Genomic DNA, 72089 nt, shown 5'->3' with positions numbered 1-72089 from the left:
CGGAATTTTCGAGCAAAATTGTTCGAAAGGCAGAAGGCAGAAAGCTCTCGGTGATGAAGAAGGGGTGTGCGGCGATTTAATGGAGAGGAAGTCGTGTACCCGGTACACGACTTAAAGTAATCATGTATCGGATACACGATTACCTCAGTCAACCCTGCGGCAGACTGCGAGGGCCAGATGACCGGGACTCGTGTACCCGGTACACGATTTAAAAGCCTATTTTTGGGAATACTTTCCCTCCAACCCTATTTTTGTCATTACATATTAATAAAAAAACATTATTTTTAAAAAAAATCATATATTAATGATAAACCTAATAACTATGCACTCTTTTACACTAATCATACACTTATTGATATTCTTTTAATAAACTTGATAATGATGCAATCGTTTATATAATTGATATACTTGACTAATATACTGTTGATAAACTTACTAACGATACGTTTATTTATATTGATGAAACACTTGACCAACAATTATACGTTCCAAATTTGACACTCTATTGTAAATTTCGTAGATTATAACGTAAATTATAATATCGTAAGAGAGTTCTTTTTCCCATAAAGTCGAGTAGGTCTAAGGGAAAGTTTTTTTACCCTTTCTTTTTTTTTTTTCCCCTTACATATATCAAAGGAAAAGTTGGACAAGCTATTATCACATTTTTTAAATGAGTGTTTCTGTCAACTTTGCAAATTGAGCACTCTTTTTTCCTTTTGCCCTATCCCTCTATATTGCAGTTGGGGTGTCATTTTACATTAGGTCTGAATAAAAAGGGGTATAAATTATAACTTTTAACAACATGATGACTTGGAAATGAATTTTGAACACCTCTCAATTTTTATAACAATTTAATCATAAATTTTCATATATACATCCAAATATAACATAATAAAATGTATAAATTGATGCACTTATGAAATTTCAAGGTTTAATAAATTGATATAATAATTAATTTGGAATTTAAATTAATACATTCTCGAAGTTCAAGTATGTAAATTGGTATTTGCCATAATAATAATACAATATTTTTCAAATTTTATAATGGAAATACTAACAAATATTGAAAAAAAAAAAAAAAAAAAAGAATTAACCATAAACTAATAACGAGATTATTTCTAAGATCTTTAAAAACGTGTGAAAATTACAAATTTAAGATATAAAATTTCAAATTTGAATCTATTAAGTCGTTAATTAAATACCAAAGATATATAACAATTTTTAAAATTTAATGTATTAAAGTTTTAAAATTTTTAAAAATTAATCGATCTATTAGTCACAAAATTATATTTAGGACTTGTGTAGATGAGTATATTTTTTAAGAAAATCAAAAGAACTATATTTTTTTTTAAAAAAAAAAAACATCTTTTATTTAAACTATTTTGATAAAAAAAAAATAAATTAAAAACACACTTTGAAATTTTAAATATTTTGAGTAGTTGTCTTAACATTTTAATTTTTCTAAAATAACTTATTTTAAAATTAAACTATTTATAAATTAAACCAACCACGCCTTCAATTCATTTCTAAAATTCAATTTTACGTGAATTGATAAAGAAGTAAAAATAAATAAATAAATAAATAAATAAAAAGTACAAAACTTTAGGGTTAAATTTGTAACCCGAAAATATAAGCCCAAAAACGGTGCCTCTCTTTCTTTTTCTTTTTTGGGTAAAGATATTGTAATTGATGGATAGAATGAGAGAATTAAAACGTCGAGATTATAGTACGAGAAATTGATAAAGAAGTATTAGGTCTGTTTTCTGGGATGCACACCAATTGTTTGCAGAAAGTTCTCCAAGATGACTGAAAAAAAATCAAACATCCTTAAATCAGCGGTTGAAACAAAAGGTTAAGTTAATTGAGTGACGAAAAATTTAATATTATATCATCTGATGCTCATTTCACTCATGATTGAAAAGAAAAAGACCAACGAGTAAAAATCAATTTTAGTTGGGGAGAAAATACATCATGGAACTTGAACACTGAACTTGTGGATCACATATTTTGATACCATCTTAAATCACTGATTGACTCAAAATATTATTATCTTAAATCATCGGTTGACCAAAAATCTTACAACTTAAATCACTCATTAATCCAAAAGTTCAAGTGATTCGGTTCAACTTTATTGTTATAGAATTGCTTTAATTCTGCCAAGATTTTTTTTTATTACTTTCAAGCTACTTCATTGCACTGTTTAACCCTGTTCGACTGGCGAGTGGTGAGTTCTTTGCAAGCGGCTCAGTCCATGTTGGAATTTCACGTATCTCAGTCTCTTTTCTGTTAATTCGTTCTTCTTTATTTTTTTTGTTGTTCCTGGGTATCTATTGTCATTGTTGTCGAAACGTGATCGATAGGATCCATTGGTCAACTAATGTTGCTTGATTCTGTTCACAAGATGAAAGGTTTTACTAGGGTATGTGGAGTTGAAGTTATGCAGTTCAATAAATTTTGGTTCCGTAATCATCTTATAGCCAATCTTTACAGAGTAGTCGAGTTCATTTGCTATGGCCGAGGCTGCATCTTTTGCTCCGGATGCCGAGTTGTTGGAATGGCCTAAGAAAGACAAGCGTCGGTTTCTTCATGTTGTGTACCGTGTCGGTCACCTTGACCGCACCATCAAGTATGATTTTATTATTTAGCGCAACCAATTTTGCATTTGATTAGTCAGATTAGTTGTTTACTTTGTCGGGGTTTTTTTTTTTTTTTTTTTTTTTTTTTTTCAGGTTTTATACTGAATGTTTTGGTATGAAATTATTAAGGAAGAGGGCTGTGGATTTGTCCCAGAGGATTCTAATTTTGTGGTGGAGTTGACATACAGTATGTATCCTACATTCATCTGTTTAGCTTGCTCTTGTATACCTCCGATTATATTCTCAGTTTATACGTAAAGTACTCCTAAATGGAGTCAATTCTAATTTTGCGTAATGTTTAAAATAATAGCATGGGAGAACATATGAACAAATTTGTCATTTAACTTATAAACAAAATTATTGATGTTTTATCAATTGAACAATGTTGAATTATTTTATTTTTTATATTTTAAAACAATTTCTTTTTTATAAAATACGAATTAGATCACTACAATATAAAATACATGGTATAAAACGAATGTACAAATCAAATTTAAAATTGTATTTAAAAAGAAAAACAAACTGAGGTACTTGCTCAACTATTTGACATATAGTCTTGATGCTTATTATTTCAAATATTTAAGTTTTTTTTAATACATATATATATTTATATAAAATTATATTATGTTTTAGATCCACTCATAATAACTAAAGTAAATGATAATTTTTAAAATAATCATATTCAAAAGGATAAAAAAGAACATTCTTAGCATAATTTGATTGGTAAAGAGATTTTATATCTTCATTTAAAATTTTCATCAATACTAGTCAATAAAGTAAAATAATATTTTTATTTGATTGTCGCTAATATTTAATCTTAAATTAACCTTTCAAATATATACTTAACCATTTACATTTATTAATTTATTATTAATAGTTAAATTAATTGAATATTTTTAAAAGATAGAAAATGAATAACTAAAAATTAAAAATCAAGTTGTGGTAAATATGGGGTATAATAAAATAATAGAAATATTTGGTATATTATGATATTTATTAAAATATTCTAAATTTTTTTATGGTCCATTAAGTTGCTCCGGTTATGTTTCTAAAGTCTTTCAATTTTTTCTTCTCCAACTAATTTTTTTAATAGACATTTGTTCTAATTAGTGGTTCATCCCTAAAAAGCGAGGGGTTAGTTTGGTAGGGCATAAGTTAGAAAATAATCGGAGATGTTAAATAATAAAAGCTAAATTTGAAAAATGTTCACGATTTTTTTCCAAATTCAAGAATCTTTTAGTATAAAAATTTATTCGAAATATATAGTTATCATCCAACCTATTTTATATTGCCTAAAATTCAAAACTTTAGTTGCAAATTTTATGGAAGTGTGTTTTTATATTTAAATACAATGCAATGATATAAAATAAATATAAAAGAATAAAAATGGACTAAAATAAATTAGTCGAGATTTGTATTCTATGAGATCATTATTTGATAATATGGGGTTTAATCTCAAAATCAATTGGCAATGGGAGGAGTAGTTCATCTATCTTATAAAGAGTGAGTCTCCTTAATTCTTCCAATGTGGAATTTTTAACAATCATATGGATTGAGTTGTTATATTTAAATACAATATAATAAGAGAAAATAAATGGTGGAGGTCATATATTCTATGAAATCAAAATTTTTTTATTGAATAGTTATATTTAAATATAATGCAATGAGGTAAAACAAATTTAAAAGAATGAAATAAATATGGTAGATATCATATAATCTATGAAATTAAATAAATTTTATCGATGTAGTTTCATATCTAAATACATTGTAATTAAAAATTTAAAAAAAATAAAAGAAAAATTGAGTAAAACAAATTGGATGATAAAAAAAAAATCAATGAAATCAAGGGAGGGAAGCAATAGGCAACGTATCTTCTTTTGTTTGAGATTATTTTGTATATTCATTTGTTTCATTTATTTCCATTCTTTCATCTTCCTACACAGTGCTCTTCCTTTTCAATTTTCATGCAAAAATAAGAAATGCAAACAAACATTCTCTCTCTTTTTTTTTTTTTTTTTAATTTTGAAAATTAAGCCTATTATCTTTTTTTTTTTTTATCATGGTTGGCATTTTTTTTGGATAGAAAAACTTAATTATATACCGAATTTCAAAAACAAAAACGAGTTTTTAAAACTATGTTTGTTTTAATTTTCAAATTTTGACTTAGTTTGTGAAAATATTGACAAAAAGTAGATAATAAGAAAAATGAAAAACAAAATGGTTACCGAGTAGGACTTAAATGTTAGAATAAAATAAATTTAAATAAACTGAATAAAATAAATTTAAATAAACCAAATGCATGCCCAATTATAATCCAAAAAGCCATGAACAAATTGTCCCTAATTTGAACTAATCCTTCCAATGGATTCAATCATTTGGACACAAATTATTAAACACCTTCTATGTACTCTTCATTTTGAATCCAAATCCTATCTCTTCACGTAAATAAACTCCTAATAAATTTCTTCAAATTTTTTTTAAGGAAAACTCAAAATAAAAAAAAACAAAAAAACAAAAAACAAAGAATACAACATCCAGAAAAAAATTGAGAAGATTTTCTCCATTGGTCGGGATTTTCTTATTAACAAATTTCTAAATCAAATCCTTCTAAAATTTTAAAACAAACTAACAGATTTAAATACAACATAGAAAAAAAAAGTAAAACTAATTGTTTGAAATGAATCCGACTAAAGATTTATTATCCACGTGTTAAAAAGATTTCTTCTTTTATTCAAGAAATTATAGATATGTGCCTATTTATATGTCTTGAATGAAAGATTTCATTTGAGTTGTCCTTGTTAGGTGTCTTTCCTTAGAGGTTTTGAATTAAAAAGATTTGAGGATAAAATAGACATTATAAAAGAAATAAGGACAAAGAAGAAAGTTAAAAATTCTTCAACTTTGACCTCTTTTAATACAAAATATAGATGATCTCAATCCTACTTGTTTGTTGGCTATGATATATCTGAATTTACTTTGTGAACTTTTCATTATTGTTGTAGGTCCTTGTCGATAATGCAGACTTGCAAAACGAATTGGAACATCAATGAGCTCTATGTAATAAAACCCTCCTGCTTTTATTGTGTATCTTACCTATCCTATGTTAGAATAAATGTAGAGTTTGACAATAGTTCCAATATCCTTGACATTCTCGAATGGTTGTAACTCTCATTCAACAATTGCAATGACCTGTATATACTTCAAAAATAAAAAATATTGGGATTGTGGAGATAAAACACTTACCGATAAATATAATTAATTAATCAATCAATTAATTTTGATCAATTTTGACCAAAGTCAAAATTGAAGGGAATTATTGTTTTATTTGCCTGTGAAGTTGAAATTTGGGCTTGGCCCATTTATTCCTTAGCTTTTCTCCAAGCACACACATATGGTATATATGTTTATGATTTTGGGTGGGGATTGGTTTTAAAGAAAAAGAAGGCTGACGGCAAATTATTATTATTTAAAAAATAAATAAATAAATAAGGAAAATCGGCGGTGTATGTCTTGCGGCAGAAGCAATTTCTTTAAGTCTTGAAGAATCCTTTCAAATCGTGTGCGGTAGTGAGAATATTTTGAAAGTTAGTGTTGTTTTAGGTTCTGTTTCTCTTTGTTGTTAATTTCAAAATATGGTATAGGGAATCAAATAGTTTCTATTGAGTTATTTGAGAGATTTTTTTAAGCAGGAGTTTTAGAACCTTTACGATCTTTATTGGACATAGCCTCGAGTTTGGAGTGAACAAGTATATTTTTGGTATTGATCTCTTTTCTCTTCTCTAAATTATTTGTTATTTTATGATTGTTAATATTTTTTTAACTCTAATCTAAAAGTGGAAATTTTAGATATGATTTTGTTTTCGCATTTATTTATATTTTAGTATAATTCTCAACCAAAAAAAAATGGGGAAAAGAAAAATCTGCAAACTTACTCTGAGTAGTTCTACATGACCTCCCTCCTACACTCCATTTTAAGTAGTGTCCATACGAACACGTGTCCAACATACAAATGTCCATGTCCCATTTTTATTTATTTATTTTTAATTTCATAAACGTTTGGGACACTTTTTGGACAATAATTTTAGGGTTAAAAATTAAGTCCATAGCAACATTTTTAAAGAATTGCAAATGTAGAAGATTTATTAGTGAGACGCTATCGCTAATAGACTCAAAGAATTGAATTTAAATTTTGTTATATCTATCAATTTTGTATTATATTATATCTGCTCATACTTTAAGTCTGATTGCTATATTTGCAACGATCCCATTCTTAAAGAGAAAATGGTTAAAGCCCATATAATCAATCATATGTTAAAAATAGATTAATAAAAACAAAAGAAAATCCCATTTTTTAACCAAAGATTAAAAAAAATATATACAAAGAAAGAATAAGGAAAATTGGATCATTTAGCACTAATTACCCTTTCATTAGAAAAAATAACAAAATAATGAAGTGTCTTGAATTATAGCAAAATGCATGAATTACACATGAGTCCCTTTTCTGTTAATCATAAGATACCTTCATTGGCTTCTTTAATTGCACTGTAATTATTCTAACAGCTAAGTTAATTGCATTGTAATTAATCTATCAAACCTAATCAAATATTCACCGTGTGTTTGACCAACCTATCCTCTTTCGAGAAGCAAGCTCCCTCAAGTTGTCTAGTCCCTAGGTGGCTCTCAGTTTTTGAGCATGTTGGGAGATTAGGCAGTAGTTGAAAGAGTTGCTCGAAACATCATCTTATGTTTGAGATTCTAACATTTAAAAAAAAAAAAAAAAAAACTTGGCAAAATCTATCAGCAATTTACCAGCGATATGGTTTGTTGCTTCGATCAACGATGTAGTCTGACATTGATAAACTATCTAAATTTTTTCATATTTGTAATTTTTTTACATTATGCTATATGTGCTAATACTTTAGGCCCAATTGCTATATTTGAAGTTGTCATTTGAAGTTGTCATTTGAGATTCAAACCCATTACAATTGATACATCAATGAAATCTCATTCTTTAATACTTCCTAATACATCAATGATACATCAATTGATAATCCCTCACTCCTTAATCTCTCCCCATCTCACGCAAAAATTAGAAGAGAGAGAAAGTTATCTCTCTCTATGTCTCTCTGGTTCTCCTTTTCTCTATGAATTTCACACAGAAGAAAAAAACTCTCATTTATCTTCTTCTTCCCTCACGCCAAGATTGAGTGCAAGCCCACACCTCTGCATGGTTCTCGTCCCTGAGAATAATAGGGAAGACTCCTTGGTGGTGTCCGTTCCTCTTTGTTGAGTTAGTGGATGTCAAGTTCATGAGATCGGGAGGAGATGACTTGGATTGGAGAGGAATATGAAGATTTGGTCTTCAAGGGTATGTGATTTCTAATCTCTTCATTTTTATTTGAACTATAGAAAGCATGCTTAGATTTATGTTTTTCCATGGTTTCCATCACTTTGAATTCTATGTATTTTGTAAAACAAAATTTAGAGACTGATGAGTCCAATTATTTCTGCTGCAGGGAATTCTAATTCCTTCAGTTGGTATCAGAGCCATCTCGAATCTCTAAATTTCGTTTTTTGAAACTTTAATTCAGAGTTTTAGTGGGGTGTTTGCATATTGGATGTTTCAAAATTGGCCTAGATTTTACTGCTTTAAAGGTGTTTAAAGTTGTAATTGCCCAGTGTTTTGGGCATTTAATTTCATGTTAATTGAGTCATTAATTATTCGTTTCATTCGTGATGAAGTTCTGGCTTCGTATCGATGAATTTTTGGAGCAAGAACGGAGCAAATCAGATGAATGAGCGAAGCAAAGCAGACTTTCTGTCGCGCAACGTCGCAATGCTCCTGTTGCAGCGTTGCAAGGCTGCGACAATATAAAAACCAACGTTGCAACGCTAACATAGCTATGGATGGTCAACGTGTGCATCAAGATTCCTCGAAATTGTGGGTTCGAGTCTCCCCAGTGGTTTCTTTGTAGTTTTTCCATTTTTTTTAATTTAATTAATGTTTAGGATGACAATTTTGGTCTAACATTGTTGTTTTATTTAATTATACATATGGTTTATGCTTTTAATTATTTATATGTCATATTGTATGTCATATAGTATAAATCTCACCATAGGATAAACATAAAATCATGCATCATTTTAATATTAAAGTTATATTACATAGTTGCATGATTAAGTTAAGTATGCTCCTGCATCATATTTAATATAAGAGTTCTATTATATGATTGCATGCATAGTAACATGTTCTTGCACCATACTTTATTATAAATGTTATATTTGCATGATGTATAATATAAATGTTATATTATGTGATGGGTATGTTATTTATTCTCATTATTTGATACTATAAATCTTATGTTATATATAAGGAAAATACATGAAGCATGACATTACCTTATAAATATAATTGTTATATTTTTGTGTATGTCATTGGATGCATGATTTAGATTTATTTGTTTCATTAAACTTTATAATAGTTATAAGTTAAATGAAATAAAATTAAAATCTATAATCAAGAGTTGCATGCAAACATAGGTTAAAATCAATTTTAAATGTTTTAAAATTAATTTCACCTAGACCTATGTTAATATTTATTTCTAATATGATTAGAAATAGGATTAATATTTTAATTCCTTTTAATAGGATTAAGTCTGAGTAAATAAAAATTTAAATTTATAACATAATTATCTATAAGGGACCTTTGTCTAAGGAAGGTTCTGTTTAAGACTGGATATTTAAGCTGACAGAAATGGAATACCTCTACCTAGGAACCGACTTGGAAAGTGAATTAGATAATAATGTTATAAACATGCAATGAATGATTTAAGTTTATTAAAGTGTTTAATAAACAAGAATCAACATTGTTAAACTATCTAATATAATTGTTATATTGGGCCAAGTTAACAATTCACTTAAATAAATTTATTAGCTTAATTTATCTAAATTATGAACCCTCATTTATAAAACACTAAGTGAGAGGAAAATAATGTATATGATACTTCAATTTTCTTTTCACATTTCTCCCTAAATAGTTTACACCGTGAGATCTATGCTCGGCCTCGAGACATCTTTGCTTGTGTCCCCCTACAGATGGTGTTTGCATAGGTCAATACTAAGGTGAATGGAGAGAGTGTTTATAGTAAGTGGGAGATGGAAGTGTGTCAACATATCCCACGGTCTCTTTCATTAGTTTGGAGTAAACTTTCATGTTCGGCCTCGAGACACCTTTGCTTGTGTTCCCCTATGGATGGTGTTTGCATGGAATTTTATTCAAACTCCATAAATGGATAGGATTGCTTTAGTTTTTGTCTAAATCATTTTTTCCATACGATTGACTTATTGGGGCGGCTTTAGTTTTTGTCTAAATCGGTTTTTCCCTACGGTTGGCTTATTGGGGCGGAACTTTAGAATCTAGAATGAAAAGTTACACTTACCATAAATTATTTAGTAAGTTAATGATTTTTTACCAAAATATGGTAACTAGATGTTATAGGAATAAAGAGTTATTTTGGTGTAATATTTGGTTGAAAATGTCTCAATCCAATGAAGGAAAGAATATCATAAGAATAGAAATTTTACATTTATATGAATGGAATTCATTCAAATTCATAGGTTCATCTTTAAATTTTTTTGCTAAATTAGAATGGATAATAGATTGCATATAATCAATTAACATATTTTATATAATTCAAAGTTATGTCTATTTCTCTAAAAAATTTAATTACTGATATAAGTTAAAGATTTTGATGAATATATTGCATTGAAATTTTCATCAACACATAAGAACAGTGTAATTTTGTCTTTTAATTTGGGAAATGTTCTCAAAAGAATTGTTATTATTTCATGAAGTGTTAATGAATAATCTTTGCAGCGATAGCTTATTGTAATTATCTACATAACATATGATGTGTCTAGATAAAAACATGACAAAAAATATTGTATGTTGGAATCATAGGAAGCTAAATGATCTACAAGTATTATTGGGGTTCCAAGAAAATTATAATGACTAGAGCTAATAAAAAAAAAGTAAATCTAATTTATTAAGTTCATGGTGAAGAATACAAATTGCACCTTGATAGCTAAATAATGATTCACTATCAGAATTTTTCTTCATTATAATTAAATTATAAATCTTGGCGAATACTTATATAAGTGGAATAGTTCTACTAATTGATAACAGGATGCTCATCTCAGTTAAAGTACTGGGAGACATTAAATGTTATTTAATTTTGCTGAATATGGTGCTTTTATTACCATAAGAGAAACTCCAGTTCTCCAAGCTTTATAAATAAATATTTCATAATGTGTGAATAGTTAGCGATAAGGTATGTTTTTTCAAAAGTCTTTTTTGAAAACATGTTCAGCTTTAATTAAAAGCATTTTTGTGCATTAAAATGTAATGATGTTTATTTATGCTCAGTATGGTGCTTTTATCATCATAAGAGACATTCAATTTCTCCAAGAAAAATTACTAAAATATTTCATAACATATGAATAGTTTTGGTAATTAGACCTGTTTTCAAAAGTTGTTTTGAAAATATGTTCAACATTAAATATACACATTTTTTGTGTGTTTAAAGGTTAAACATTTACTTTTTGAGAGTGTAAAGATTAATGAATTCGAAAATAAAGACAAATTTTATTCTCCTAGAATATTCATGACTTTGGTTTTTAGAAATGACAGTTACAGATAATTCTCTGAGAGTTAGAGTTAAATTATTATTACCTATCAAAAGGCTTGCTTCTCATGTAGGTGTGTCGTTAAACCTTATTAGATAAGGTTATCTAACCAATATTAGACTTTCTTTCTTTGACCCAAGTGGTCCTATGGTAGAAAACATAATTCTGATTTCATAGATAATCCATTAATATAATTGATGAGTATTTATGAATAAATGTATCTTATTCCAATTCAACTCAGGTCTTATTTTCTTTGAAATGTTCGAAAGAAATTAGACTAAAGCTTAAATCACTTAGGCAAACGTATTGTGACATTATGATCTTATCATAATTAGTACCAGATATTTGATGTATTAAGCCTAATTGACAAAGATGAGATAAGATTTCACTTAAAGCATTCAGTATAATTTGTGTGACATTTTGCTGCAGGATAAATATGACATTATTCAACTTAGTACATTTTAAATTCTTTGTTGAACTAAACTGAGTCCTAATTTTTTTTAAATTACACTAATGTCTTACTTCTTTAAGGTAATGTGATATAGATTGCATTGTTTTGAACGTTATTTCTGCCAACATGTTTACGAAACATTGTTGTATCATGGAAATGTTATAAAACTTGTTTATGACATTTCAGGTTTTGGGTAAGTTGAGACACTTATGTTAAAACAAACCCTTACTAAAAGTAATGTTCAAAAGATACTTAAGTATTCCTTTGTTCCAAAATAAAATCATGTGTTTGTGTGACAAATACTGATTTATTTAGAAAGTTGAAGGGTGTAGACTGTGTTGATGAATTTATTTCAAGTACAATCACGTAATAGTTAACAAGTATTGTTGACCATTTGTTGTCAATTTCTAATTGTTAAACAGATAAGTTTTTATGATAGTGGGAGAGTTATGAGATAACTCGACCATTACGACAAGGCTTACCTGAAGTCTTTATTGTCATATAAGATGTCGAAATGACTGTTGGAAGGTACCAATGCATAGCGGAAGAAACCAGGATCCATAAGCAATCTAATTCATTAATTTTGGTAGAAAAGAAAACATGCTTCAACAGAAATAAATGGGTTTCATGACATACTTTTGAAGAACTTTATTTAAGCTTTGATTCAGCTGCAAATCTCCATTGAATCTTGTAGCAGACCACCCCAAGATCTTTCCTACTATCCTCTTGGTGCTCAAGATTGAGTAGTGGGACTCAAAATAAGCTGGAATTAAGGGAATTTGAAGAAGTTCACAGCAACAACCCAGCAGAAGAATAACTTATTCTCTCGAATTTTTCTCAAAAATTTGTTCGGTTGCCTTCCCCTCAAAACACCCCAATCTCTTCAATATATTACAGACATTCATGCAAAGAGATTTACTACATGAGATGCAACTCATGCTTGGAGTTAATGAAGACTTTAAAGTGGGTTGTTTGTGAGCTAGTAGGAAGAAGACAATGGAAAATCCATTTTCCAACTTTTGTGTTTTCCTTTTCTTTTTCAATTTTATCAAAATTGATTTCATAAATCAATTTTATTTAATAAAACTAAAAATATTATTGATTTTAAAAAATTAATTTCATAAATTAATTTTCTTAATAAAATTAATAAATAATTATTTAAATAATTTAAATAATTCTAATTAATTTAATATCAAATATTAAATTAATCTTTACACAATTCCATCTTCAAATATTTAGATCATATTTAAATATTATTTCTCCAAATTCATTTAATTCTAATTTGAACACTTCAAATTAACTTATCATGCTATTCTAGAGCTTATCTATTTACGAGCTAGTAGGGGGACCTCGCGGACCTACAGATCATGGGCTCCAACAATCTGAGATTAATCGGCTAAACTCATTCGACCGATCTAACCCTCATTCGTTAACTAATGAGTGATTCCACTAAAGCCCATAGCTGAACGCCCCCCACTGTAGATATATTATGCCCATTCGATATAACCATGATTAGTAAGTTAACCATTCACAAGTTGCTCGTAATAATGGTTGGGTCGATTCTCTGTTTTACCCCCGAAATTACCCCTTGTTTCTTAAGTTCTACTGATCCCTAATGAACAATTGATTTGTGATCCAATCAACAAATCGAATCCCTTTCGGGCCAATAAGAGGGTGAGGCCTCTTGTTCAAGACCTAGAATCAATACTTGAAGGGAACAACCTCTCTACTAACCCTAATCGGGTAGGAGTGAATTTTCTCTTACACCCTATGTTCCCAGCTATTCATCCAGTCTTATCCCCAAAATGGTAAGTTTGTTGAGCAGAGGTAGTTGGTCTATTCCCACTGTTTGCAGATCAAAGGATAATCCCGAACAAACAAGAGTTCATAGTTAGCTCAGGATTAAGGTCAAGTTACCTAGGTCATCATTTTGAAATAGTCAGTCTTAAACAGTAAACAATGTTATAAAGTAAGAGTGACTGGTTTTGTGGTCCGATCTTGCACAAAACTCATTTGCATAGGACACCCCCACTCCTCATGTCCCAACATGAATGAATTAGGATCACTTCGTTTGTAGCACTTTACAACTCTTTGTAACAACTATAGAGTAGGTTGCATCCAATAGTGTTACTAGAATAAGGTACTCAACCTTATTCGTATACTATAGATCATTTTGACTATTTACTCGAACCTGATCTACTTGTATGTCTCCATATAAAGTTCAAGTACTCATGTAATAGTCAAGGGACTTAGATTTATTGAATTTCTAAAAAACAATATATTCAATAACAACTTTATTGAATTCTCAGAATAAGTTCTAATTTTTATAAACCACGAGTTTTAGGACATAAAACCCAACAATGACAACTTATGAATTTTTTAGTAGTGGGAGAGCACTTATGAATCTTTCAATAGTGGGAGAGCCATGCGATGACTCAACCTATGTTATGACTATTGGAAGTCAAAGTTGTCATACTAAATGATAAGTATTAAAAGAAGTTGAAAAACATTATTAAAATCATAATTATGAGATGAAGTACTGTACTTAATCTCAATCAACTTTTTGTAGACTTTCATTGATGGGGCTACCTCATAGGATATGTAGGGGTTTACGAAAAGAAAGCTTGAAAGTGTAGTATTTGGAGATATAAATCTTCAAAATAAGACTCTTAACGTCAGGTGAAAACCCACGCTAGATCTCTTGGGTGAAAATAGACTATGAGTCAATTTTCTACCTAGTTTTATAGCAGAGTCTTAGTGTATTCGTTATTACATATGAGTTGTGTAAAAATGAATAAATTCTTTTACGAAAAGGAGTTCAAAGCATCTATACAATTTCAATAAATTTTTTGATTTAGTATCATAATCAGTGACTTTAAGCGATTACGATATTCTTGTAAAAACAAGAAAATGAAATGTGGATATTTATCTGTTCTATATTGATATTTGCTCATTATGAATGAAGTAGAAATCAATATACAAGTTTTGACTGTTCAACCAATTTCAAATAGTTGATTTGAAGTGATTTTGTATATTAAAAGTCCACATACAGATGTTTAGGACATGTTGCTTAATTTGTTTCATGCATTTTACATTTACAAAGTAGTTGTTTAATGTTCGATACGATTGCTAAAGATAGAATGGTAATGTACCAATCTACAATGACGTTGATATGTCTAAGGAAAATGTTTCCTAAGAAACCTCAAAGGTTGAGGGGATATCAATTTTACATGAGACTTCATTAACATTTAATATACAATTGCTTGGTTTAATCGGGGAATTCGATGGTAGGACCATTGAGTGTTGGAAATTAAAGCTTGCGAATAATGAAACTTCAGTATATATAGTGTAAGATTTGATTTTTTACGAGTTACACTGTTTCATATTGGATTTAGAAAATCTTTGTTTTATCCTAGATAATCTCTATTGGATTGAGAGGTAGTATTTTGCCTGTGAAACAATAATTTGCCTATGTTCAAGGTGTCTTGAGATATTTGAAAACTGTTTTAGATATAACTTAATCTATTCACTTTATGCGATAACATGATTCAAGGATTAGGTTGGAGACCATATGTAAGTGCCTAGTGGAAGGAATAATATGGTATGTGAGTATATCTCGTTGGTGAACAGATGGTTCTTATTGACATAACTATTTGTATTATATAAAAGAATTCTCTAGGCTAAAGTGTGAGAGGATCTCCTAGACTGTCTAGGACTACGAGATGTCTCTAATGTGCTAGTGCAAGTGGGAAAACATGTGAGGTATATGTATATATGCCTTAGGATACATGTCTCACCGGCTCATATTTCTTGGCTTTAGTGCAAGTGGGAGATTGTTGGGGTGTATGTCATAAAGCCTCGTAATCTTATGTTAGTTGAATCAATGGTTGATTGATTTTATATTACTTGTGCAATAATCCATTAACCTAAGATCCAAGGTTATCTAATGTAACTTAAACATGTATGTGGAAACATACAAGTGGATCATGTTTAAGTGATAACCTAAATGGTCTGTAGTATATAGATAAGGTTGGATGCCTTATCTTGGTAACATTATTGACATGACCCGCTTCGTAGTTGTTACAATTGTTGTAAAGTACTACAAATGTTCTAATCCTGATCATTTTGTAAAGACATGTAAGCAAGGATATCTTATATAAAAGAGTTTATATAAAGACCGGACCACGAAATGTTAAGTCTCTCTTAGTATCATTGCTAAAAGAGACTTACATTTCACCAGGATGACCATAGGTGACTTGACCTAAATCTTGAGTGAGTTGTGAACTCTTGCCTATGAGGGTGATTATTTGATTTGTATGGGTGAGAGTGGCCAGATTCACCGATTTAATAAGCCTACCATTTTGGGGATTTGTTTGATTGGGGAGCTGGGAACATAACACAAGAAGGAATTTACTCATTTCCTATAGTTAAGGTAAAAAGATAAATTGCTCCCTTAAGGGCTAATTTCGGGGCTTGAATAATGAGGCGTCTCACCTTCTCCTGGCTCGAGAGGGGTTCAGTCATAGTTGAACTATGACTAATTATTCATTAGAGGGATCAATGGTACTTAAGAAGTTAGATATAACTATAGGGTAAAACGGTAATTTGACCTAGTTATACATACGAGCAATTTGTGAAGGGTCAACGCACTGTTGATTGTTATATCCAATGGACACATAAATATAATAAATATATCTATAGTGCGAAGAGTTCAACTGTCGGTCTTTAGTGGAGTGACCGACAGTTAATGAATATTAATTAATTTGATTAAAAGAGTTCAATCAATTAATCTTGTATCATTAAAACTTCAATCTATTGGTCCATAAGATCCATTCATTAGCTCAATGAGGACTTATGGGAATCAAATTAATTTTGGTATGGTTTGAATTGTTCAAATTAATTAAAGGGAATTAATGGTATAAGATACAGTAAAATAATGTATATTGATACATTATATAATATAATGTATGTTGATACATTTTTATGAGAGAAATAAATATTTGAATATGATTCATATAAAAACTATATGTTAAATTTAATGTGAATATGATTCATATTAAATTTAAATATAATTTTATGAGAGAAATAAATATTTGAATATGATTCAAATATTAATTATATGAATATAATTCATATAAAAACTATATTTTATAATTTAATGTGAATATGATTCATGTTAAATTTATATATAGTTGTATGAGAGAAATAAATATTTGAATATGATTCAAATATTAATTATATGAATATGATTTATATAGGAACTATATACTAAAATTAATATGAATACGATTCATACTAAATTTATATATTTTATTAAGAGGTATTATAATTTGAATATGATTTAATTATTATTTATATGAATGTAATTCACATAAAAACTATAGGTTAAAATTAATATGAATTTGATCCATATTAATACCATAGATTATTTGAGAGAATAATAAACTATAGTTTATGTTATATGTGATATAATATTAACTATAGGTTATATTTATATGTGATATAACTATATATATATATTAAATTAAAAATTTTGAATTTGAATTTATTAAAAAAATAAAGGGGAGAGAGCTATAATTCTCTCACCTCTGCACAAACTAGAAGAGAGAGAAAGTTTTCTCTCTCTGTGTCTCTCTTTGGTTCTCCTTCTCTTTGTGAATTTCGCAGAGAAGAAAAAAACTCTCAATATCTTATTTTTCCCTCATGCCAAGATTGAGTGCAAGCCCACACCTTCGCACGATTTTTATCCCTGAGAATAACGAGGAAGACTCCTTGGTGGTGTCCATTCCTATTTGTTGAGTTAGTAGATACCGAGTTTGTGAGATCAAGAGAAGATGACTTGAATTAGAGAGGAACGTGAAGTTTTGCTCTTCAAGGGCATGTGATTTCTTAAACCTTTCCTTTCTATTTGAACTGTAGAAACATGCTTAGGTTTATGTTTTCTCATGGTTTCTGTCACTCTGAATTCTGTGTATTCTATAAAACAAAATTTAGAGATTGATGTGTCCAATTACTTCTAAGGTAAGGGTTTCTGAAACCCTAAATATTTTATTTAAAGTATGTTGTAACATCTTATTTACTGTAATATGTTATATGTGATATAATATTTTCGAATATTTCCTCCACATCTCACCTGAGATTGACCATCGAGATTTACATAAAAATTTAACTTTTTCTAACTTATAGGTTGTTTTGGGTTTTCTTGGTGAAATCTCAGGCAATTAACACTAAGGTTCTATCCATTTTTCTAAATATTATGTAATCTTATTTAACTTTCAAATCCTAAAAATCAAATTTTGACCCCAAAAAAATTAAAATTTAGGGGATATAAAGAATCTCAGTATATGTCGGACAAAATAAACACCGAGATTCTATATATTTTGGGTTTTCTTAGTGAAATTTCAGACAAATTAACACTTATATATATATATATATATATATATTTCCCAAATCTCAATTTTTTATTTGCAAAATCTGATCTTTTACAAAATTTAAAAATCACAGTATACTTGAGATTCATCCGAAAAATCATAATTGGTAAATTCATTTGAAAATTCATATAATTGTGGAAACAAAATTTAGGGTAAAGATTTGGAAAAATTATATAAAGAATAAAGAAAAATGTAAAAATTTTATATAAGATTTGGTAAAAATAATCGAATTTGGAGAAATTTTGAAAAGATATATGATTTGATATAAGGTTTGGAAAGATGATATAATATTTGAAAAAATTAGTAGAATCTCGATGTTAATACTGCTCGAGATTTTATCGAGAAGGCCTAAAATAATTGATAAGTTAGAAAATGTTAATTTTTTTTAACAAAATCCCAGTGGTCGATTTGGTCCAAGATGGACTGAGAAAAAATAGTTTAACGAGTTTTTAAAAAGTGTGCTAGTTTTGAAAAGTGAAAACTTGATAATGTTATTTTTGACAATTTTCTTTTATTTTACTCAAACGAATCAAACTTTGATCTAGTCAGTTATGCAAATGTTGGATATTTATCTGATCCACGCAAAGCAAGATCATAAACATGTTATCTGTTTATATGTGAAGGAACTGCTATATCTTGACGATCTGTAAAGCAAATCTTTACCGCTACTTCCTCAAATCATGCACAAATTCTTGCGATTCATGAAGCTAGTAGAGAATGTGTGTGGTTGATGTCAATGACTCATAATATTCGCAAAATATGTAGCTTATCTTCTGGTAAAATTTTTGCCAACGATATTATTTGAAGACAATACTGCATGTATAGCCCAAACCAAAAGATTGTATATAAAGTAGATAGAACAAAGTATATCTCACCAAAACTCTTCTACATGCATGACCTTGAAGAAAATGACGACATCAGTGTTCAACAAATTTCTTCAAAAGACAACTTGGTAGACTTATTTATAAAAGCATTACCCACACCAACATTCGAAAAGTTGGTACACAATATTGAAATGCGGCAACTCAGAAAACTCAAGCGATGTATTTATGAGGAGAAGTAGAAATAGTGTGCTCTTCTTCTCTTGACCATGATTTTTTCCGTTGGGTTTTCCTAACAAGATCTTTAATGAGAAAAATCATTGAAGTATATAAAATAATGTACTATTTTCCCTTCACTAAGATTTTTTTTCATTGGATTTTTTCTTAGTAGAATTTTAACGGGATATGTATTTTATATAATATGGATATCTAAGAGAGTATTATAAATATAATATATATTATAAATATATTATTTAGTGTATATATCCATAACCTATGTAGGTTACCAATTACCATAAACCTCCCATTAAATTTCATGTTGTAACATATACCTCCATTGAATTATATATTGTAACATGCACCATTTCATATCCTATAAATAGTGATATATGATGCCTTTGTAAGATACATCACAATTAAATTTAATATTTGCTCTATTATTTCTTCTCTTCTACTTTTCTCTCTTATAATTTTGATTTCATTGTGTTTTTGTGTGGTTCATATGGTCCTTATTTCACAACATTTATATATTAGACACAAACAAAAAATAAATAAAATCAAGGAGTTAAAAAAATAATAATAATAAACAATAAAAAATATTATGATTAAATTTGTAATTCAACACCCGTGGAAAATATATGCCCAAAAAGGGTATTTACGACGGCATAAAAGAGTAGGGCACTTCTTCTCTCCCCAGCAACCGCTGACAGGCGCGCGACACTGAGGTATGATCTCTCTCGCCATTATTCTCTGTATTTCCTTATCTCCATCGCTTTCCTTTTCTTCGCCTTCACAATATTCATCTCCTGTTCCTCCAACCCAATCACACTCCCACTGCTATTCCTATGGAGTAACCCCTTTTCTTTTCTCCATCCTCTCCTCTGCGTCTGCTTCTTCCCTGAATCTCAATTACCTTTTCTTCTCCCCTCTTCTGCTACTCCCACTGTCTTGGAGCCAACCATTTTCTTTTAGAATTCATCAGAATATTAGGTCGATTTTCTGGGATGCACACCAACTGTCTGCAGAAAGTTCTCCAAGATGATTGATATAGAAATCAAATATGAGATCGAAATGTTATTTATTTTATTGAAGTATCCATTGTTTAAATAAGATGTGGCAAAGTTCCCAACAGTTTGATCGTGTTATGCTCAAGTCTACATATACATTCAACTATATCCCTCATTTTTTTTTCCTGAAAAGAAATATAAACTTTTACATATTTTTGCTATGAAATATTAGAATAGACATCATGTATGCTTATACGGGATAGTATATTGTCTGATCATTTCTAGTATAGTTTGATCGAAAGACATACGGGAAGTGAGTGGAAATGGAGGACCCACCCCACTTCTTTTGTATTAAAGAAAAAGTTGAAGATGTAACGGAAATGGAGTTCCATTAGTCCATGTGCGTTTAATTGGTTTATGACGATAGAGATATTATTGGATTGCTTTAATCCTGCCAAGATTGTTCTAGTACTCCATTGCACTGTTACCCCTGTTCAACTGACGAGTGGTGAGTTCTTTGCAAGCGGCTCAGTCCATGTTGTGCTATTGAATTTCACAAATCTTAGTCTCTTCTGTGAAATCTTTCCTATTTTCTTGTTGCTCCTGAATATCTATTGTCATTGTTATCTATGATCGCTAGGATCCACATGGTCAACTAATTTTGCTTGATTCTGCTTACAAGATGTAAAGTTTTACTAGGGTTTGTGGAGTTGAAGTCATGCAGTTCAATTAATTTTGGTTCTCTAAGCATCTTCTTGTCAATTTTTTACAGACTAGTGGAGTTCAGTTGCTATGGCCGAGGCTGCATCTCTTGCTCCTAATGCTGAGTTGTTGGAATGGCCCAAGAAAGACAAGCGTCGGTTTCTTCATGTTGTGTATCGTGTTGGTGACCTTGACCGCACTATCAAGTATGATTTTATTATTTACGGCAAGTTATTTTGCATTTTGTATTTGATTGGTCTGATTATTTGTTTACTTTGTCGCTTTTTGCTTTTCAGGTTTTATACTGAATGTTTTGGGATGAAATTATTAAGGAAAAGGGATGTGCCAGAAGAGAAATATTCTAATGCTTTCCTAGGATTTGGCCCAGAGGATTCTAATTTTGTGGTGGAGTTGACATATAGTATGTCTCCTACTTTTATCTGTTTCAACTTGCTGTTGCATACCTCTGATTATGTTCTCAGTTTAAATGTGAAGTACTCCTGATTGGAGTCAGTTCTATATTATGAACTGACTTGTCTACCGGTTCCTACCCACCAAAATTGTGGGGTGCAAAACTTAAAATTGTGGCCTTAGCTCATTTTTCTTAAACAAAACATCTTTTACTTGGCAAACACCTTTGGTTGTATATGATGTTTTGTTCATCTGTCTTCAACAATATTTTGTCTGCCGGTTCCTACCCATCAAAGTTACATGGGCAAGGAGAAATGAATATGTTTCTTTCCTTGCTTGGTCGCTTAGGTCACTTAAGATTGAGCATTAATTGGTTGATCTAAATTCTGAAACTTTTCTTTTCCAGAGTTCATTACAACTTATCTATTTTCGTTGGGTGGTAAACTTAGATGTTTACGGTAGGTTATATTGATGGTGTTTTGCAGATTATGGAATTAGTTCTTATGATATCGGGACAGGCTTTGGTCATTTTGCTATCGCAACTCAAGATGTAAGAGTGTTTCATTCTATCAAGTTTAATTGTTTGCATTTAACTGAAAATAAACTCTTGTGAACTTCTAGGTATATAAACTTGTAGAAGATATACGAGCCAAGGGTGGGAGCATTACCAGGGAGCCTGGCCCAGTCAAAGGAGGATCCTCTGTTATTGCCTTTGCAAAAGATCCTGATGGTTATATTTTTGAACTCATCCAGAGAGGTCCTACACCTGAGCCACTCTGTCAAGTAATGCTTCGTGTTGGTGATCTAGAACGCTCTATCAAGTTTTATGAGAAGGTATCTCATTGAAGGAATTTTTTTGTTTCTGTTAAATATCCCACTGTTTCATTCTCATTTGCAACTGATTGAAAGCTGCCAATTATGATTATTCTGTCTTCTTTGTTTTAACCTTCGAGTGACATGATTCTGAAAATTGAATGATCGTACCAAGCCTTGCTCAGGTGTGCAGATCGCAAAATAAATTGTTTTGAGATTTATTAGCGATAAGAGTACACTTCTAGCACTTGAAATAATTTTTTCTTGTTAAACATGAGTTGTTTGAGATGTATATTCATCTTTCTATTCTATCAGATTTTTATTGAAGTGCTCGTATTTGATGGTTTTTCTTTGCGTAGGCCTTAGGAATGAGGCTATTGAAGAAGGTCGATAGGCCAGAATACAAGGTTAGCTAATTTTCTTTTTAGAGTTACAACCAGTTTTTTCGCTGTGGATTTATCTTTCGTCTTTCTGATGCTGAAAATTCCTTTGGATCTTTTTATCTTGCTATATGCATCCTACAGTATACCCTAGCCATGATGGGATATGCAGATGAATTAGAGACAACAGTGCTAGAGTTGACTTATAATTATGGTGTGACAGAGTACACCAAGGGAAATGCATATGCTCAGGTGAATTTATTGTACACCTTTCTCCATCTGTTATTTATTTATTTTAAATGGAAACTCTTTTTATTTCTATTGTCTACTTGTTAAATGATTTTGGTATGTTTCAGGTTGCCATCAGTACTGATGATGTATACAAGAGTGCCGAGGTAGTCAACCTGGTTAATCAGGAACTTGGAGGAAAGATTACCCGACAACCAGGACCACTCCCTGGAATCGGCACAAAAATCGTTTCCTTTCTGGATCCTGATGGTTGGAAAACTGTAAGTACCGTGTTCACTTAATGTAATGGCTCTACATTCAATTTGGTCTAACATTATTTTTAATTATAGCGATCTGAATTCAGCTAAAATTGGTATACATTCACCCTATGGTAAAAGAAGAAAAAATGACACAAAAGAAAGGTGTTTTTCCCCCTCAAATACTTCACTATTTCCATAATTTTTAAAGTAATGGTTCTACGTTAAAAAATTAATGGCGTGTGTTAGGTAACATACAAGTACACCACAAGTCCGATTACCTCTAATGGCTGCTTTCAATGTTACAAATGGGTAGTGTCTTTGAGATTAACTTCAAGAATGTTCTGTTAAAAATGACCGTTTGAGGTAGTTGGAAGAGATATATTAGTTAGTTTCAAAATAGTGGACCTTTGGACGGTTTTGATCAAAATTGGTGTCAAACATGCGATAGGGCAAGTCATGCACTCAACTTAACAATTTGAGTCACGTCTTACATGTGATCTTCATCCTAAGCTTTTCATTATTCTTGTAGGTCCTTGTTGATAATGCAGACTTCCAAAAGGAATTGGAACATCAATGAGCCATTTTGTTAAATAACCAAGTGATGAAATTCAACCATCATGCCCGTGTTGTATCTTACCTATCGTGTGTTAGAATAAATGTAGAGCCTGATGATGGCTCCATATCCTTGACGTTTTCAAGTGGTTGCAACACTGATGTAGCAGATGCTATGGCCTGTATTACATTTTAAAAGCAAAAAATGGGGAAAAAAATCTGCAAACTTACTTTCTGAGTAGTTCTATGTTACCTCCCTCCATGTTATTATCTTTATCCTGGTCCCATTGCCCCTGTAACAATTTCTCACCTAATTGATACGCCTAGTTCTGTAGGCATCAAGTTGGAAATACCCTCTGAATGTGAAATGAAATCATAACAAAGAAAATGCATTTTCCTCTATTCTGGGACAAGCTAACAGTAACATTTTAGTATGTAAAGTCCTCAACAGAAAGTTTAGTCCGTCCAACAATTGGTCCAAGTTATACATATACAAGTTTTCCTATAAGCTATGACAGTTGTTAAAAGAATGATGAAGTGAGAATGCTATTGAAAGATTTTATTAAAAGAAACATTATATACTTTGTAGCAACTGACTTCTTATTTATCCCAAAACCTGAATCTGGCATTGCTTCCTGCCAGATCAATGTGCATCACAAACAGAGAACACACTTCTCCCTGTCTAAGATAATGTGGAATCAAACTTTGTCAACTGGATAACAACCAAGAACACGAAGAAACCGCGAAAATTCCTGCAAGAAAAGGTCATTTTGTAAGGCCATCAATAACGAATTGATTTCTTAGTTCTTGAAAACACCTGAAATTGCACTATTGATGCTCCAAAATTCGACAAGACATCTTCCATTACATATAAATGTAACAATTTCCTCAAAGTATACAGCAAGCCTAATGTGGATAAAGAGCAGGCGACTAAACGAAATCAAAATTTTGTTAAGGTAATGTGCTTTGTAACTAATCTTTGAAGTCGAGCAACAAAACAAAGCCATCGAACAAACCATTAAAACCTTGGTCTTGATATTAGGTGGTTGATAAAAATGCTTGTTTTACTAACTTAAAATGTTTGATCCTTCTTTCTTCATAGGAAGTTGAAAACTTCATATTAAAAAAACATGACATTATGGCAACTGAAGTTAGAAATATAGCACGACTGTGCCGGCTGGGAATTAGAGTGGTAAATAAGGTCACTACAAATGAAGGATAGAAACTCAACTTTTCTCTAATCCACAAATTATGATGGACTGACCTGTAGATGCGCCATAGCACATTGAGCTCGAGGTTCCATCATTGAAGCTTCAAAGTCTATGTAAAAGAGATAATCAAAATATCTGCCAACAGCAAGATGGTAAACTTGCATTATAAACCTTTTCACTCGATCATAAGTTGTCCTTAAGGAACAAAAACTAAAGCAGTTGTATGTCAACAAGCTTTTATAATCTACCAATACTTATTTAAGTAATTTTCTGTTATTAACATTTTTCTCCAAGTAAACCTCCATGATTCCATATTGAATATATGTTGTCATAGTTAGCATAAGCTATTCGTACAATAACAATTATTCCATAATTTCAACATAAAGTAAATTCTTAGCTTACTCACTTTGCTCTCCCTTCATTGGAATCATCAACAACCCTTAGAGGACGTTGTCTCTGTGGACGACTCTCTATCTGAATAACTCCAAATAATGTTTAAAATGTAAGCCCGTTATTTACTTAAAAGGAATAACAAGAATAATGAAATCTATCTTCAAGCCTACCTTTGTCAAATTAATCTCCCGCAAGGCAAAGACTGCCAAGGCTTTGAATAGAACACCGGGGCCTTCCTCAAGAGTAAAGACAATGCTGGTCTGAAGGGTAAAATAAAATGGATTAACTTTGCATGAGCAAAGAGCATAAGCATAACTATCAATGAAAATTTTACCTTGTACAGCTTATCTGTTCCTGGAATAACGGGTTCTCTTGCAAGAATCAGAAAACGAGTTATGTTATTATCGTTATCCTGGCCATTACAAATCAGGGACATATCACTCTCAAGTTGCACAAAACAACTGGCAAGTTTAAACATAAACACCTAAACATTACTATACGGATAATGCGATGTCTATATAACAAATTGGACATTACAGTTTGTTTTATCAATTGCCGTATCCTGGACATATTATACTGCTGTTGTATAAAAATTGTAAAAGCTTTCATATCAAATTGGCATTTCGACAACTTTATGCAGCTGCACTGGATATCTGTTAGGATACTTCCTAACAAAAATCAAGATTTGAAATATATTGAGAATAAAGGAAGAAAGTACAAGATAACCAAGTATAAGGCACTTGGAAACTCCCTATTGAGTGCTCTCACCCAAGCTCTAAATCACTCCACAGAATAGTCTCCCCTCACTGACTCACCCTCCCTCTATTTATAACAACATTCAGCAATTGACCATAGTAACTGACTCTTTATCTAATTACCCTTATACCCCTAACCTCATAATAATTATCAAGTACATAGCATCTGGATTTTCATACCAGGTAAATACCAAACAGACATCTGTCCATATCCACATGCTCATCCACCGATGAGTATGAGAAACTAGCTGTTAGCTCTACTATGGTAGACGTATACACTAGAAAGGGAAAAAAGGGAAATCCACCCAACAAGTTACATAGGAGGCAGGCGTATGCACTATAAATAGACAGTAATTGGTTCGTTTTGGCGGTCTGGAAAATTATATGGGAAATATAGTGGTAGGAAGAAAAGTTAATCCTCTCAAATTCTTCTGGTGCTCTAGCTATCCTTCAGGACTAACATCAGTATAGATACCTATCACTAGCCTAACCATTATCTGCTCCTTTTTCTTTTCTTTTCTTTTTTGTGTGTGTTAGAGGGAGGGAAGCTTACTGCCATGCAAGAGAATGAAATTTTTTATCAACCTTCAAACTATATCAAACAGCTAAATGGAAACCAAAAGAAGCCTTACCTGAACATTATCCGCAAGAATATTTAGCCCATAAATTTCTGCAGCTCGAGCACTTGCAATCGCTCCAGTATCTCTTTTACCACCTGATGCCACCATCTGTTCAGAATTATGTAGTTAATACTACAAAGAGCTCTCATGTAATGCAAGCTTGAATTAGGAAAGAAACATGGAAGCTTTCAGAAAGAACCTGAGCAGCTGCAGCAGTGTCTTCGATACTAATCCTCATAACACCTAATGTGCTCAGTGTCGTCTCACATTGATCAAAAGCCTGTCCACAAGGTTGCCGTAAACATATCAGCAAAAGAAAAAACCAAGTCTTCGTATTTCCAGGGGTAGGGGGGTCATAGTCTATTCGCACTATCCAAGTGTGTTAGTATTGCATATTTACCAATATTTGGTCTCCATATATCATCATTATGTACCAAGATCCAAGACTATGTTTCGAAATAAAACAAGGACTACAGAACAGTATAAACAATAGGACTGACATGGGGATGGCTCAAAACATTTTTCAGCTCCTCCTTCCTCACACCTTGCAATCCCAAGAGGCAGAGGTTAACTTGCAACTGCACTTCCCCCGCAATGTGTAACCTATGCCGAAGGAGTAAATCATAATTCCGATGAATGCTTCCACCAACAGAGTTCTCAATTGGAAGAACAGCCTTGTCAACAAGCCACAATTCAACTGCCTGCAGAAAATAACCTACACATTGTCAAAGAAACTACAGCAACAAAAAATATATCAACTTAGAAAAAAATCTATGAACCTTAAATGCAGCTTCAAAATCGTCACATGGGACAGTCTCACACTTTGGGTATGCTTTCAATGCAGCAATCTCACTATATGCTCCAGGTAAACCCTACACCGTACAAACGAACCAATGACAACGGTCCCACTTACATTTCAAAGTAAAGAGAGTAGCCATGAGCTGCACCTGATATGCAACTCGAACTTTGGAACCGTCATTTGGAGAATGAAGATCAGTTGCAGATAAGGGTTCTGAATTGTTAAGGATTAGCTCGAGGAAAACAACAATAAATGAAAACTAGGAAGTAGAAAAGGAGAACTATGAAGCAATCTAATGCACATTTTAATTACAATTTAGCTCCCAGAAAAACCACTGAAGAAATCCATTTCATAATCATATTGATTATCCCATGTCCAAAATGAATTGAAGATTGTTATCAATATATATAACAGTTCTGATTCTCCAAAAACAATCAATACGTAAGAACTCAGATTGATGGAGAAATATATGCTTATTAAACTTACTTGGAAGAATACTCAAATCCTTACGAGAAACTTTAGGGTCCTCCAGAGTCCGATTAATAATGGTTTGAGAAGAGCCAACAGCCGGCTTTTCATCTTCAACGGAAGTGATTGCTCTCGAAGCCAAAACTACCAAACGGGGGCATTCCCATTTCCTCAGCTTGCTAAAATCATTCCTGAAGCTCAAGGAATTGGCAGCAGAACCAGACCGAGAATCTGAAACAGCCGCAAACAGAGAAGAAGCTCGAGCACAACCCTGAAAGGGTCCAACCTTAAGAGTAGCCATGAAAAGAATTCGAAGATGTTAATGGAATGGGCGTAAATATCAGTTGAGAGCGGACCCATTGCGATGGGTATGGTTGGTGAGAAATCTGTTGAGGAGTTTGAGTGAAACCCAGTGCGACATTGTGAAGAAGGTGACCGATAACGACGTTTTTAGGACCCCACTTCTTATTGCTTCGTTGAAGAAAACCCTGGGTGGATTGAACACTGATACCCACAAACACAATCCACCGAATAAAAATGGTCCCTTTCCAATACAAAATTGGATGAGCTAAACGAAGAATGAAAATTGGGAATATTGAGAGGGACCCAATTCAATTCAAGCGTGAAATGCTCAATAGACCCAATTCAATTCAAGCGTGAAATGCCCCGAGCCTAAACCAGAAAGCTACATTCAACCATTAGATAAGATTCGAGTTGCACATTAAAAAAGAAAAAACAAAAATGTTAAATTACAAAAATTTAATAGGTGTCTTATTTCATTGCTAAACTATTAAATATATGGAAGTCAGTTCAAGAGCTTTCAATTATATGTCAAAAATGGTTTCTAAAACTCTAAAAAGTATTAATACGTTATTAAATCTTCCTCATTTCATATAATAATTTGTATTTTGTATCTTTATTTAATAGTTAAATTCTTAGTCAAATTCCAAAAACAAAAACAACCTTTTAAAAGCTATTTTTTTTTTACATTTTCAAATTTTGGTTTGGTTTTTTAAACCATTGATAAAAAAATTATAACAAATGAAGAAATTTGGAGTTGGGAGTTGTGTTTATGAACTTAATTTTTTTAAAAAAAAAGAGAGAGAGAGAACAAAATAGTTACTAAATGGGCCTAAACTTTTAATTTTAGGTCCAATGGATCTCTAAATTTTTCAATATTGTATCCATATGTCCTTGACCTATTCAACATATTTGTAAAGTTATTAAACAAAAAATAAAATAAAATTCTAGGGTTATATTTGACATAAAATTTAATTTTATCTCTAATACATCAATTATTAATTAATTTTTTATTAAATATATAAGAGACATATTAGATACAAATAAAAAGTTCAAGGATTTATTGACACAAAATATAAAGTTTAGGGACTTTGACACAAAATTGATAGTTTAAGAACCTAAAATGCTATTGAAAATTCAATGACCAAAAGTACAAAAACTAAAATTGTAATTTAACCCAAAAAAAAGAACTTTCTATAAATAATCATCACAACATTAATTCAAATACAATTTCATGGATAACACATTTGAGAAATTCTTAAATGCTAACATAAACATATACATAACTCTACTAATTAAGATATTTATTCATCCGACCTTGTATTGATATAACTCAATCAATTAAGAGATATACTTTCAGAATATTTGTTGTTGAAGTAAACAAAAGCCATTTTATGCACATGAAAAGAAATGTAGCAATCAAAGTGATAACCTTTCTTCACGTCACGTTGACTTGAGGATAGAATAGACAGCAAACCATATTCCATATTTCCCTTGATTGCATTGCATCCAAACCAAACTTTTCAGTCATTTTTCCTGTGGTTTGTTCATATCAAAAATTTGTTTGTTTAAATGTTTGTGAATTTGTGCATATATTTAATTGGTGCTCTTTCTTCAAACTTAGTAGATAAGCAATCCCTAGCCTTAAAATGAATTTGAACAAAGTCTTCAATAGACTAGGACTTTGTTTTGTCCACCACTCAACATATAAATGCAAGAAGATTTCACCAAACTTCTACTTTTATAAGCATTTCAAAAATGGTAGATTTGTTGACTTGTAAAGGAGGAGATTCATTCTCATCTCAAAAAGGGGGAAAGAGAGATTGGTTCAAATTTTATTACTATGAGATAGAGTAGCTACTATGCTCGTATATACTCCTTAATATCATATTATTAACATTTGAACTAATTTTAATACCTATATTAAAATAATTAGAAAATAGATAATAATTACACTAAATTTCATCCATCTAATTCAATTTTGGTTTTGGTTGTAGATTACGAAAATGGAAATATATAATCTTCATATAAATAATTGAGGTTTCTATCCACCCCTTCCAATGAACACATATTAAAAATGTCCACATTAGATCGAAAGTTGAAGACTCAATGGTTGAAGTTTTGATCATTTGAAATCTCCACCTGCATCGCCTGCCATGACCTATGTCGCCTACCATCTCGAGAGTTGAAGTCTCGAGTTCCATCGATCAGTTGACCGTTGAACGCGCTACACGAAGCCTACCGCATCGCTACCATCCCTTGTCTCGTCACATCAACATCGCAATGGGTCGAGTTTCCAACCTTCTACCTACCTTCCGATTTTCCACTTCTTACATTCTACGCTTCCGATTTTTTCTTCCCTTCCTAACTCACAAATTACTCTCTCCCCAAAGTTTTCCCCTCTTCTTCTTCCAAAAAATGTTACTAAATCCTCATACGTCCCATATTCGTCTATCAAATTGTAAGGTTTGTACATTTAATCTACTAAATTCCTATTTTAAAAAATATGTATATCAATTTTATTCCTATTCTCATACTATTATATTTTTTTCATAGTTTTTATTTGTTTGGACAATAAAGAACCAAAAAGAGGTACACTTTCACTCAACTAAATTTCTATTTTTTTTAATTAAAAAATAAGTTATAAATTCATATTCTTATATTATTCTATTTTTTTCATAGTTTTTGTTATTTTTTGGATAATAAATAACAAAAAAAAATTGTTGTCACATCAAGGAAAAAAGTAGGAGGGTTGTTGAATTTATGAGTTTACTTTGTATTTATTAATAGTTTTTTGTTTTTAATTTTTTTGGGAGATTTTTAAAAACAAAAAATAAGGAAAACTTTTTGCACATAATAGCAAAATTTTAATCTTCTTTGATAAAGGCTGATAGAAGTATATCAGTATCTATCTGTGATAGAAACGGATAGAAGTTTATCACTGATAGAAGTCTATTAGTGTTTGTTTTTTTTTTTTTTTTGCTATTTCTGTAAATAGTTTAACATATTTTTCTATCGATTACATTTTTCTATTTTTTTATATTTATATTATGCTAGATGTACCATTTTAAAGTCTTTATTTATTTTTTAAATGGTCGTTGAATTCAAGAATATTTATATATTGATGTTAGTAGTTTTTTTTCTATAATTTAATATTCTTATTTATATTATGCTAGATCTGACATGTTAATGTTTTCTTTTACATTTTAAATAATATTCGAATTTTTAACATTTGACTTTTCTTTTTTTTCTTTTTGAAAAAAAGAGGTCTAGTATTAGTGTTATTTTGTTTTAGTACACTATTAGTTATTTGAGTAATTTATTTTATTACATTTTAGATAATATTAGATTTTGTTAGATTAGGATTTTTAGGGTTTAGGCTTCTTTTGAAAAAAGTTTAGGCATTAGATTTTATTAGTACAATATTTTGTTAATTTGAGTTTTCTCTACATTTTTTATAGGGTTTTTTAATAAAAAAGAAGTATCCTTGTTTTTTTATATATGATATTCGATTTTTTAGTTTTGTTTTTAAATTTAAAAGTTTAGTATTGCTGTTTGTTTTTAATTTTTAAAAAAATACTAATTTGAATGATTTTTTATATTTTTTATACTATTTTTTTTTTAAGTTTGATGTTTATGGTTTAAAAAGGCTCTTAACAATTTAATGAAATGGTAGGGATGTCACTTGATGTAGATATGAGAGCAAACCCATTAAAAATAGTATATAGACATCTCAATCTGACACCATCAATATCATTTATGTCATTTCTTATTCTTAATGAACAAGCAATGAACCCGATGTTTTCAATCGCGATGCTCCTCCCAAATTTAATGCATTTATATGTTAATGTGAGTAGGGTAGAGTTGGATATAAACTTGAATGCATAACCCTTTAGTCAGTTTGAAAGACCCGACTCAATATATTGACTCTAGTCCTGAATCAGTTGCACCGTTATGGGATGATGAAGATATGGTAGCTAACAATCAATACATAGATTTTAGAACAGAAACAAACGATAAATTTGAGGAGTTAGACTTTGATGGTCGGATATATTCATTGATTTGAAATATGAATGTAATAGATAACATTTGAGAAAAGAACCCAATTGTAGCCTCTGTGGTTGTTGACAATACCAATTGCATAAGGGGATGATTTGTTAAGTCAAAGAAATGTTACAACATGCGGTCAAATGTTTTGCTATTAAGTATCACGCACCATATAAGGTCATAGAATTGACACCAACGATTTGGGCAATTCAGTGTAAGAAGTGGGAAGATGATTGCAAAGGGAGATTTCATGCAACGAAGAAAAAATCGCATGATTTATTTGAGATCACTAAGTATGTTGAGCAACATACATGTTTTTACTCAAAACTTAGTCAAAGTCATGTGCATTTAGATTCTTTGATGATTGCATCAGAGTTTGTGATGTTCTAAGAGAAAAATCGTCCATCAGCGTGACACAACTATAATCCGACATAAAAATAAAATTTGGATATCATGTTCTTTACAAATTGTTGGCCAGGTGGCTATATATGATTAAGCAGACTCATCCCGAAATGCACGTGGAATGGAGAGTACAGACAGTTAGGGATTTTTATTATTGTTAATATTTTTATTGTATAATTGATATTTTTATTATAATTTATTGTTTATGTTCTAATTTGTTTGTATGTTTTACTTGAGAAATAAATAATTTTTTTCTTTTAGATTATGGCTTTAAATCCAGGAATGATTGATCCTGATATTTTATATTGTAGACATCGAGAGGCGGTTGTTCACCATATAGGACATATAAGTATTGTTTGGGTATATTAAGTATTGTTTGGGTTGCCTATTGATGGCGAGCCTGTTATCAGAGTAATGCATGATGATTGGTTAAATATTTGTCAAATGGTACTTGGTGTGACCCCACCTGCTGATAAAATTAGAGGATCAAGATTAAGTTTAACATGGTTAGGAACACAATTTTCAAGACTTGATAATGATGCAGATAAGGAAACTATCATGAGATAGCGAATATACATACTATAGATAATGGATGGAAGTTTTTTTCCTGAAAAATCAAGTCACTTCGTGCAACTGATGTTCCTACCATTGTTAGTCAATCTCCATGAAGCGGGACGGTATTCTTGGGGTAGAGCGTGTTTGGCATGGATGTATAGACAGCTATGCAAAGTAATAAAACTTGACTTTTGTGAAATCACTAAGTCTCTGATGCTTCTGTAATTATAGGCTTGGGAACGATTTTCAACAATGGCTCCACAGCTCCGACATGTTAATGATCATCAATTAGCTAGACCAGCCACAATTATCGGTATGTTGTTTTAATTTAATTTAACAAATATTTTTATATGATTGATATAATTAATTTAAAATCTAAAATATTAATTTAATAATATAGATGGAGAGACCAATTTTATGTAACTAGGTCAGCTACACGTGTAATACGTCAATATTGATACATGTTTGATCTACTCCAACCTGATCGAGTACATGAATACTAAACCCAATTGAATTTTTTATACATATATTTTATGTACTCGTCTTTAAGTTTTTTAATATAATATGTTATGTTTCAAATTATTGGAGGTCTTACAAAGTTATCATGGACACTTTGCCTAATTTCTATACAAACGTCAAGACACGTGGTAGACGATAAGTCCTTTCATATATTTTCACATGGATGAAATGCATATTAGTCTGAAAAAGTTGCATATTTGGTACCATAATGGCACTGTTGTAGAATGTTTATTGCAATGAGGGTTTCAATTGGGCAGTTCAATAGGGATGCAACTCAAGATTACATCAATTGGTATAATAATATTACAAGGTGCTACATTACTCGTCCAAAGCAGTTATGGGTCATCTGGTACATAATTAAATATCATTTATTATTTTTATTTTAAATTTATTTTAAATAATGTCTAATTATTTTAAAACTTACAGAGATCGAGCAACAATAGCCTTCTTGATGTTGCAAATGATCCAAACTAGGTCCTTACTGTATGCAGTAATAACGAGAGCTACATGGAGGAGATATATTATATGTACTATATACCTCTTGCAGGTTCCTAGCCGTAGATGACGTGCTTGAGTAGAAGAAGATGAGTTCGATGAGGTTGACCAAAATGTGGAAGAATTATCTCATATGATGTAGACGTGAAGCCAAACTGGTTATACTAGCTCGATAATGATGATGTCAGCCTTTGGTTTAGGATATTATGATTTAGAGGTCGGTCCATCATCTTCATACATACATGGACATGGGCGTAACCGTGGAGAGCATAGTGAATATTCATATTATGAAGCGCCTGCTAGGGGTGATCGTTGAAACCGCTAAAACCAAACTGAAACCAAATTAATGTGTTTTGGTTCGGCTTGCGAATTATTGCGGTCGGTTTGGTTTCAAATTTAAAAACCAATTTGAAGCCAAACCAAACGCTTTTTTAATAAATATATTAAAAAGCAATATATATATATGTACACACACACACTAGAAAATATGAAAAAGCACGAAAAAATTTTTAAAATCATGAAATCGGACCAAACAGAACCGCTTATAATTGAGAAAATATGAAAAAGCATAAAAAACAAAAACAAAAATAAAAAAATCGTGAAATCCACCTGAACATGTGGTTCGATTTGATTTAAAAAAAAACATTTTTTAAACTTCACGATTCGGTTCAGTTTGAGTCCCAAACCAAATCGAACCGAACTGTGAACACCTCTAGCGCTTGCAAAGGTACCAGATCTACTAAAGGACTAAGAGGAAACATAGAATCAAGAGGAATTAAGCAACCTAGAGTTCAAAGTCGACGACGACAACCAACTAAAAAACGATGACGTCCGCCATTTGGAACACGTCCATTTTATTATTATTATTTTTAAATGAATGAAAAATATTAAATTATTGCATTGATGTGGACATTTTAATTTGCATTTAATTATTTTTCAATTATGAACAATAGTTGTAATATGGAAGAAATAAATATTGAGAATTTGTTATTTTTTATGATGTATCTTAAAGCTTAAACAGTTAAGGATGAAACAACAGTAAAATTTTCTTATTATTAATAAATACGATGATAATTTTTTTATAAAATATGTTTTTCTTATTAGAAAAAGGAAATGAAGAGGAAGAGTATAAATATATATTAAAAAAAATAAATAACCGAACATTCGACCATTGTTGAAAATAGAAAAGAAAAATAAAAAAACTAACTTGATCGAGTGTTAATTATTAACATTGATGTTTTGATGAATATTTAACATTGATCCTTGATTATTTAGTTTATTTGATATTTACTTGAGATGTTAATTATACTATTTAAGAATTATGTGTGGAATAATTCAACCGTGCAACATTTAACTAGTGAAGTTAACAATATGAATTTGTCAAAAGAAAAATTAAGACCCTTGTTTGATGTCTACTACAATTTTGAAATCTGTACTGATTTTAACACAATTTCTTTATTATATATTTCAATTTTTCAGGTAAATGTTTGAATTTTTTACCCAATTTCAAAAATAAAAAACAAAAATTTTAAAACTATATTTTTTTTTTCATTTTTAGTTTTCAAACTTGAATTGAATTTTAAAATCCATCGTTAAAAAGTAGGCAAAAAAAATAAATGATTATTATTTTTTAAAAAAAATCAAATAATTATTAAACAAGCTCTAAAAATTTAAAATCCAATCTATTATAGTATCTTTAAGTGTATAGACTAAATGAAATAAGTTTAAAGGTCTATCTTAAATATTTTTAAGAGTTATTTTCAAATATAGAAAAATGAACCAAAATATTAACAATAGACTGTAATATTTTGTTATTATTTTGTAGATAGACACAGATAGTGGTTTATTGCTATGTGATATTTTGTTATTATTTGTAAATATTTTTAGTAATTTTATCATTTAAAATAATTTTTATTTTATTTTTAAACCTAGAATAAAACCCTTGCAATCTTGAAAAACATACTATTTATAACCAATTTAAATATAGTTCTACTAATTAAAACATATTTCATCGACCAAATTTAGAAGTTTGAACTTCTATTTCATGTTGTTGAAAAAAAAACATTATTATTTGAGTTTAATCATATGTAGGAGTGAAAGTTCGACTATTCAAGCTTTTAATTTTTTAATCAATGAAATAATTTCTTAACTAATTAGTTGACCTTATAATTTAATCTTAATCTTTAAGAACATGACATGTTTGCATTTCTTTCACTCCAAATTCGATCCTTCCTTTGTATTTGAAATTCAATATTTTGATGACTTGGTGGTGTGCCATTCCTTTATATTATATGATTATTTGTATTCTAGTAAAATCGTTGCTCAAGCGCTATTTAAATATATGCATCTTAATTACAAATATATATATATATATATAAATTTCGATTTTTTTTTATATATATCTTGATTAATCTTATAAAACAACCCGTATGATCATACAAATTTTAGGTAATTATCAAATTCATATTTAACTTTCTAAAAATGATCGTTTTCATGTCTAACGTGTTAAAATTGTCCATTGGACTATTTTGAAAAGGAAAAAACGTGTTAAAAATTGAATGTGGTGTTGTTTTATTTGACACATTTGGATATGCAAATATCTTACCAGATGGTATTTGCCACACGAAACTCATTTTGCCAAAATCAATATAATTAACCTTTTCCAAGTAACGTGCTCATATGACCAAATATTTATATACAGTAAGAACAAATATAATTCAATAAATCAATTACCATACAATTGTGTGAGTAGTTAGTAAGTCCTTTATTCTAAAACATTGTAAGTCAGTCTACAAAACCTAAAACTTAGACTCTGATATCAATTCTGACGATCCGACCTTTTTGAATACTCTGATAAGGGTTGTTACTCATAATTACATATTTACATTCAAAACATTTTGATCATTGAGGAAAAAAATCATTAAAATAATAAGGATAGTTTTTCCAAAGTAAACTCCAAAACAAATAAATAGTTTTTCCAAAGTAAACTCGAAAACAAATAAATAATAAATAAATAAAACCTTTGTTTGGGGCCGTAAAATAATGAAGGTAAAATAACTTAAACAGATAAAATTTTGACCAACATCGAGTTTCAAATCAAAACTTTTAAATAGCTTGAAAACATAAACTGAGCGGACACGGTTTACATGTCCCATATGACACGATCACAGGTCCCTCTCGTCACCTTCTGGTCCGTTCCCATCCTTACCTGAAAAACATAAATTAAGAGAGGTTGGGTATAAAAATACTCAGTAAGTGATCCCATTACCGGGATCAAGCTATGCATTCACGAGCAGAGAATGATGGGCTCGTGGCTCAAACAACTACATCTGCCCTAGATGATGAAAAGAAACCAAAGGACGTACTGTCTTGTCTTGACTTGCATGTCTAGTGACCTGATGGCACACCGTCAAACATGGAAAAGTAACATGAACGTGAACCTATCAATTCACGTATGTCTAGTGACCCGTGGGCACACCGTCAAACATGAAAAAAATAACATGAACGTGAACCTGTCGATTCACGTATGTCTAATGGCCCGAAGGCACAACATGGAAAAATAACATGAACGTGAACCTGTCGATTCACGCATTCTAGCGGCCCAAAGCCACACCGTCAAACATGAAACTAGACCCGTCAATCCTCTAAAATAAAACATGCATCAAAGAAAGACGGTAAACTGTCTTATTGGTCTAATCATGCATCACATACATAATTTCATTTGTTTAAAATTTCAACCATGTTCATAATACTTATAACGGTCATGCAACAAGTATATCACAACGACAAAATCATGCTTTTAGAGTCCATTAATTAACTTTATAAATCTAATTTAGGCCATCTAGCATGAAGGCACCGGTAATAGTACCACTTACCTCAAATTAAGTCAAGGACAGTTATCTCGACAACCAACTCCAACAATTCATTTGAACTAAAACCAACGAAAGGACCAAACGATCGTAAATCCTGCTAGAAAGCACGTCACTGATCTCCAAACTTCGAATAGTAAATGTTCAAAAACTCGTTTTCCCTGTTGGACAGTGACCAGAAACGCTCTCAAACTTCAATCTAAAAACAAAACGTAAAGGATATCAACTAATTTGGGCAAAAGCTAATGGGTGGTCAAGAACCTCCAAGAATTCTAAAACTTACCCAAAATATCAATTTCGGTGACAATGACATCAAAAGTGGTGGCAATCATAGATAGGCCGCGGGTGGTGCTTTTGGATGGCATAAATTGTTTAGGCTAGCGGCTGATAGTGAGGGTCTTGCATGAGGAGGGTTTACGAGAGTGAGAGAGAATGGGAATTTCTAATTTTATAGATTTTATTCAGCAACGATTAGGAACAAACCAGAGCTTCAAAAAAAGATCCAACCGTTCAAAATGAAACTCTATATGTCTCGAATAGAATGACCAAATTTGAGCATGATCCAACGGTTCAAACTCCAGAATCAATAATTTTTGTGAAAGTTGTTGGTGAAAAACCGAATTGTTTTCTCCCCAATTTGTTTGCCTCTTTTCGCTCTCATTTAATTTAGAAAATTTTCAATTTTTTAAAAAATTTTGAAAAGATAAATTTTATCACAATATCTCCAAAATCTCCAAAGATTCTATTAAATTAATAAATCAATTAAAATTTCAAATTATCTTAATTTAGGCTTCAAAAACCAAAATTAAATGTCATGAAATCTATTAATTTGACACAAATTAAATCCTTCTAAATATTTAAATCAATTCAAAATCATGTGAAATTAATTATCTCCTTAATTTTTTTTAAGTTGGTCCTAAAATCCAAAATCAAAGGGAAGCAAAATTCAATATTTTCAAGATAATTAGTTCGAATATCTAATCAATTAAATTCAATTTAACCAATAAAAATTTTTCAATTTTTTAAATTTAATCTCAATTTCCTAAATGAAAGGAAAATTTAAACTCAATAATTTTAGATAATTATCTTAAATTTTCCTGAAATTTAGGATGTTATATTCTTCCCTTACTTTCGCCCTCAAAAGTTCAAGTCCTTAAAAGCTCGTGATACTTAGTTCTTGTCTCACCTCATGTTTCCAAATTGCTTCTTCAGACCGATAATTCTGCCAAAGAACTTTTAATTAGCACTAACTCCACGTTTTAGAAAGTCTTCATCTCCTACCATGAATTGTATAACTTATCTGAGACAATATCATGTTACTATTTAATCTTAAAACAAACACATATCACCATTTAGGACCCTCTTATACATGAGTCTGAAAATCTCACTTAAATGAAGCTCTTGAATTCCCCATCTACTATAGAGCATTTGTCATTCCAAAATACATCACCATAATCTCATAATAGTTGTAACCATTACCCGATGCCAGTTTCTAAGATAAAGATCTTCATGATTGTATACATCTATATTGAGAATGTTCACACTCCATAGAGTAGGTCACCTCACTGTCCATGCAACAAAAAACATATCTCCCATGGCATTTCAAGTCCAGGATTCAGAATTCGGATTCGGCACCTAATTGCCCTGACAATCTCCTGCAACTGAGATACGCTATCATATTCAATCCGTAATAGTTGATATAAAGTCGTGTGAATCATCTTTCTTTCCTAATAAACAAAGCTGGTGTGTCCAAGGCAAAACATTAAGGAAAATATGAAACACATTGCTAAATGGTTCTTGTATCAGTGACTTAGGCTATTCCAACTCTACTAGAGTCCTTCTATGAGGAGTCTTAAGGATAGGAGTTGCTTTTAACTCAAATTCATCTTTAGTGCTGAGGGTCATTCTAGGAGATCAAATTTACTCAACCTTAATACTCATATAGCTTGTTTCTTACTTGGAGCTAGATTACTTTTGTTGGGTTTTATGTCCTAAAAACTCACAGTTTGTAAAATAATAAACATTTTCTATTATCAATATACTTGTTATTGATTTATAAATTGTATGAAAGTATAAATCCAATAAACTAAGACCCATGACTATTATATGAGTACTTGAACTTTATGTGGAGATATAAGAGTGGATCAGGTTCGAGTAAATAGTCAAAATGATCTATGGTACACGAATGAGATTGGGTACCTTATTCTTGTAACACCATTGGATGCATCCTACTTTGTAGTTGTTACAAAGAGTTGTAAAGTGCTACATACGATGTGTTCCTAATTCGTACATGTTATGACATGAAAAGTGGGGATGTCCTATGCAATGAGTTTGTATAAGATAAGGGCCAAGAAATAAGTCACTTTTATTTTATAACGCTATTTACTGTTTAAGACTTGACTATTTCACCTAGATGACCTAGGTAACTCGATCTTAATCTTGAGCTAACAATGAGTTTGCATCAACCTAAGCAAGCTATATTTTTTTTTTTTTTCAAATAATGCTTACTACAGTCCAAAGTTTCAAATGGTAATAAGAGATTTCTCATTTACACTAAAACCGACGCCTTCTTTACACTAAAACCAGCGCCTTGTATCCACCCATATCATGTTTTAAAATCCAAACCATACTTAACTATTTGGGAGTCTTGAACACATTAATTTCCATTTACCTCTCCAAATTGAAAAAAAAAAAAAAACATTCCTTAAATACTTTTAGTTTTCTTCATATCTATCCTTGCTTAACCCAACAACTTGAAGGTGCAATTTTCACTTCAAGAGTGAAACATAATCCCTAAATCAAGACATATGACCCTTTATAACTTTTTCTATAAATCTAAAATTCCACTCCAAACTTGGAACTATAGTAAGGTATCCCCACAAGATAATATTACTTTTAAACTTCAAAATGTTTATCCTTCCTCTTGGTATGGTTAATTAAACTTGAACCTTTTCATTGCAACAAACACATAGTTCAAACCAAGCACCTTAAGAATTTTCAATCCAATAACACGTTTTCTCCCATCTAAAGGCAACTATAATTTCAACCATCTTGGCATTCCTTGATCAATTCATCTTACCTAGGTCTTGTAAAGAGTTCCTCATACTATCGCTTTATGCTCCATCTAGTAATTCTTCTTATTTTTAGGCACGTTATATAAAGAATCAAAACACCATACATTACTCGCTCCACCAACGTCGATACCATGAAAGTGATCATGACCTATTAATCCTTTCAAATTTTTTCTTGGAACATTTTGATTTTAATATCTAGTAATCCTTAATAGAATTTATAGTCTCTTCTTCACCTCTTTCTTATCTTATAAAGAAACTTTAATCTCGTAACTAAGAACGTGTGCCTTGTGATAAAGTTCCTTGTAGCACCACTAGTTTTATTCTCGTAATGCAAAACTTAATATTATTCCCCAGTGATTTCCAATTCACCTACCTTATTCTATAGCTTAACCAAATACATCCATTTCAGCACTTCATAGTTCTATCAGATTTCAATATCCTTGAACAGAAATATATGTCCGTTTCTAACAGTCCATCCACGAATTAAACTAACACCAAATGGCCTTATTATGATTCTTCTTTCTTTCCATAACACCAAAACAAAATAGTTATCTCATATTAACTTCTTTCAGGTCGTTAAACTAGCAATAACAGTCAGTCGATACATAAAACTTAGACATGAAGGCTTTTAAACACATTTTCCATAAAATATTTAATGAAAGAACATACCTGGCGAGGACGAAGGATTCGTGAATAGCCATAAGGGACACAAAACGAAGACTTACATCGTAAGTTAGTCTACAGAACCTAAAACTTAGGTTGATACCAACTGTAATGATCCAACCTTTCGATTACTCTAACAAAGGCCATTACGACTAAATACACATTTAAAACCCAGATATTTTGTTAAAAAAATCATCAAAACAATAAGGATAGTTTTTCCAAAATAAACTCGAAAATAAATAAATAAAACCTTTATTTGGGGCCCTAAAATAATGAAGGTAAAATGACTTAAACAGATAATATTTTGACTAACATCGAGTTTCAAATAAAAAATTTTAAATAGCTTAAAAACGTAACTGAGCAGAAGCGATTTGCATGTCCCATATGGCACGAACATAAGTCCCTCTCGTCACTCGCCGGTCCGTTCCCATTCCTTACCTAAAAAACATAAATTAAGAAAGGTTGAGTATAAAAATACTCAGTAAGTGATCCCATTACCGAAATCAGGCTATGCATCCACAGTAGAAAATGATGGGCCCCTGACTCAAACAACTACGTCTATCTTAGATGATGAAAAGAAACCAAAGGTCGTACTGTCTTGCCTTGACTTGCATGTCTAGTGGCCTGATGGTACACCGTCAAATATGGAAAAGTAACATGAACGTGAACCTGTCGATTCACGCATGTCTAGCGACCCGTAGGCACACCGTCAAACATGAAAAAATAATATGAATGTGAACCTATCGATTTACGCATGTCTAGCAGCCTGAAGGCACACCGTCAAATATGGAAAAATAACATGAACGTGAACCTGTCGATTCATGCATGTCTAGCAGTCTGAAACCACACCATCAAACATGAAACTAGACCCGTTGATCCTCTGAAATAAAACATGTATCAAGGAAATACGGTAAACTACCTTATTGGTCTAATCATGCATCACATACATAATTTTAGTACTATTTAAAATTCCAACCATGCTCATAATACTTATAATTGTCATGCAACAAGTATATCACAACGACAAAATCATGCTTTTAAAGTCCATCAATTAACTTTTTAAATCTAATCTAGGCCGCCTGGCACGAAGGCGCTGATAATATTACCACTTACCTCAAATTAAGTCAAGGACAGTTATCTCGACGATCAACTCCAACAATTCACTTGAACTAAAACCAACGAAAGGACCGAACTATCATAAATCCTCCTAGAAAGCACGTCACTGATCTCCAAACTTCGAATAGTAAATGTTCAAAAACTCGTTTCCTTTGTTGGACAGTGACCAGAAATGCTCTAAAACTTCAATCTAAAAGCAAAACGTAAAGGATATCAACCAATTTGGGCCAAAAGCTAATGGGTGGTCAAGAACCTCCAAGAATTCTAAAACTTACCCAAAATATCAATTTCAGTGACAATGGCATAAGCGGCGTTCGCAACCATAGATAGGCAGCGGTGTTGTTGTCGGACGGCATAGATTGTTTAGGTTAGCGGCTAGTAGTGAGGGTCTTGCATGAGGAGGGTTTGCGAGAGTGAGAGAAAAGGGGAATTTCTAGTTTTACAGATTTCATTCAGCAGTGATTAGGAACAAAAAGCGATCCAACCGTTCAAAATGAAACTCTATATGTCTCAAACAAACTGACCAAATTTGAGCACGATCCAATGGTTCAAACTTCGAAAATTTAAAATTTTTGTGGAAACTATCACTGAAAAACCAAATTGCTTTCTCCCGATTTTTCACTCTCATTTAATTTCGAAAAATCTCAATTCTTTCTTTTTTTTTTTTTTTAATTTTAAAAAGATAAATTTTATCACAATATCTCCAAAATCTTCAAAGATTCTATTAAATTAATAAATCGATTAACTTTTCAAATTATTAGACTTCAAAAACTAAAATTAAATGGCATAAGATCCAATACAAATTCTTCCAAATATTTAAATCAATTCAAAATCACATGAAATTAATTATCTTTTTAATTTTTTTTAAGTTTGCCCTAAACTCTAAAATAAAAGGGAAGCAAAATTCAATATTTTCAAGATAATTAGTTCGAATGTCTAATCAATTAAATTCAATCTAATCAATAAAAGTTTTTCAATTATTTCAATTTAATCTCAATTTCTCAAATGAAAGGGAAATTTAAACTCAATAATTCTAGATAATTAACTTAAATTTTCCTGAAATTCGGGATGTTATATAAACAGTGACATTTTATTATATTTGAAAATATTTACAACAATTTTGCCATTTAAAATAATTACCCATATATATAGAGAGAGAGGGAGGGAGTTGTTTTTAAATATAGAAAAATAAATCAAAATATTTACAAAATATAGTAAAATTTTAGAACTATCAATGATAGACACTGATAGACTTCTGTCTATCATTGATAGTTCTAAAATTTTGCTATATCTTGTGAATATTTTTAACAGTTTTACCATTTGAAATAATATATATATATATTTATATTGAATTATGCACAAACAAGTTATTTACCTTTCAAATATTAATTATTTTACAAATTTAAACGCATTCATTTATTATTTAATACATTTGTTATATGCATTTATTTCAAATATTAAATATCTATACAAGTTACAAATATAATAACCAAACTCAAAGTATTTATAGATATAACACAATACAATTTTTTTTTAATAGAAGTCTATCAGCAGCGATACTAATAGATTTTGTTATTTGTATAATTATTTTACAATATTATTATACGCTTAACTATTAGTCCTAGAAATATTACCCATTGTCGTTACCCTTTTTCATAAATGGATTCTACTCTCTTCTGTATTCAAAGTTATTGTGAATGATTTGCCAAAAATTGACTTTTTGCTTCTGTTTCATTTAATATAATAATTTTCCTAAAAGGTTCTATTACATTTTCTCTATTTAATAGGGTAACTGTTTTTCTATTTAATGTGTTAATGTTTTTTGAAGCTGAAATTAATTTTGTGATTAAAAATGGTTTTCAAACGGATCTTTTAGCTTCCCTAAAATAATTGGGGCTGCTTCTTCAGTCAATTGCTTCCAACTTCTGCTTCTGGTATATTTTTCTGGGCCAAATGATTCTAGTAATTTTCTGACGAGTGCTTGTCTATTAAGAGTATCGTTACCTTAGAAAGCAAGACCATCAATATTAAGATTGTATCGAAATTACTTTCAAAAGCAATGCAATTTTATGATATAATAATTGATTTATTCAACACCCATTGTACAAGTTAAAAGGGAAAAAAGACAACGTACAAAATAGAAACAAATTTAAGGGAATTTTAATTTTGTTTAGCTTCCGGTGTACAAGATATCGTAGGCAGTAGTAGCCAGAGGCAGGTTGTCATCGTGTCGACTGGATGGGCTATGTATGTTGTGGCCCAATAAACCAACCTCATCCTAGTTTGGGCCTAAGTGCGAGAAGAACAATTGGGCCTGGCCCATTAGACATGGGCTGAAGGATTTGGTGGGGGTGGGGACAAGCATCTGTGCGGAGCGTTGCATGCAGAAGGGTGACCACTGGCAGGCACTGAGCGCCCGTGCCTGTAGTGACGCCTCCATCACCATTCCTCTCTCTGCCATTTTCTGACCAAAATCCCCCAATTATTAGTATTACCCACACACTCTCCATATCCTTTTTCCCAGTCTTTCTTACTTTCCTATACTCCCATATTTCTCTACTTTATTTATTAAGAAGAAAAAAAAAGAAATAACCATCTGAATTTGGAGACAAAGCAAATCGACTAAGCTAAGGTTGAGGCAAGGGAAGGTAAAGTACAGACATTGTAAAGAAATATGCACAGCTTCTGCTCCAAGCCCATTACCAAAAGACGCGCCAATTCCCTCTCTCTCGTGTTTCCCAATAAAGACACACACCACTTTTACTATTTTGCCCTTACTTCCTCTCCTCTTAACATTCTCTTCTTCTTCTTCCTTGTGAGACTATGATGAATTATAAAATTAAAAATTAATAATAAAAAAAACAAAAAATCCCAACCCCACAACATTTGTCGCTCTCTTCCCATTTCGTTTCTTCTTTCTTCCTTGCTTCATTCTTTCCATTTTCACCTCTATAATGGCGAAGTCGTCGACCCCCACGACGACCTCGCTTTCCACCATTAAACCTAAGGATTATGCTCATAGTCCTGTCCATTACGCCGTTGCTCTTGCTGATCATTCTGCTCTTTCGCGTATCGTTTCAACTCTACCTCGTCTTGCTGATCCTGCTCTTATTCACACCGAGGCTGATTCTCTCGCTCAGGAGCGGATCGCTGACAAGATCTCTGCTGTTCTCGACCGCCGTGATGTGCCTTACCGGGAAACTCCTCTCCATCTCGCTGTTAGGCTTAAGGATGCTTTTGCTGCAAAAACTCTTTCCTCTGCTGGGGCTGATATTTCTCTCCAGAATTCCGCTGGTTGGAACCCTCTGCAGGAGGCTATGTGTCGCCGGAGTTCTGACATTGCGCTCATTCTACTCCAGGTTCACCACCGCGCTGCATGGTCTAAGTGGCGCCGACGATTGCCGCGGGTTATTGCTGTTCTTCGTCGAATGCGAGATTTCTACATGGAAATTTCGTTTCACTTTGAGAGCTCTGTAATTCCGTTTGTTGGGAAAATTGCTCCATCGGATACTTATAGAATCTGGAAGCGTGATGGTAATCTCCGAGCGGATACGTCGTTGGCTGGATTTGATGGCTTGAAGATCCAGCGCGCAGATCAGAGTTTTCTCTTTCTCGGAGATGGTGATCAGAGTCACGACATTCCCTCTGGTTCTCTGCTTGTGATCAACCGTGACGACCGCAAAATCTTCGACGCGTTCGAGAACGCGGGGGCTCCGATGAGTGAGTCTGACATTGCGGGATTCTGCTCTCAGACGAGCGTTTACCGGCCTGGAATGGACGTCACGAAAGCAGAACTCGTCGGAAGAACTAACTGGAGAAGACAAGAGAAAACCGAAAGCGTTGGAGAATGGAAAGCCAAAGTTTACGAAGTACATAACGTAGTGTTCAGCTTCCGATCGCGAAAAGTAGCCGGTGGCGAAGGTGACGTGGCAGGTAGTGAGCAGGTCCTCCCGCTGGAACTCGACGAAGACGACGACGGATTCTTAGTAGCGGAAAACCCTAGTTTCGCGCTGCCTGACAGGAACAGCACTGACCGGCGAAGACACAGTAGCTTTGTTCCTGAAGAGAGGGAATGGGTAATGATGCCGAGGAAAAGCGTAGACATACCGTCGGCGACAGCGCCACCCCCAAGGAAGGTCGGGAGGCCGAATTTTACGGCGGTTCCAGTTGAGCCGCCGCAGACCAAGGAAAAGGAGTACGTGAGAAGCTTACGTCCATCGGTGTGGTTAACGGAGCAGTTTCCGTTGAAGACGGAAGAGCTTCTTCCTTTACTCGACATTTTGGCGAACAAAGTGAAGGCGGTGAGAAGGATGAGGGAGCTGCTCACCACCAAGTTCCCGCCGGGAACTTTTCCGGTCAAGGTAAGAATTGAAAAAAAGGAAAAGTAAACACTACAACTGCAAAACGTCTTTCTGGGGTCAATTAAAGTGGGCCCTATCTCAAGCCTTAGAATTTCGCTTTTGATTATTATATTTTATAATTTATTTTCTTAATTGGGCGTTCTTTCGATGCCCAAGCAACGGTCTCTCACGAAAGTATACTGAAGAAGAGAGAGCCCTCTGATTGGTTGACATCCTGGTGGGGCCTCCATGGTCGGTGATTGAACGGCGATGGGATCGACTGGGTTGTTTTGATCCTACGGTGATGGACTGCTGGGGTCCACCTTATTCGAGGATTTACTCTAGACAAAGAAACCACCCGGGCCCCACTTTGCGTTTTTCGCTGAATCCTTGTTTTCCTACCGAGGGCCCCACTCTTAATACGCTTTAATTTCTTTTTTCCTCTCACAAAACTACAAAAAAAACAATAAAGACCCAAATAGAATTTGACTCAAATATTAAAACGTGGCAGCGTAAGAGACAACGCAGACTTGGGTCCTTTCAACCATTTTTTTAAAATAATAATTATTACTATTTGTGGGAAAAAGAAAAGTTTCAAACTTATTCAAAACGGGGGATGCATTAAAAATTTAGAAGATTTTTTTTTTTTAAAACGTAAGTCAATAATAATTAAGGGGAAATCTTCTGTTTTGGATCTGTAGGTGGCTATTCCGGTGGTGCCAACTGTGAGAGTGGTGATAACATTCACCAAATTTGTGGACCTTCAACCGACGGAACAATTTTACACACCATTCTCTAGTCCAAGGCAACTAGTCAACAGTGGAGGAGATGATCCATCTGAATCACACTGTTCATCTTTGCCGTCTTGTTCTTCATCTTCATCGACATCGACATCGACGTGGCTGAAGCGAAGCACCAGCCACTCAGCTGTTGGATCGACAGCTAAACAAAATTATCGTTGTTTATGGTCGGCGGCTCAAGATGAAATAGATCCATTTGCCATTCCAAATGGTTATACGTGGGCGAGGTCCGATGACAAATCAAGCAAACTGAAAAAGTCAAAATCCACAAGGAAATCGAAATGATTGTATGCTGGGAGAGATGAAATGATGACGAATGATGAGAAATGAAATGGAATTAATTTAATTAGTTTAATGGATTTGCTTGTGCTTTGAATTCACAGATACGATGTAGATAACCCGTCTAATTATATAACTCACTTGTCCTTTCCAGAATGTTGGTAGTCTAGATTTTTTATTTCGGTCAACAATTTTAGTCAACTTGAAAGAAATAGTTGCAGACAGTTTTATTCTTTCTTTGTCGGAATTTTGATCTTTGCCCACCCAATTCAATATTCTTCCCCCCGATTCTTATAATTTGAATCCTTTTATTTTTTTCCTTTTTGGACCATCTCTTATTCCAATGCCCCACGGTCGGCCCCCCTCTAATTTTGATGATCTTGTGAATGAACAGTGGAAAAAGTCTAATCATGTGCTTTATTATCTAAGTAAATGGGGGAACATCCACGTGATTATTGAATAATTGATGAACTAAACAGTGGTGTTTGATTAGAAGTTTGAATTTGAACCCAGGTTATATCAGTAGATATTTGGTCCAAGTTTTACAAGCCTTGTGAAAATGAGATGCCTTGTGATTACGAGGAGGATTAAATTAAGGATGTTTCTTTTAAAAAAAGAAAAAGATGCCCAAAAGACATAGTTTGCTTCGTTAGATGGAAACCAGTTGGAGTTGGCAAGTCGTTAAAAAAGTATTATTGCAGTGGTAGTAAAAGACAGCCCATCCACCTATGGCCCTGCGTGCTGCTGCTGCTGCTTTCTAAAGGCGTTTCGAGCAATTATTATCTAATCTTCCTCGAATTCCTTCACTAAGTTTCTGTAGTTCTTCATAGTTTTCGATCCCCAGGTATGACTCTCAACTTTTATCACAAGCTACTTCTAATAATAATTCTGATTCAGATCTTTTCTGTTTTGTTTGTGCTTCTTTTAAGTTCAAGATATGTTCTTTCTTATGAATAAAATCTTTAGATTAGATCTCTCTCTTGTTTCGTTTATAGCATCTTAGAAATGGTTAAAACAATATGATAGCAAAAACTAGCTGTATTTTGAAGAGAGAGTTATAATTTTCTGTTATCTTTACCAATCTGGGTAATTTAATGGATATTCGAACAAGAATATGTTATTTTTGGACATAAATTTTGTTGCTGTTACTTTTAACACCAATAATGGATAGTTAGTGAGTTTAATGTATTGGTTGGGAATTAGAAACCATGGCTGCGGAAGCACCAAGCTGGGCTGACCAATGGGGAGCAGGAGGCATCGGTGCCATGGAAGAAGACGATGACAATAAAGCCAAAGGTGGCCGGAGCTCAGACAAGAAGGGTGGTTCTAAGCCTGGATTTGCAAAAGCTAAGGCGGCGACAGTGGCTGGTGCCAAAAAGATAGGAAGTGGAATATCTAATGGCATCAAGTGGATCATGAACCCACGCAAGAAAAGCTCCAAGTAAATTAGGAAGATTTGTCTCGACATCCTTGGCACCAGAATAACAGAGAGAGAGAGATAGAGTTCTACTCTTGTTATCAAAAGATTGAAACTTTTCATCATTCTGGTATTTGTTTTGAATGTTGGCAAACATGGTGTGTTAGAGTTTTAGACTTGATTCGGCTGAGACATTCCGTATTCTATGGAGTTCAGGTCTCATCCTGTTACCATCTTCTGAATATCAGAATGAAGTAATAGTTTGAGGCTCGTGTCTCAAGTGATTTATGTATCATAATGTCATATTAGACTCACTAAACTGATCAGAAAATTTAATCATTTCACTGCTTGATATTAGAAAGAAGCCAATAGCTATTTTCATTGGTTCACAGCTTAATTGAAAGAAGGAAAAAGAAAAAGAAAAAAACTAAAACATTCAGGCCCACTCATTGAGCAGCACCTTTGATGGAAAGTTAAATATACTAGAATAGAATGGAACATAAAGCTGATGCATTGATTGATCTGGAAGGGAATAGCTAGAATTTACAGGGAAATGTATCATTGTCCTCCAAGGAACCCACCAAAAGTGTTTTCTCCACTGTATGACATGTAAAGAAATCCATCTTCATCCTTATTATCCGCATAAATTGCAGACATCAATGCACCTGTTGCACAGAAGAATTTACTCTAAAGCTAACATTCAATACAAGATCAGAGACTAAGATAAAAAGGGTTGTGACTCACCAGTTGAAGGTAGAGTGTCCTTGATAAATACAAAAATAGCTTTTTCAGCGCTAAGCTTAATCCGTTTCCGAACGACGTAAACAAATTGTCCAACAGTTAAATCAGCAGGAACGAGGTATCTGCAATGGGAAAGACAAAAATGCCACACTGGTTATTCAAGTATACGATGTTGGCGACTTCAAAAATGGATTATCCATGTGCTTATAACAAAGTAATACTTCTTCACGTTCGAGATTTATCCAGAATTATAAAGTATCAATCAAGAGACTGGATTTACTGCTATAACATAATATTTAAATATGGGCCCTTTGGCTTTGGTGGGACTGACTCCAGTGCTTTTTTTCCATGCATCACTCAATAGTCAATCCAATGGAGTTAAGAGTTACCATCTGAAGTAAACCATTATTCATATGATTGATTTAGGTACTTCTGTTTCTAATACACTCCACGTTCAAACTATATGCTAGCAACTCCATTATTTTCATTCGACATATTACTGCAGCTGCTACTAACATACATGCTAGTATTTATTTTAATTTATCAATTCAGAACGTGATAACTGATAGCATCTTGCCATCTGTTCATATTCACCAATTCATTAAGAGAATAGAGAAAGAGAGAGTACTTGTTCCTATCAATATCAGCAATGTTACTCCTCCCAGCTTTCTCGACAATCACCTGATTAACTTAATTGAATCAGTACCAAAACCAAAGTAAATTTAGAAGACCATAGGAAGTAAAGAACAAAATTAGTAACATTATTCTTACAGGTATTCTATCCGGGTACTTTTCCCTTATGCGAGCAGCTTCAGCCTGCCTCTTTTCTGAGAAGTGAAGATTCCAACAGAGTAAGCAATAATAGTTAAAGCATGAAGGAATAGCAAACAGAACACGGATTCAAATAAGGTCACCGACTAAGTCACAAAATCAATCAAATTATAAGCAATTGAACTGATCTAATTCAAATTCCAAGCCACCCCAATGGAATAGCAATACGCGAATCATGTCCATGTAAATATATAAATATATGACCGTTTTGAGAGTCTAAAAGTAAACGATTACCCAAAGGAATTCCGAGTTTGAACGAGCTTCTGGCCATGGAAGAAATCAGAATCTCACGCTACGATTAGCGGCTGAAAATTTAAAGAAAGCGAAACGTTAAAGCCCCAGAGAGAATTGGGTATATAGGAAAAGCATAATCAAAAGTGAAAAGGCGAAGAAAGGCAAAGGTGGGTTGGCAATGGCATACCCAGCCAAAGAGAAGATCAAAAAAGGGAGTTTAAAAATTCAGTATTTGAGTGATGAATCGGGAAGAAGGGAGTGAGAATCAGCAGAATTGGATAATAGGAAAAGAGAATTTAAAAAGAGAGGGTAGAGATGATCATGACTCGTGTGTTTCGTAGATGAACGACCCTCTTTCCACTTCAAACACGTATTAGCCAACCTATTATTTCTCCTTTGAGAACATTCCCCGTCTCTCAAAGTTATCACTCTATCCGTATTTGGGCCGTCCATTTAAATCAGGCCCAATTGTGTCACCTCAATTAGGGCTAATAATTTAAGGGGAATTGGAGTATATAGCAAATCTATCTACATCTTAGATTTAAAATTTTCTTTTGCATTAACTACTAATAATTTCCTTTTAAAATAAAATCCAAAAGTTGTTAAAAAAAAATAATTATTATAATATTTTATGAAATAAGATCTAAATTATCTTAGACGCAATTGAAAACTCCAAATTCTAACAAAACCCGGACTTGCTTGATACACCAACAAAAATCCTAAACCTAAATCTTAATGAAAATCTAAGAAATACATTAAAAGATCTAACAGATTCTAAATATATGACGTGATTTATGATTTATTTTGCTATATATATAAACGAACTAAAATTTTAAAAAATAGGTGCATTTGGTCTTTGAATTTTCAAAATATAACTTTTTAATCCCTAACTTTTTAGAATAGATCTATTTAATCCCCAAGTTTTCAAAATGTTCATTTTTAGTTTTCAAGTTTTTAAGAATGGATTTAAAAAGTCCCTAAACCATTTATTATTTTTGTTTTACATATTTATATGAAAATTTGAATTACAAAAATATGTATGAAGAGAAAAGACGTAATCTTTAAAAAATTAATCTTTAATTTAAAACAATAATAATAAATTAATGCATGGACCGTTTAAACATATTTCCGAAAAATTATAGGCTAAAAATGTATATTCTGAAATTAAAAATGTATGTTTTGAAAGCTCAGAAATCAAACACACGTTCTTTAAAACTCGGGACTAAAAATGTAATTCTCTCTTTATATATATATATATTAGAGATGAAAGAGGTAAAACGGTACTATCAACCTTGAAGTAAGAGTTTTGATTCCCATACAAAAACAAAGCTATGATTTAGAAAGTATAAGAGAGAGAGCACTGCCAAGGACATTCCAATTTGATTTTTTTCCTTTTTCCTTTTCTGTATAATCATATAATTCATTACTATATAAAGAAAAATGTCAAAAAAAAAAAAAAAAAAAAGGCTGCAGAAAGTATCAGTAGTTCAGACTGAGGGGCAATGTATAAAGAAGTTTGAAGACAGGCCTTTTTCCCCACCCTCTAAATACACACAAACAGCTTCAGTCATTGAGCTTCTGTCTTTTTCTCCTGGGTGATGGCACCTAAAATTGTCTCCTGAAGGACATGTAGGAATTTTGCATCATTTGATTTCATCATTTAGTGTGCTTGGTTTATCTTTCATCCTTTGACTTTGAAAAGCAGTGATTCTGTCAAAAGCTTTTAGTCCACACAGCATTCTCATCTTCTCTACAGCGGCTGTGAACTTCCATTATCCTCTCAACAGACTTGCAAATGCCACTGCATTTCCAGTCAAATGAAGCCACACATGGATTTCCACTCTGAGCCTTCACTTCACAATCTTGCAGCACAAAGTGATTCCATTAGATACATAATACTGTTTCTTGGCAGTGATTTCGTGCTGTTAGGACCAGGACAAATGAGATTTCACAATTTACCAGGTGGGGTACCGCAGCATAGTTTTCTATCATCAACATGCTCCACATCTAAACCAATGAACCAAGATCCCAAAGATACATCTTCGTTAGCATATTTGTGCAGCACATCTCTGCACATATTTCATTAAGCAAATATATTTCATTGCACTAATTTTATACAAGCGTTATCAAAGACTCCTTCCTTCCACAACCAAAAAATTGATTGCAGCAAGAATGTTTGGCAGATAACAATATACTTCTTAGTCATCGCCCCCCATCACTCACTACGATTAGGAATACTCCAATCAGAGCAATGAGATGATGCTTATTTGTCTTATCTTTTTATTCAAAATGAGAATTGATTTGAAACAATGTGGTAATAAGGGCAGATAAATCGTGAAGGACCTGTAATGGTTGTGAGGATGGAAACTTACTGATTCTTTAGTATATACTTTGCCAAGTCCTTTGAAATTGCATAAAGCTGCCCGGTCGCATGACGGAAGTACTTGTTTCCTTCTCCACCAAATATCCAATGCTCTGGTTCATGGTACTTCATTCCCCTATGGCAAAGAAAAAATGATGTTTAAGAAATTGAAACTTACAGATTCCAACAGTTAGTAGCATGAGCTAGATAACATAAAAGGAAGTAATTCTCACTTCTGTGAAAGAACAGGACCAGACTTCATGCAACCAATGTAAACCCGAGGTTTCATTCGATGTGCAGCTAAAGTTGATCCAAGAGTAGCTGTAATAAATCATAAAGCAAGAACCGTATGAATGCATGCAGCACAATCAAAGCTCCTAGAAGACAAAATATTTTGTTCCATAAGGACCTCAATGACAAATAATTATAACTGGTTCAAACGCTTATCACCTATCTGAATGCACTCAAACCCAAAGATTTGATCTGGTTTAAAAAATGTTTTCATTTGCAATTCTGAACACGACATGTACTATTGAGAAAAACTCATTTCAAAGTTTACCTAAGTTGACATGGACGTCGTCATCGACTTTAACATAAAATTCAGCATCCCACAAAGCAACAGCAGTGGCAAAATAAGATTTTGTCTTGGCCGATAGCTCCAGATAGCCTTCAACGTGATTCTGGTTTCATTGTTGGACAAAAATGTAAATGTATAAGTTGTGTCGCACATAATTTTGCATTTAGTTGGACCAAAATGCTGAAGGAGAAATCAAAAAGGAAAAGAACAAGAAAAACAGCGGGAAAAAACTGCACTACCAGTCTCAAGAAATCTCTATTCAGAAGCTCCTCTGCAGCAACAGCTTTATCAAGAATGCCACCTGATGTTGAACTGGTAATAATATCCATACAGTATGAGAAATTTTTATTGATTACTTAAATTATATGTTCTCTACTCAGCCAAGAGATGTTCATGAGATGCCAGGTGAACAAAGTACAGGACCAACAAACTAATAAACTCCAATGCATGGGGATTTTCATTTATCACAAATCCAACCATGGACTAAATTTTGATAAGTCAGGATGAATGTGCACGAATAACTTGAGTAAATTTTTCTAGACGATTAAGGCATCAGATTATTTAAAACTTCATGGATATACATCTGGCAAAAGGATCAAACTATTAGCAACTTTTCCGGTTCTTACAAAACCCAGAATAGAAACAACGTTTTTGAGTTGTAATGTAGACTAACACCATAGAAAGGTAATGTATTCTTACCTATGTCCTATAACAAAGCGTATGATTATCCCTTTCTCTTCCTCGAGCTTCGTTCTTTTTTCACCTTGAAAATATTTTTTCCTTGAGAATGTTTGACACTAATAAATGCGGCCTCAAACTAACCAAAAGATAAATACATAATTTTGGACTACCGATTTCACCTAGTAGCATCCAAGTACTACGAATTGAATCCCTTCGCTTCCGACTGCTAAAAGCTGTATTTATTCCTATAACCATGAAGTATTTTCTCCTCTTCAAAGTCAAATCATCAGTCTTCAGATTGTCCAATGTGAGAGATCCCTTTAATACAGTTTTGTTGTCCTCCATTGCGGCTGCCAATTTCCTTTCCAAATCTGCAATTGTGTCATTCAGTTCCCTGTAGCCAATACAGACAACTTCTGTAGGACATTTGAGAAAATATGAGCACTGATAGAAGTGTTTGAAGAAACAAGCGACTTACTGGATACTGAGCCGTGTCCTTGAATTCTCAATTATGCTTGCATTGTATGCATTCTTTAACGGAAATGATAAGAATGAGACAGTCAAGAAGACATAAAAATTAGTAACCGGATGGAGAATCTAAGCCAACCTAAATCAGTGTAGATTAACAAATAAATCCATGAAAATGATGCTGGCAGTTTCTTCAGCACATGTCTTAGCCTTATAAAAAAGAACCCAATGTTTATGGTAGAATGAGAGAAGAGAGCCGACTTCAAAGCAGATTTTATATCCATGAACACTGTGGGTTTGCAGTTTCACCACATATCTTGACCTCATGAATTGATTGACATATAACTAATATAAGGTAGTAAATTGATGAAAAAGGTTCCTTCAAAGCATATGTATGAAAGATGTACTCACACGTTGTGGATTACAATTCTCAGATTTTATCTTCATTTGTGCATCAGCAACCCTAAAAACCTTTGAAGTCCTTTCACCTTCTGGAACGATCCACATTCTGGGATTATGTAAGTAAAAGAATGAAATCCAAGCATTGAAGTGAAGAAACAAGCACAACGTATCAAGGCATCGGGTTGTTGAGAAAGTAGAAGAATGGAACCTACTTTAGGTTAGTTAATAGTGCTCAAATTCAAATATCAAAATACAGAAAGCATAAGGCTATAATTAATCAGCTCTGCACATCATTCCCAATGCATACGAGAATAGTTTCATCAATGCTAGAACCAAAGGTTAACAGCGACCAATCCAAAATAGAACTGAAGATGATAGTTTCCAAGAAATATAGAATTTAAAATCAATTGAAAATCCATATTCCCAACGTGCACAGTTCAACAAACGAACTCGGAAATGGAATCTAAACCCATTAAAGGATTAAGAAAAAGATACCTGTTAGTGAAGAACATTCCAGCGCAAAAGCTCCCAAGACATAGCAGAAGAACCCAGTTCCTAGAGAATGCATTTCTTGAAGCAAACTCGCTGCCTCCTCTGTTCTTCACCGACATTTCCTTTCCTTCCTCAACTTAGTTCACTTCGCACACTTGGGATTCATAAGAGTGAAGCAAAATTAGAGGAATTAAATGAAGAAGAAGCAAGGAAAGAAACCCAGAAGAAGAATGGAGCCGCAATAGAAAAGGGTTAAATGGAAAAACAAAAATTTCATACTTTCAATGCAAATGGAGCAAGCACTAGATTTGGGAAAGTTACAGCCTTTTGGTTCAATAGCATCGAAAACCCATTTGCGTTTTATAAAGAACTTTTGGTTTTAAAATGAAATTTGGAATTTGTGTCTAATGGATTTGGATCCAATTGAGGACAGAAATAGAATCGGTTAATAGTTCAAAGGGTGTCGGTAAATGGTCCAGAATAATTGCTATCAGTAGCCAAAACTGGAAATTGTGCGTCTCCAAATACTCCGTTAACACTCAACAATAAGTTAAAAACTGATCCCATATTGGATTTTTCCATTCAACCATATTGATTCGAAATCGAGTAATCAACAGCAACAGAGTTTTTTCTTGTTGAAAGTTCTCTAGTTACTGTTTTTTCAGGTGAATCATCAATTATTGTTAGTCTTTATTCGAGTATTTAGCGATTATTGTCTTCATATTTTCTTAATCTTAGAACATTCTTTTTAGGAATAAAGAACTTTTGGGAAAATTGCACAAAAACCTTATTTTGAAGGTCTAAAATGGCAAATGATCCAACTTTTGAAAAAATGTTAAATGTCCTTTTGTTGATGTCATAGACATGTGAAGTTACATAGTTGCGCTATCTTTTATCCTCCTTCCCAATAACACGATTTTCTTTGTCTTCCTTCACAGACCCAACTTTTGGAAAAACTACAATTTCTTCTTCTTCTCCTCGACCATGCTATTCCGCCTTGCATCTCCGGCGAACGATGTGGGACCAGCTCTGCTAACGATGTGCGAGAGAATAAAAGAGAGTGAGAGCTTCTTCGCGACCTTACAGCTCTAACCAACACTGGGCAACCAGAGGTAGAGCGAGACAGGCGAGAGAGGAGAAAAAGACAACTCGTAGTTCCATGGATGTTCGAAAATGGATCGTCAGCAAGAGCAAGAGGGATTTTTTTGTATGTACAAGTCTATTTTGGTAATTTCACTCAAATTTAACATCAGTAAAGAGTCATTTGACATTTTGAGCCCAATTTTAAGGTCATCCGTACAAATCTCCTATTAGCTTTTGGTCATGATTCATCCTAATATTTCAATAAGCCAAGTTGTAACGGGAATGAAAAATTATTTTTCTATAAAAAAAAAGGTGTCATCTCTATATTTTAGGAAATCCCTAGTGCACAAAATAGACATAAAGAAGATGGCGTCAATTTCAATTTTACTCTTAGAGGCCATTTGGATTGAGGTTTTCTCAATGCCTAGAAATTAAGGATGTCTAGGAATTATATGTTTGGGAATCAAGGATGACTATGTTTGGGAATCAAGGATGACTATGTTTGGTTGTGCGTGGGAAAACAGTGTCTCGGAATAGTATGTGGGAATTTAAAAAAATTGAGATTGTCCCTATCAAGCATTTATTGAAATGCTTTGAATCTGTTTATTGGCGCTTCGAACAACCAAGTATGGGGGACCGGGGTCCAGGGACGATGCACCCTGGTGGGGGTTCGGGGGCAACGCCCCCGAAACCTATTCAGAATTTGTAGTGAACCACGTATATCTGTGTGTCTATCTTCTCTATCTCTACGTTCCCTTTTTTTTTTGTGTTCTTTAATTGTCGATTTCGTAACAATACGATCGCTTAAATTATCTACACGATCGCTGAGCTCCGCTATACGATCGCGGAGTAACAAAACGCTATACGATCACCTACCCAATGCTATACGATCGCTTACCAAATGCTACACGATCGTTGAGCTCAGCTACTCGATCGCTTGGCTCTGCTACACAATCATTGAGTAACAAAATGCTATATGATCGCCTACCCAATGCTATACGATCGCTTACCAAATGCTACACGATTGCTAAGTAACAAAATGTTATATGATCGCCTACCAAATGCTACACGATCGCTGAATAACAAAATGCTATACGATTTTACGACTGGAAAGAAGAAAAATCGTAGTAGGAAGCAGAAGAAGAAATGAAAACCCACACTTTTCAATGGGTATGCAATTCTTTGGATAAAAGATACCTAGGAATTGTCTTTTCCAAAGTAAATAAACAAATCTCACCCACCAAACATGGGCTTGTAAACTCATTCCCATTCCCACCCTCTTTTTCCTCCCACCAAAAGAAAACTTTGAAAAGTTTCCAGAGTAGTTTTTACGGATAAAAAATATGTGTTTGGTTATGTGTTGTTTAGCTTATTTAGCATTTATACTTCTACATAGCTAATGCTTCTAATGTGATAATTGATCGTTTGTGGATTTATATACATTTTGGTTTTAAAAAAATAATAATAAATAAATAACTTTTCTTTATATATTAATGACTTGATTTATTTTTAAGTTTGAAAGAAAAGATCGGCATAAAATCAGTTTATAGGGAGTCCACTTTTGGACTTGGCCCCACTGATTTATTATTATTATTTTAATGGATGTCCTCGTTGATATAAAAGGTTAAAGGATATGATATTAGATGTTCTTTTTCCTCTTTTTCCTTTTAACATTACAATATTAATAGAAAATGGTAAGAGACATTAATTCTATAATCCGATGACAAGGGGATGTCTTCCTTATCCCATCTCCACAAGAAATTTCAATTGTCATCATCAATGTTTTGATAAATTGAGATTCGTTTAGAGATTCTTGGTATAAAATATTAACTATATCTTTACATGTGTTATGAATGGTTTAGATAAATTAAATCAACAAGGATGAAACTCAAGTAAAAAATACATCCTCTGACCCAATAGGACATGAAAAAGAAGAGAGGTTGGGCAAGGGCCCGAGCTGAGGCCAAATCTATCCTTTCAATGAGTGAGTCATACTCAATACATTCTCTAACATAATTGGGTCTGGAAAAGAAGAGAGAGACCTAAATGACCTGCTCGCCTTCCCATTTGATGAATGAGACATGCCAAATGCTTGTCCCAACCCATTTGGCTCGAGAATGAGTCTAATCTGACTCCAAATCCTGATGTGGATGCTCTATATATGTCAAAAATTTCTAATAAATACATCATTATGATGTAAAAAATAAGTAAGTTCTTTCTTGTCCCTAAAACTCTTGATTCAACCTAAACATGGGACAAGGAAGACATCCCTGGTAATCATTATGAAGTGGCAAGTACAACTTCACTGCCTACATTTTCCTTCTTTTGCATAATGTTGTCGCTTTCATATGCATTTTTCATGTTCGAATTCTGGCATCTATATATGACATAGAGAAATACTCACTCCATTTAGGAGAAAGACAATTTGACATTTAACAAATTATATTTTTTTTTTTTTAGTCCAACCATATGTGTGAATATGAAGATTTAAACCTCTAATCCTTTTGTTGGAGATATATACTTAACAGTTAACGAATTAACCTATGTTAATTTGCTATATCGTTTATTATTGATGGAAAATTTGGGCATGGAGAAAGCACATTGAACCTTCATGTGTACAAACAGTGAATTATTTTATTTGAAAGAAAAACTTATTCTTATCACATAGTTTCCAACACTAAGTTGAAAATAGAGAGCAAAAGTGTAAGAATTTTGAGAAAAGACTCAAGAGTGTGTTTGGATTGCCATTTCAAGTGACTAAATTAAAAAAAGAAAAGTTGTTTTGAAAAAAAATTCATGTGTTTGACAACCACCTAAATGAATTTTGAGAAAATGAGCTTATAAAATAAGTTGGTTTTTTCAGGATAAACATTTAAAACCAATTTTTAGAAAAAATAATTTTAATTGTTTAATGGTTAATCTCTTCTAAATGATATGAAAAACTCTGGCGATCCTTGTCGGCCAACCTCCAACAACTGTCACCCGCCAACCACTGTCTTCGACAATTGACACCGACCAATCTCTAATGACCGTTTTTCAGCGATTGTTTTTGGCAACCGTCGGCTACCAACTTTTGGCTACTGTCTTCCCGACAACCACTACCAAAGACAACCTCCGACGACTACTTTTTGACAATCGTCGTCAATCAACTTCCGATGATTGTTTTCCCTCGATGGTCGCAGGTCTGAAAGAAATCGAATACAAGGATTTTCATGTGTAGCGGAAGGATATTTCCAAATTTCAATCATATATGAACATTACAATTACAATCACAAACGGAAACGAATAGTTATGCATAAAATAGAAATTACAGCATGTTTTACTATAGATCAAGGACAAGAAACAACAAACCTTTGCAGACTCATCTTCAAGTTCCTTGATCACGAACGCTCGATCACGGCAACACAGAAACACATGAATGTTTGTCCAACACGACCGCTACACTGCATGATCACCGCGCACTCGAACTAAGCGATCACCAAGGTCACGAATACTCTGAACACCACGAACGACCTCCACAAAACCTCGACAGTGTTGAGTTGAGTATGACACCACCAAGAAGGTTACCTTGGTATTCTCGGTGTGAGAATCCAGAGGGTGGGCTTTGTGTAGACTTGGTTTGAGGCAAAAAATCGGAGGAACCACAATTGTGTAAACAATTGAGCAAATGGGAGATGGAACGAGCTATCGTATAGATCGATGCCCAATCATTTAGGAAAAGCTATGCGATCGTCTAGCAAAAACTATGCAATCGTTTAACTCATCGTCTAGCTGAGTGTCTATCGTGTAAGAACACTCCACGATCGTTTAGCTAACTCTAAGCCGTCGCTTAGTAAATCTGATTTACTTGACAACTATCCATAAGAACTTTCCGAGATTGGAAATCTCAAAATTACAATTTAACAAATCTTATTTTCTTATTTCTTTTTTTTACTAAAATTAAGAAAACATTTTTCTTTTTATCTCACGGTTACCATGAAATTACCAATAACCTCCCACTCAATTAGTTATTAGAGAAAAAGAGATAATTATCAACTTACCATAATATATTTATAACCTATAGTTTTAATATTTCATCTCATGAAACATATAAACCATAGCTCTTTTTCTATTACATGGTACTTAATGTAAATCTCATTTACATTAATCCTCCACTTGATGTATCTCATACATCATACCGATCATATCATATATAATTGAATTACTTCTTGTCAATTTGAACATTTCAAATCAACACCAAGAACTGATCCTCAATTTGAATCCATTGAGCTACCAAAGGGACCTTATGAACCTGTAGCTCGAAGCTCCAATGGTACGTGAATAACTGACTAAACTCTTTAGTCACAGGATCCACCATCCGTTAACTGTCAGGCACTCCATTAAATACTGACAACTGAACTCTTCTTACTACAAATATATTATGTGTCCATCTTAACTAATCAACAGTGTGAAAACCCTTCATAGATCGCTCGTAAGGATCAGCTCAGTTAATAACCGTCATGCCCCTGTAGTTACATCTAATTCCTTAAGTACCACTGAATCCTCTAATGAACATAAGTCATTGTCCTACTATGACTGAGTCCTTCCTTCCAAAGAGAAGTTGTAGCCACTATGTTCAAGCCCTAGAATCAGTCCTTAAGGGAGCAATCTGTCTACTTACCCCTGCTTCAGGGAAGGATTGAATTCCATCTTGTATATTGAGTTCCCAACTCCCAAATCAGACAAGTCCCCAAAAAGGTAGGCATGTTGAGTTGGCAATCTGGCCACTCTCACCCATACTAATCAAAGAACCGCCCTCAAAGGCAGGAGTTCCCAAAACACTCAGGATTGAGGTCTGCCACCTATGGTCGTTTAGGTGAGATGTAAGTTTCCAGTATCAACGGCGTTATATACAGTGTCTGGTCATCTCGTGGTCCGGTCTTATACAAACTCCTTGTATAGAATACCCTCGCATGTATGTCTCCACATGAATGGTCAAGATCTACCATCTATAGTAGTTTACAATACTTGTAAACCTCTACAAAACTGGCCGTATCTATAATGTCACCAAGATCAGGTATCCCATCTTAATCCTTATACTACAGATCTATCTAGGTTATCACTTAAGACATGATCCACTTGATATCACATATACATGCTTAAGTTTACATAAAATAACCATGGAGTTTTGTTTATTGGATATGAGTAAATCTAGAATGAAATAACAGTTATTTTATTCATAAAAAATGTGTATAATTACAAACAACAAGACTCCGGGAGAATTAGAACTCTAATCTCAACAAGGTCAACCTTCGGAAACTTTTTTTTTTTTATAATCATCACCGATCAACCTCTGACATCATCTCAATCAACTATTTTTCGATGACCACTGATGGCCAACTTTAGGCAACCATTTTTCAGTAAACGTTGCCAGCGAACCTCTGGTGATCGCTTTTCGATAACCATCATGGTCAATTTCCGATAACCATTTTCGATGACCATCGTTAATCAACTTTTGGCGGCTGTTGTGCCAACCTCCGATCAACGTTTTTCGACATTGAGAACGGCCAACCTCCGGCGACTGCTTTCCAGTAACCGTCGTCAGCCAAATTTCGATGACCGTTTTTCAATGGCCACCGTCAATCAACATCCTATCACTATTTTCCAATAACTGCCTCCAGCCAACCTCTGGTCACCGTTTTTCAGATACTGTCATTAGCCAACTTTCAGCGATCGTCTCCTGGCAACCTCTCACCATCATTTTCGGCCACCTCTGGCGACTGCCGCCCGCTACCACTGACCATCGTTGATGGCCAGCTTTTAACTACCGTTTTTGCAGCAACCGTTATCGACCAACCTTTGATGACCGCTTTTTTGGCAACTATGGGTGACCAACTTTCAACAACCATTTTCTGGTGACCGACGATAGCCAACTTCCGATAATCGTTAACCAGCGATCACCGCCAGCTACCTTTTGTTGGGGTTTATGCCCTAAAGTCTCGTGTCCTGTAGTTTGTAAATAGTATGTACGAATGCTTGTGTTGTTAATATATGATATTTACTTCACATATTGTATTTTGCTCAGTTGATTGTTTTATTTGCTTTACCACAAACCGATAAACATAAAATCCCTAGTTTTTTATATGTGACTCAAGCATGTATGTGGTGACATACAAGTGGATCATGTCTTGAGTGATAATCAAAATGGTCTGTAGTATATGGATAAAAGAGGGAAACCTTATCCTGGTAACGCTACGGATGCGGTCCGCTTTGTGGAATGGTCACAAGTGTTGTGATTTGTCATAGATGGTCTGATCCTGATCATTCGTGTTGGGGATATACGAGTGGGGGCATCCTATACAAAGAGTTTGTATAAGACCAGACCACGAAGTGTTAACGTCTAGTTATATAACACCGTTCATGACAGAGACTTCACTTCACTAGGATGACCATAGGTAACATGACCTCAATCCTAAGTGAGTTGGGAACTCCTGTCATTGAGGGCGGTCTTTTGATTTGTATGGGTGCAAGTGGCCAGTTCGCCGATTGAAACCTACCATTTTGGAGATTCATCTAATTTAGGAGCTGGGACCTCAGCTACACAAGATGAAATTCACTCCTTCCCTGAGGCAGGGGTAAGTAGATAGATAGCTCCCTTAAGGGCTGATTCCGAGACTTGAACGATGTGGCGCCACACACCTTCTTTTGGCCCGAGAGGTGTTCACACATAGTTAGACTATGTTGTATTGTTCATTAGAGGAATCGGTGGTACTTAAGGAGTGAAATGTAACTACATGGGCAAAACGATAATTTGGCCCAGTTGTACTTACGAGCATCTGTGAAGGGTCATCGTACTCATGATTAGTTATATCTGATGAACATAGAAATATATCTGTGATGAGAAGAGTTCAGCTGTTGGTCTTTAGTGGAATGTCTGACAGTTAACGGATGGTGGATCTCGTGACTAAAGAGTTTAGTCAGTTATTTACGGACCGTTGGAGCTTCGAGCCACAGGTCCATTAGGTCCCCGGGTAGCTTGGATAAAGTCGAGAACCAGTATTTGGGTTAATTTGAAATGTTCTGATTGACAAGAAGAAGTTCAATTATATATGATATAATGGGCTAAATGTATGAGATACATTATTTTGGAGAAAATTAGATATAAATATGATTTATATCAAGTAGAGGAGAAAATACTATAGTAGATATGTGATATCAAACTATAAGATATAAATATAATATGATTATATTTATTAATGAATTAATTGATTAATTATATGATAATTAATTCTAATATCACGTTTGGACGTAGGTTAATGGGCAACATTAGTTATGGTAACCGATGAGTTAAAATAAAAAAAAGTTTTCATTTTTGAATCGTTCAATCAATAGCCCGTCATTAGATGGCCTGAAGAGATTTCAAAAGCGTGCTGGTGTTTTGTAAAACGATCGCTCGAGAGACTATGCGATAGCTCTTCTCCACCTAAACGATCTACCTCGCGCTAAACGATCGCACACTGTTTCCTAAACGATCAGATAGCTTCTCTAAACGATCATTTAGTGTGCCGATTTAGCTAAACGATCGTATACCTTTTCCTAAATGATTGTTCAGCAAATTCTACACGATCGTGTAGCTCCTCTAGATGATAAGTATTTCTGCTATGCGATAGCGGCTTTCACCCTCCCACTTGCTTATCAACTACACGATTCGTGTTTCCTCTGTCCTCTACTAAATTCACCAAAGCCCACCCTTTGGGTTTTCACTCTGAGAATACCCGGGGCTCATTAGTGGTGGTGTCGTCTCCGTTGCGGTCGTGAGTTCGCATTGATCGTGCTACTGCAGTTGACATTTTCGCCAGGCGTTGGTAGATCACTTGAAGGGTTTCCGTTGCATTGGAGTTCCGGAGTGTGAAGATTGTCTTCAACTGGTATGAAACTCTATCCCTTTGTTATTTTGATGTTTGTATCATGTCGATAATTAGATTTATTTGCATAACTGTATGTGTTGAATGTATATAATTTGTATTTCGGTCACGATGAGATCGAAGCGATCCGAACACGCTCATGGAACTCATTGGTATGAGTTCCTTCAATTGGTATCAGAGCCAGGTTCTGATACTCCGATTTCATCTGTTGCAACGAAATGACATATACATTCATGGTCGGTGCATTACTATGCTGATTTAATGGTTAAATTTTGCTATGGATGTGCGGATTAATGGATGTTTTCGGGATGATTTGCCTCGGTTTGATTTAGATCCTTTTACACTTGCAGTTATTTGTAAAGGCCCCTGCATTTTTTGGGCATTAATAATCGTTATCGTTGTATTCAAAGTTTTTTTGAAGTTTTGAGTCGTTCGTCAAAGCGATCTGGGCAAGTGTTGCGGTTCTTTAAGGAATGAGGCGATCTAGGGTTGATCGCATAGTGTAGAAGATGTTATACACGACCGCTGTTGATTGCATCGTAAAGATGAAGGAGTAAGTGATCGTTGCTGAACGCATCGGTTAAATGATGGGATATGCAATCAAGAGTTGATCGTATCGTGTTGACGATCGGGTACGCTATCATTGAGTATTGTTTAACGCGCGCGCAAGCTAGACGATCGTTTAGGTCAGCAAGCTTTATTGCTTAGTAACTGACTAAACAATCGCTTAGCATCGCAAGGTAAATCGTTTACCTGGTTGCACACATCGTTTAGACAATGAGACACTCGCATATTATTTAAAAATCACGCGTGCTAGACGATCGTTTAGGTCAGCAAGCTTCATCACTTAGTAACTGACTAAAAGATCGCTTAGTATCGCAAGGTAAATCGTTTACCTGGTTGCATGCATCTTGTATATAATGAGATGATTGCGTATTGTTTAAAACGTGCACACTAGACGATAGTTTAGGTCGACAAGGTTCATCGCTTAGTAATTGACTAAACGATCGCTTAGTAACGCAAGGTAAATCGTTTACCTGTCGTCACACTACATGATCGTTTACTTATGCTCATATCGTATAGTGCACATTGAATGATCGTCTACATACTGGAGTGTACTACACGATGAAGACCTCCTAGCAGTTCAAGACCTAGTTCGCCTGTGAACCAGTTTGCTCGATGAAAAATGTAATAGATAGGGTTTTTTCATTCCGATTTTTGTAAAGGCTCATCGCGGTCCATTAATCCTTTATTTATTACATGCAATGTATGTTTTTATATGTCATATGGTATGCACATATAGTAAATCCCACCTTAGGTTATGCAATGGTCATGCACCATCTCTTTATTGTAATTGTTATGATTTAATTATGTAAGAGCATGCTCATGCATCATATAATATAAGAGTTATATTTATGCATGCATAAAAAGCATTGACATGTATCATCTTTATATTATAATTGTTATAGTATAAAGGTGAATGATAGCATGTTTCTTGCTCTTTACACGTTATATAAAAGTTATATATGGTAATGACCAGAAATTACATGAAGCATGACACATAGGTTACTTTATAAATGTTATAAATGCCTCGTTGTGTGCAATGATTTTAGTTGTTTCTTTTTAAAAGTTAAAAAGAAATTAGAACTAAAAGAAATAAGAAAGATATGCATGCTCACTTAGGTTTAATTCATGGTTTTAAAGTGTTTAAAACTTGGTGCACATAGATCTAAGATCACGGTTCTAATACGATTAGCAACCCTAAGACTTTAAACTTTTAATCAGTTTAATAGGATTAAATTGGCAAATAAAAGGTTAAAGTGTAGCAAATCTATCTATAAGGGACCTTTTGTCTAAGGCGGGTTCTGTCTAGGCTGGGGTGTTTAATTTGACGAAAACATAACACCCTTACCTAGGAACTTACCTGGAAAGGTGAATTAGATAGATTTGATGCATGCATGCAAGTTAAGGGCAGTCCCTAAAGTGTTTAAATGTGACTACTTGAACTTGTTCATATTTCATAGACAAACGTTGTTTATGAGAGAGTTTAAAAAGACGACTTAGACTAAAATCAATAGCTGGATTGTCTAGGTTAATGAATCCCTAGGTAGAACATTCAGTGGGAGGTACTTGGGGCATAAGATGTTTCACTTAAACCTTTCACGTTTCTTCTATATAGTCCACACTGTGAGATCTATCATCGGCCTCATGGCACCTTTGGCGTGTCCCCCCAACGGATGGTGTTTGGGTAGGTCAAGGTGGATGGAGAGAGTGTTCAAAGTAAGTGGGAACGGGAAGTGCGACAGTATATCCCTCGGTCATTCTCGTTAGGTTGAATAAAGTTACTTCGCATCGCCTCGAGGCACCCTCGGAGTGTCCCCCTAAAGGATGGCAGTTTTGCGCGTTTCTTTATTTAATCTCCTATAAGAGGATAAGGTAACTTAGTTTCTTGTCCTAATCTATCTTTTCCCTACGATAAGCACATTAGGGCGGGACTCTGGACCGAAAGCGAGGGGTTACACTTACATGGAATAGTTAAAGCTTAACTATTCTGGACCGAAAAATTGTAGTTGTTAGGTTCAGTTTCCAAGAGTTGGTTCTACCTAATGGTTGAGAATGTCTCATCCCAACGAAGGGGCAACTGATCACCCCACCGGTGGCGTTTATCTTGCCTCACTGGGGCATCATTGCAAAATAAAAGTCTATAACTTAGGGTACTTGAAACTGTTTTGCAAAACTTATTGGTTTAAAAGTGGTTTAGCAAAATTCTAATAAAGTTTTATTCGTATTTTCAGCAACATTTTCAAAATGGAAACAACCATGTTATCGTTGTTAAACGCCGAAAAACTTACTGGCAATAATTTCTCAACATGGAAACATATGATCACGACGATCCTGATCATCGAGGATCTCATGTTCGGTCTCACGGAAGCTTGTCCTCTTATTCCAGCTCCGAATGCCGCTCGAAATGTTCGGGAGGCATATGAGCGATGGACAAGGGCGAATGAGAAGGCCCGAGCCTACATCTTGGCAAGTCTTTCTGAAGTCTTGGCCAAGAAACATGAGCTTATGGTCTTAGCGCGTGAGATCATGGAGTCCCTGCGGGGGATGTTTGGACAACCGTGTGAACAACTTATGCATGAGGCTCTTAAATACAAATTCAACTCCAAAATGGAAGAAGGCACCTCTGTTCGTGAACATGTGCTAAACATGATGGTCCACTTCAATGTGGCGGAGTTGAATGAGTCTACCATCGATGAAGGTAGCCAGATTAGCATAATCCTGCATTCTTTTCCGGAGAGCTTCCTACACTTTGTTAGTAATGTGATTCTTAACAAAGTGAAGTATAACCTTACAACTCTCCTCAACGAGTTGCAAACATACCAATCTTTACTGAAAAGTAAAAAAGGCAAAAGGGTGAGGCAAATATTGCTTCATCCTCCAGGACGTTCTATAGAGGTTCGACCTCAGGAACAGAGTCTGCACCTTCTGCTTCTAACTCTACAAAGAGGAAGAAGAAGAAAGGTGGTAAGGGAAAAGGGAAGGCATCTGCTAACCCACCGCCTGTCGCCCCAAGTAAGCGTCCACAAGTTGTTAAGGGACAGTGTTTCCACTGCAACCAAGATGGACACTAGAAGAGGAACTGTCTTCGGTATCTGAAAGAGAAGAAAGCAGCCAAGGCTAAGGCTAAGGCAGATAAAGGTAAATGTGATTTACTTGTGTTTGAAACTTGTTTAGTGGAGAATGATGATTCTGCCTGGATAATTGATTCAAGTGCCACTAACCATGTTTGTTCTTCTTTTCAGGGGATTAGATCTTAGCGACAGCTAGATGCTGGTGAGATGACGATGCAAGTAGGCATCGGGTACGTCGTCTCAGCTGTGGCAGTGGGAAGACTCCAGTTAGCTTTACATAATAGGTTTCTTATTTTACGTAATATATATATTGTTCCTGAACTAAAAAAGAACCTTATTTCTGTAAAATGTTTATTGCAATGTAAATATATTGTCTCTTTTGATGTGAATAAAGCGTTTATTCATAAAGATGGTGTTTTTATTTGCACAGTAAATCTGGAATCGAATTTATATGTGCTAAGGCCGTTAGCCATTAATTCCCTCCACAATACTGAATTGTTCAGAACTGTCATAACTCAATCAAAACATCGACGAATTTCTCCAAAAGAAAATGTCCAACTTTGGCATCTAGGTTTAGGGCACATCAATCTCAATAGGATTGAGAGATTGGTGAAGAATGGACTTCTAAGTGAGTTAGATTAAAACACTTCGATCGGATCGAGGTGGAGAGTTTTTGGACTCAACATTCTAGGACTATTTGATAGAACATGGAATCGTTTCCAAACTCTTAGTGTCAGGTACACCTCAGTAAAATGGTGTAGCGGAGAGGAGAAATAGGACCTTGTTGGACATGGTTCGCTCGATGATGAGTTATGCTTCCTTACCAGACTCGTTTTAGGGTTTCGCAATGGAGACTGTGGCATACATACTCAACTGTGTTCCCTTCAAGAGTGTTACAAGAACACCTCTGGAGTTGTGGAATGGCATAAAGCTAGTTTATGTCACTTCCGCATTTAGGGTTGCCCTGCACATGTGCTTGAGGCTAATCCTAAGAAGTTGGAACTACGGTCGAGGTTATTCCTCTTTATAAGCTCCCCCAAAGATACACGAGGGGTTATTTTTATGATCCAACGAAAAATATGGTGTTTGTTTCAACAAACGCTACTTTCCTGGAGGAGGATCATATAAGAGAGCACAGTCCACGAAGCAAAGTTGTGTTACGTGAGCTTTCCAATGAAACTACTGAAACTTTAACAAGAGTTGTTGAAGAGCCTGCTACATCAGTAAGAGTTATTGATGGGAGTTCATCCAGTAGGTCGGTTCTAACTCAAGAGTTAAGGGAACCTCGACGTAGTGAGAGGGTTGCAAACCCACCCGTTCACTATCTGGGTTTCACAGAAATCCTTGCAATGGTAGCAGATGGCGACGTTGAGGAACTGTTGTCTTATAAGAAGGCAATGGAGGATGTTGACCGGGATGACAACATTGATGAACCTTGTGTCTACAGGAAGATCATCAACTCTCTAGTAGTCTTCTCAGCGTTGTACGTGGACGATATCCTACTCATTGGGAATGATGTAAGTCTACTGACTGCAGTTAAGAACTGGCTGGCGACCCAATTCCAAATGAAAGATTTGGGATAGGCTCAGTTTGTTCTAAGTATACAAATATTTTGGGATCGTAAGAACAAAGTGCTAGCACTGTCTCAGGCATTGTACATTGACAAGATGTTGTTCAAGTACTCGATGTAGGACTCCAAGAAGAGCCTACTGCCGTTCAGGCATGGAGTCCTAAGACACCTCAAGAGGTTGAGGAGATGAGACAGATCAGTCTAACCCAGGCCATTTTAATGTTACTGACCTGTTTACGAAGGCTCTCACGGCTACAATGTTTGAGGGTCACCTACGGAGCATGGGTCTATAGGATAGCCCGCGGTTGGACTAGGGCAAGTGGGAGATTTTCTTATATTGGGCTATTATGCTCTAGTTTATTGTTTTGTACTAAGTTTTTTGTACACTTCACTTCGTTTTAGGACAAGTGGGAGATTATTGGGGTTGATGCCCTAAAGTCTCGTGTCCTGTAGTTTGTAAACAGTATGTACGAATGCTTGTGTTGTTAATATATGATATTTACTTCACATATTGTATTTTGCTCAGTTGCTTGTTTTATTTGCTTTACTACAAACCGATAAACATAAAATCCCTAATTATCTATATGTGACTCAAGCATGTATGTGGTGACATACAAGTGGATCATGTCTTGAGTGATAACCAAAATGGTCTGTAGTATATGGATAAAGAAGGAAAACCTTATCCTGGTAATGCTACGGGTGCGGCCCGCTTTGTGGAATGGTCACAAGTGTGACTTGTCACAGATGGTCTGATCCTGATCATTCGTGTTGGGGATATGCAAGCGGGGGCATCCTATACAAAGAGTTTGTATAAGATTAGACCACGAAGTGTTAACGTCTCGTTATATAACACTGTTCATCACAGAGACTTCACTTCACTAGGATGACCATAGGTAACATGACCTCAATCTTGAGTGAGTTGGGAACTCTTGTCATTGAGGGCGGTTCTTTGATTTGTATGGTTGTGAGTGGCCAGTTCGTCGATTTAAATCTACCATTTTGAGGATTCGTCTGATTTGGGAGTTGGGAACTCAGATACACAAGATGGAATTCACTCCTTCCCCGAGGCAGGGGTAAATAGATAGATAGAACCCTTAAGGGCTGATTCCGGGGCTTGAACAATGTGGCACCACATACCTTCTCTTGGGCCGAGAGGTGTTCACACATAGTTGGACTATGTTGTATTGTTCATTAGAGGAATCAGTGGTATTTAAGGAGTGAGATGTGACTACAGGGGCAAAACGATAATTTGGCTTAGCTGTACTTACGAGCATCTGTGAAGGGTCATCGTATTCATGATTGGTTATATCCGATGGACACAGAAATATATCTGTGATAAGAAGAGTTCAGCTGTTGGTCTTTAGTTGAATGTCTGACAGTTAATAGATGGT

The 72089-nt window shown here is 33.7% G+C and overlaps 5 protein-coding genes and 1 long non-coding RNA gene across 11 annotated transcripts; 3 read left to right on the top strand and 3 right to left on the bottom strand.

Annotated features, from left to right (window-relative positions):
* Window positions 1-19808: 19808 nt before the first annotated feature.
* LOC120073409 (lactoylglutathione lyase GLX1) lies at window positions 19809-23837 on the top strand. 3 transcript variants are annotated; one of them, XM_039026256.2, is made up of 9 exons: window positions 19809-19968; window positions 21023-21158; window positions 21249-21373; window positions 21849-21913; window positions 21985-22197; window positions 22536-22583; window positions 22701-22808; window positions 22913-23065; window positions 23574-23837. In XM_039026256.2, exons 2-9 carry the CDS (start codon window positions 21043-21045, stop codon window positions 23619-23621), a joined length of 876 nt encoding a protein of 291 aa, XP_038882184.1. In that variant the 5' UTR covers window positions 19809-19968; window positions 21023-21042; the 3' UTR covers window positions 23622-23837. The 3 variants fall into 3 exon arrangements, with proteins under 3 accessions (XP_038882184.1, XP_038882185.1, XP_038882186.1); XM_039026257.2 differs by lacking the exon at window positions 19809-19968 and adding an exon at window positions 19986-20758; XM_039026258.2 differs by lacking the exon at window positions 19809-19968 and adding an exon at window positions 20726-20934.
* A 127-nt stretch (window positions 23838-23964) lies between these two features.
* Window positions 23965-28539, bottom strand: LOC120073408 (arogenate dehydratase/prephenate dehydratase 1, chloroplastic-like). Its single transcript, XM_039026254.2, has 11 exons — window positions 27861-28539; window positions 27523-27587; window positions 27355-27447; window positions 27076-27276; window positions 26775-26855; window positions 26588-26683; window positions 25535-25612; window positions 25371-25460; window positions 25214-25281; window positions 24861-24942; window positions 23965-24348 (listed from the first exon to the last, which is right to left on the bottom strand). Exons 1-11 carry the CDS (start codon window positions 28141-28143, stop codon window positions 24295-24297), a joined length of 1191 nt encoding a protein of 396 aa, XP_038882182.1. The 5' UTR covers window positions 28144-28539; the 3' UTR covers window positions 23965-24294.
* Window positions 28540-45679: 17140 nt separating this feature from the next.
* On the top strand, window positions 45680-48457 carry LOC120073104 (Ankyrin repeat family protein). Its single transcript, XM_039025726.2, has 2 exons — window positions 45680-47243; window positions 47924-48457. The coding sequence occupies exons 1-2, from the start codon at window positions 45837-45839 to the stop codon at window positions 48305-48307; spliced, it is 1791 nt and encodes a 596-aa protein (XP_038881654.1). The 5' UTR covers window positions 45680-45836; the 3' UTR covers window positions 48308-48457.
* A 376-nt stretch (window positions 48458-48833) lies between these two features.
* Window positions 48834-50057, top strand: LOC150037038 (uncharacterized). The gene is made up of 2 exons (XR_016528407.1): window positions 48834-49145; window positions 49505-50057. It is a non-coding gene; the product is annotated as an uncharacterized LOC150037038 (long non-coding RNA).
* On the bottom strand, window positions 50039-51930 carry LOC120073107 (autophagy-related protein 8C-like). Its single transcript, XM_090311761.1, has 6 exons — window positions 51712-51930; window positions 51525-51595; window positions 51231-51286; window positions 51088-51140; window positions 50463-50581; window positions 50039-50383 (listed from the first exon to the last, which is right to left on the bottom strand). Exons 2-6 carry the CDS (start codon window positions 51559-51561, stop codon window positions 50277-50279), a joined length of 372 nt encoding a protein of 123 aa, XP_090167887.1. The 5' UTR covers window positions 51562-51595; window positions 51712-51930; the 3' UTR covers window positions 50039-50276.
* Window positions 51931-52892: 962 nt separating this feature from the next.
* On the bottom strand, window positions 52893-57031 carry LOC120073105 (putative beta-1,3-galactosyltransferase 2). 4 transcript variants are annotated; one of them, XM_039025728.2, is made up of 12 exons: window positions 56786-57031; window positions 56510-56660; window positions 56024-56120; window positions 55623-55675; window positions 55324-55538; window positions 55163-55226; window positions 54703-54775; window positions 54446-54566; window positions 54120-54207; window positions 53897-54022; window positions 53484-53593; window positions 52893-53386 (listed from the first exon to the last, which is right to left on the bottom strand). In XM_039025728.2, exons 2-12 carry the CDS (start codon window positions 56623-56625, stop codon window positions 53238-53240), a joined length of 1212 nt encoding a protein of 403 aa, XP_038881656.1. In that variant the 5' UTR covers window positions 56626-56660; window positions 56786-57031; the 3' UTR covers window positions 52893-53237. The 4 variants fall into 4 exon arrangements, with proteins under 4 accessions (XP_038881656.1, XP_038881655.1, XP_038881657.1 ...); XM_039025727.2 differs by having other exon boundaries at window positions 55315-55538; window positions 56786-56924; XM_039025729.2 differs by having other exon boundaries at window positions 53484-53531; window positions 55315-55538; window positions 56786-56924.
* Window positions 57032-72089: the final 15058 nt, after the last annotated feature.

Source organism: Benincasa hispida, chromosome 3 (genome assembly GCF_027475165.1).
Source record: "Benincasa hispida cultivar pf3 chromosome 3, pf3_genome.v1.1, whole genome shotgun sequence".
Classification (NCBI taxonomy): Eukaryota; Viridiplantae; Streptophyta; class Magnoliopsida; order Cucurbitales; family Cucurbitaceae; genus Benincasa; species Benincasa hispida.
Note: the sequence above shows the minus strand (reverse complement) of the source record. Positions and strands in the feature narration are given on the sequence as shown.

What these genes read in the sequence shown, in the direction of transcription:
- LOC120073409 (XM_039026256.2), top strand. Translation starts at nt 21,043, where the DNA reads ATGGCCGAGGCTGCATCTCTTGCTCCTAATGCTGAGTTGTTGGAATGG. An exon ending in GACCTTGACCGCACTATCAA is followed by an intron (nt 21,159 to 21,248) that starts GTATGATTTTAT and finishes TTTGCTTTTCAG; the next exon opens with GTTTTATACTGAATGTTTTG. An exon ending in ATCCTGATGGTTGGAAAACT is followed by an intron (nt 23,066 to 23,573) that starts GTAAGTACCGTG and finishes TTATTCTTGTAG; the next exon opens with GTCCTTGTTGATAATGCAGA.
- LOC120073408 (XM_039026254.2), bottom strand. Translation starts at nt 28,143, where the DNA reads ATGGCTACTCTTAAGGTTGGACCCTTTCAGGGTTGTGCTCGAGCTTCT. An exon ending in AAGTTCGAGTTGCATATCAG is followed by an intron (nt 27,448 to 27,522) that starts GTGCAGCTCATG and finishes TGTACGGTGTAG; the next exon opens with GGTTTACCTGGAGCATATAG. An exon ending in TCCAATGAAGGGAGAGCAAA is followed by an intron (nt 24,943 to 25,213) that starts GTGAGTAAGCTA and finishes TGCTGTTGGCAG; the next exon opens with ATATTTTGATTATCTCTTTT.
- LOC120073104 (XM_039025726.2), top strand. Translation starts at nt 45,837, where the DNA reads ATGGCGAAGTCGTCGACCCCCACGACGACCTCGCTTTCCACCATTAAA. An exon ending in CGGGAACTTTTCCGGTCAAG is followed by an intron (nt 47,244 to 47,923) that starts GTAAGAATTGAA and finishes TTGGATCTGTAG; the next exon opens with GTGGCTATTCCGGTGGTGCC.
- LOC120073107 (XM_090311761.1), bottom strand. Translation starts at nt 51,561, where the DNA reads ATGGCCAGAAGCTCGTTCAAACTCGGAATTCCTTTGG. An exon ending in AGTACCCGGATAGAATACCT is followed by an intron (nt 51,141 to 51,230) that starts GTAAGAATAATG and finishes TAAGTTAATCAG; the next exon opens with GTGATTGTCGAGAAAGCTGG. An exon ending in GGACACTCTACCTTCAACTG is followed by an intron (nt 50,384 to 50,462) that starts GTGAGTCACAAC and finishes TCTGTGCAACAG; the next exon opens with GTGCATTGATGTCTGCAATT.
- LOC120073105 (XM_039025727.2), bottom strand. Translation starts at nt 56,625, where the DNA reads ATGTCGGTGAAGAACAGAGGAGGCAGCGAGTTTGCTTCAAGAAATGCA. An exon ending in AGAATTGTAATCCACAACGT is followed by an intron (nt 55,676 to 56,023) that starts GTGAGTACATCT and finishes TTTCCGTTAAAG; the next exon opens with AATGCATACAATGCAAGCAT. An exon ending in GGTCCTGTTCTTTCACAGAA is followed by an intron (nt 54,023 to 54,119) that starts GTGAGAATTACT and finishes TCTTTGCCATAG; the next exon opens with GGGAATGAAGTACCATGAAC.